We start from the raw sequence: 70,959 nt of genomic DNA on the forward strand, positions 1-70,959 counted from the left end.
GTCATCAGGGCGGCTTGGGCAGGACGGGCCCCATGCTGGCTCCAGCCAGGGCCCGCGGCCCCTTCAAGCCTGTTGCCAGCAGTGCCCAAACGCCGTCTGGGAAGAGCCTGTGGCTCCCATCCCTGCAGTGCTTGCAAACCCTGCCCTTGTTCCCTCCCACCTCTCCTACGGGCCCCCAGCTCCAGGCAGCTCCTGCCCCACTGCCCCGGTCCCGTGCTCCCTGCCACCCAGCCCTGCTGAGCCCCTTTTTCTCCTGCTGAGAGAAGGTGTTAAAAAAACCTTAGTAGAGATGGCATTGTTCAATTATTGCTGTGCATGCTAACACAAATGATCCTCTGCTTTGCTAATTAGCTATTGTGAAAACTACCTAAGGGGAGGGGAAGTCTTGCCTTCCTCACAAGGACAGTCCATGATAAGAACTGAGGGGCCTTGCTTTGTGCCCTGAAGCAGAAGTCCTGCACTTCCTCACAAGGACAGTTCCTGATAAGAACTGGGGAGCCTCCTTCAAGAACCAGCTAAAAGCGACCAAATGACTCATTGGGACTAATTTTAATACAAAGCCGGGATAGCTCATACATATGTATAGGCGTGTTTTAAAACTTCATGTGTATGTAACACTGGGTTGTATAAATTCAAAGTGAGTTGCCTCGTCAGGCGCGCACGGTTTTGGCGGGACTACCCCCCCCACCCCGTGCTGCCCGGCGCTGAATAAACGTACCTACTTTACAATCTTACAGATTGTGGAGTCCGTTTTCCGCACGTCAGTTTGGCGAGCCAGCCAGGAGGATCTCTGCTTGGCTATGGGAGCAGCTGCGGAGCGGACGCTCCTAGGCGCGCCCCGAGCACTTTCCTCGGAGGAGCCTCCGCTGCCAGCCGCTCGCCGTTGGAGCAGACAACAACCTCCTGAAGCCACGGACCAAACGGTGTGTTTAACGGATGGGGCCTGTAAGTCGTACGCGTGGCCTGGGCAGCTGGTAAATCGCGCAGAGATGTCTGGCGTGCAGCATAGTCCCCGTTGGTTGGGTACCCATTGGTTTGGGTCTCCAACTGGGGACTCACTGATCGGGTGAGTCCGAGGTAACCGCTGCATCCGAGGGACCTGCTGATGACCGGTATATGAGAAGCAGGAGAAGGGTAAGCGGGCCTCTTGGTTTGGGGCTCCAACTGGGGGACTCGCTGACCGATAGAGCGGCCGCTAGCGATCTTGGGTGTAGATCGAGTGAGTCCGAGGTAACCGCTGCATCCCATTGTTGGGAGCCAGGATGGACCTGCTGATGACCGGTATATGAGAAGCAGGAGAAGCGCAAGCGGGCCTCTTGCAATTTTAAAAGATACTTGCAGCTGCTACAAGGTTGTCAACTGGAGCGATAAGTGTATGATATACAAGGCAGTGTTTTGAAATCTCTTTCGGTATTGGGTTTTGGTTATTGTAATAAGGCATTTGGTGTTGGCTACTGATTTGGATTTGTTGAACCACAGCATTTGTGTGAAGGATTTTTGTGTGTGTGATCTTCTAGGTTGCGTGGTGGAAAGTTTATGTGGTGTGGGACCTTTTATGGTGTAAATGCCTGCGTTGTGAAAGTGTGAGCGAGTCCCAGGAATCTAAGCAAAGCTGTGGTTGTGTGTGTGGCGTGAGGTCTGTCCAGCCGCCCCTAGCCGCCCAGATTCTTCTGAGGTGGGCTAGAAAGCAAGGGGACTTTCCTCTCTACAAAGTTTCTTGTATGATTGTGTGACCTCTAGAGTGTGTGGATGTCCATGAGAGTGTGAGCACTGTGAGTAGCTTTGTACGTTGGCACGAAGAGAGATTATATGATTTTCTGTGTAAATTGTGTTGTTTGTGTGCAAAGATTGAACTGGATCCAAAGTGCGTGTGTGTGGTTGTAACCGCGGTAGTAGTTTATTTCGTTTTGTCCTTGTAGATTTCTTTGTTCCCTTGTGGTGGGACCCCGACGGTCCTGAATGGTGTCCTTCACACCCCGATAACTCTTGTAAACCTGTATTTGTTCCAGAGTGTAAGTGTTGTAGTGAAAAGGTGGGGGTAGAGTTTGGCCGGAATTTTGAGTGTCCTAAGAGTAAAGTGTAGACAGAGACTGGGATAGGAAAGAAAAGGCTGTGTTTGTGTATGGTGGAAAGGAGGAATATTAAAGAAGAGTCCTCTGGGGTGTGTACTTGTACACTGGAAAGATTGTTGGGACCGGGGGTACGGAAAGTAAAAAGAGCCTTATCAAGTATTGCAATCAGTGGTGGCCGTTGTATAAGCTAGAAGATGAGGCTAAGTGGCCGCTCAATGGGTCAATAGATTATAACACCCTTTTACAACTAATGCTGTTTTTAAAGGAGAGAAGGGAAATGGGACGAGGTTTCGTATGCAGATATGTTTTTCACCCTCCAAAAACATCCGGAGTGGCAAAGGGACTGTGGAATGGTACCCCCACAGGACCCTATGGTACTCGCACTTGAGCAAGAAAATAACAAGGAGCTTAGAGGTAAACTGAGGCGGCGTTGTTTGGAATTTTTAGTAGATACAGGGGCAACATACTCTGTTTTGAATCAAGCTTTGATGCCCCTGGGGAATGATTATGTTCTGGTAAAAGGGGCGACTGGCCAAAGTGAAAAGTCATGTTTTTGTAAGCCTCTGGAATACAAACTGGAAAAACAATGGGGTATCCACAAATTGTTATATATGCCTAACTCCCCAAAAGCACTTTTGGGAAGAGATTTGCTGAAACAATTGGGAGCAAAAATCACATTTAAAAAGGAGAGATTACTCTGGAGGTAAAAGATCAACAATATGTTCAGATATTATGTTTAACCCTAACTAGTCTCCCCTCAGGAGGGAAAGTTAATGAGGAAATCTTAAACCAAGTGTATCCAGGAGCATGGGCTACCGACGTACCTGGAAGAGCAAAAAGTGCTCCACCTGTTGAAGTTAAGATTAAGGAAGGCCAAAGACCGGAAAGAATTAAACAATATCCCCTAAAGAAGGAAGATAGGGAAGGAATCCGGCCGGTGATAGAAAAATTTCTACAGTTAGGACTATTAAAGGAGTGTGAGTCTGAGTTCAATACCCCTATATTACCTGTTCAGAAACCCGATGGGTCATGTAGGGTGGTCCAAGACTTACGGGCAGTGAATAAGATAACTGAAGACCTCTACCCAGTAGTGGCAAATCCATATACCCTGCTGACTGTGTTGACACCTGAACTAATTTGGTTTACTGTTTTAGATTTGAAGGATGCTTTCTTTTGCCTCCCCCTCCATGAAGCCAGTCAAAAATTGTTTGCATTCGAATGGGAAAATCCTAAAAAAGTGGTCGAAAGACCCAGCTCACTTGGACGGTGTTGCCGCAAGGATTTAAGAATAGTCCTACCATTTTTAGCAATCAGCTTGCAAAAGACCTGGAATCCTGGGAAGCCCCGTCTGAGAAAGGAAAATTGTTGCAGTATGTGGATGACATCCTGATCGCTACCAACACAGAGGAAGATTGTATGGCATGGACGGCGCTGATAGCCACTGAGCAGAAGTGTCTTGAATGGAACAAGGAGACTGACCAAGCCTTTGAGCTGCTGAAGGCTTTGATGTCGGCCCCAGCCTTAGGACTCCCAGATCTTCTTTTCTTAGCGGGAACCCAGGAGAACCAGTGCACCATGACTGTTTGGAAACCATCGGAGCGACATACACAAGCCGCCCAGACCTGAAGGATAGCCCCATAGAAAACGGGGAAAACTGGTTCACAGACGGGAGCAGTTATGTCTTAAACGGTAATTGACATGCGGGATACGCCATCACCACCAGTCAAGAGGTAATAGAATCAGGGCCTTTGCCCATGAACACCTCTGCACAGAAGGCAGAAATAATTGCCCTAACCTGAGCCCTGGAATTGGCCCAGGGCAAAGCTGTGAACATTTACACAGACTCAAAATATGCCTTCGGAGTTGTGCATGCACACGGAGCAATTTGGAAAGAAAGAGGACTACTGAGCTCCCAAGGGAAAAATATCAAACATGCAGAAGAAATTCTGAAGCTACTAGAAGCTGTTCAGCTCCCTGAGAAAGTGGCAATTATGCATATTAAGGCACACCAAAAAGTGAGCTCAGACTTGGAAAAGGGGAATGAGCTGGTGGACAGAGAGGCAAAACAAGTGGCCAAAACAAAGGTGAAACTAGAAGGAGCTCTAATTCCTGATAGGCAAATCTCCCTAGAAGGTAAGCCAGAATATACCAAGGAAGATCAGAAACTTATTACAGACTTAAAAGGGTCATATAATGAAGAGGGGTGGGCTTATACCCCACAGGGAAGACTAATTATTCCCTCTTGTTTACTGTGGCACTTGATACGGGAGGAACATAGAAAAAGGCATTGGGGAACAGAGGCTCTATATAAACATATAATAAGAGAAATTGTGGCTAGAAATTTATATACCACGGTGAGACAGGTGACTCAACAGTGTGACCTTTGCCTCCAGACTAATCCTAAAAATACTCCCAAACCAGAAATGGGCCAGATTGGGAAGGGCAATGGGCCTGGACAACAATGGCAGGTTGATTTTACAGAACTTCCAAGAAAAGGGGGGTACCGATATTTACTGGTATTAACTGACACCTTTTCAGGTTGGCCAGAAGCATTCCCAACCAGAACAGCTAAGGCTCGGGAAGTAACTAAAGTATTGGTACAAGAGATAATACCACGTTTTGGGGTTCCGGCAACCATATCCTCTGACAGAGGGCCACACTTCGTCTCAAAAATAGCACAGCAAATTAGCCACCATTTAGGTACAGATTGGCAACTTCATACCCCATACCGCCCTCAGTCGAGTGGCCAAGTGGAGAAAATGAACCACTTAATCAAACAGCAAATTGTGAAACTGGGACAAGAAGCGAACCTGACATGGCCTCAGTCTCTCCCTTTAGCCCTTTTAGGTATATGAACAAGACCAAGGGCGAAGGAAGGACTGAGCCCCTTTGAAATTCTGTATGGACAACCCTATGGAATACAAAAAGGGATATCTGCAAATCGGGGATGAAATTATGACTTCCTACATGGTGGCACTGAGCAAACAACTCAATAAAATTAGAAAGCATGTAATTAGTACCTGGGGAAGAGTTCTAGATGAACCTGTGCATGATATACAACCTCGAGATTATGTATATGTGAAGTCTCTTGCAGAAAAAAAACCTGGAACCACAGTGGGAAGGACATCACCAGGTACTCCTCACCTCCTTCACAGCAATCAAGATCCAAGAGCAGAATGCCTGGATACACCACACTAGGGTAAAAAAGGCACCACGAAAACTCTGGACTTCTGAAGTTCAGGGACCCCTAAAGCAATTCGATGCAGCTTGTGGTGTTTTCAGAGCACAGGAAATTCCTATAGTTACTGAAAGAAAAACCAACTATGGAGTCTAACAAATACTTTGAGAAACTGCTAAATAAAGAAACATCTAATCAAAATTAGGTATAGTAAAGGAATTTACTAATTCTCTAGAAAAGGGGGGACTGAGAGAAGGTGTTAAAGAAACCTTAGTAGAGATGGCATTGTTTAATTATTGCTGTGCATGCTAACACAAATGATCGTCTGCTTTGCTAATTAGCTATTGTGAAAACTACCTAAGGGGAGGGGAAGTCTTGCCTTCCTCACAAGGACAGTCCATGATAAGAACTGAGGGGCCTTGCTTTGTGCCCTGAAGCAGAAGTCCTGCACTTCCTCACAAGGACAGTTCCTGATAAGAACTGGGGAGCCTCCTTCAAGAACCAGCTAAAAGCGACCAAATGACTCATTGGGACTAATTTTAATACAAAGCCGGGATAGCTCATACATATGTATAGGCGTGTTTTAAAACTTCATGTGTATGTAATACTGGGTTGTATAAATTCAAAGTGAGTTGCCTCGTCAGACGCGCACGGTTTTGGCGGGACTACCCCCCCGACCCGGTGCTGCCCGGCGCTGAATAAACGTACCTACTTTACAATCTTACAGATTGTGGAGTCTGTTTTCCGTACGTCACCGCCTCCTCCAGGCCATGGCTGCCGGACTTGGCCTCCTCGTGATTGTGCTGGCCACCCAGCATGGGCTGAAGACCCATCATCAGAAAGACGTGGCCATAGCCCAGCAGATGCAGCAGCGTGAGGAGTATCTGCGTGAGAAGATGACTCAACTGCTGGAGGAGATGGAGCAGAGCAACTGCACGTGGGAAGACTGGCTCCTCCGGTCTGTGTTGCAGCACCGGCTGCTTTTGACCATGGCAGGAGCCATGGTCCTGCGCGCTGAGATCTGCTGGCTGGGCAGGGAAGTGAACTTTGCCTCTGTCAGCTGCAGTGAGCAGGACAGCTCCAGCAGCGAGGAGGCGGAGGAGAAGGAGGAAGTTGAGCAGGACGAAGAAGACCTCAGTGGTGTCAAGTCTTTGGCTTGTGAATCGGCAGAGCAGCGCCTGCCTGAGACGTGCAAGGTGCTGAAGAAGCTGGTGGGCGACCTCCTCGATATGTGCCAAGTGGTTTCCAAGAGGACTTTGATGCCGCAGATGCAGGCAGCTGTTGGGATGGATGACAGCTATGAAACCTGGCGCATCCACGAGGACAGCATCTCCTAGCGCCTGCTGGTGTTCCTGCGGCCACCCCCCGGGCACTCTTTCAGCCTGGAGCCGGCCACCACGGGGCAGCTGGCAGCAAGGCGCTGCAGCGTGCGTGTGGGGCTGGAGTGCATGTGCTGGAGGAAGCAGCTGCTGGGGGACAGTTTGTGCTTTCTCCACCATCCCGAGGACAAGCTGCGGACGGATCGGAGCTCGTACCTCCTGCGTACCCTCTGCACGTGCTCCTACTTAGACGTGGAGAAGATCGCCTGCTGGGCCCAAGGGCTGGTGAGATCAGCCTGGCTGCTTTTTCCTCAGTCGCACGACTGCCAGCTCATGGTGCTGCCCTCCTCCCACTCCTGCAGGTTCCAGCTGACAAGCCCCTCCAAGATGAACATCTGCACTGAGATGACCTTTGCAGTGCAGCAAGGCAGCTCAGTGTCCTACCTGAGCCTGGAGTAGGCAGAGGCCGCCTTCACCAGCAGCACAGCGCGGCCGGAGAGCTGCGCTGCTGTCGAGGTGCAGCTTTTCAGACCGAGGGCGACGCCACCCAGCAGGACAATTTGCACGTCCCAGGTCTGCAGCTCTGCGCCCACGTGCTGGTGGCCCCAGGCTTCTCCAGCCATGCCCGTGACCCTGAGGACCTGCTTTACTCTCAGACGGACGGGGCCCGGGCGACAGTTTCGCACACTGGGCCAGGCTGATCGCAGAGACTGCCTGGGCAGTCTGCGCCGCAGATGTGGACAAACGAGGCGTGGAGATGACGCTGCTCGAGAGGAGCTGAGCGTAACGGGAGTTTGGGGAGTCTGCCCTGGTCCAGCTGAAGATGCCATTGCAGCTGAGTGCTGTTAGCACGTATAAGGGGATGGGACCAGCCATCCCACTGGAAAGAACTGATGGGCCCTGTGGGCCCTTTATTTGATACATTGTAAATAACAATATAATTTTTATTGTAATGAAAATAAATGACTTTGTTTTAACCAACTCTCTGTGAGTGTGCCTGGAAAGCCCTTGAAAGTTCTAGCCAAGCCCACGCAGTGGCTGCTGGGGTCTCCAGGTAACGAGCACGCCTAGGAGACCACCTTAACCAATGGGGCTGACCTGACCGTATCGGACCACAAGCCCTGGTTTCACTTGGGTTGTAACTGGCGTCTGCTGGGAGACCCCTTTGAGGCAGCGTTCCTTGAAGCAGCAGCTCTCAATTGGAGACTCTCGCCTTGGATCAGGATGCCATCCAAGGAAACCCTCCAGAATACAGTGTCCTTACCTCACAGAGGAGTGGTTGCACGTTTTAAGTCATCGTTCTAAGCTTACATTTGGTTAGTTACCAAATCTAGACGCGTAAGTCTGTAGGGCCAGATGGGATCTACCCAATGATACTGAGGGGGCTGGCAGAAGTGTTCACCAAGCCACTTTCCATCACTTATCAGCAATCTTGGCTGAGGTCTTAAAGGGCTTTTCCAACCTAAATGATTCTATAATTCTATGATTCTTATTAGATAAACTTAATGTTTGATGTGAGTTTCCATTCACAGTTATTTCACTACTGCTTTGTGCATTCTAGTTATACTTATGTCTCCTAATATATTGTGGGGCAATCATATCCATCAATTTACAGAACACCACCTATTCCGTTTAAAAAAAAAAAAAAAATCCCCAGAAAGTCTTGGAATCTCATGTTTTTGCAAAGCTGGTGTTTTAGAAATTTGCAGTGAGAAGCAAGCTACTTGGAGTTTCCCAATGCTTTCCAGAAGGTAAGAGTATGCCTGCAGATAGCTATTGCAGAGCAGCCCCAAAGCTTCCTAAGAGACTTACTCTTCACTTTGACAGATGCTCTTCAAACAGAGTGAAGAGAGAGGGTTCACTCCAGGTGTCCATTTACAGACATCTGCGGCTTGCTGGGTGTCCAGAGTATTGGAAAGGTACTGGCAGGTAAGAAAAAGAGTTTCCAGGAAACTCAGGCCCTTCTGGGCCAGCAGTTTGAGGCTGCTGCAATATGCCATAGAACCTACAGAGACACAGGACTATTCCTAGACAAGTTCAAGATCTCAGTCCCAGCCCTGTTCTCTGCTCCAGAGAGCCTCACAGTCGCATTTTTCATCTCCTTGGCCTCTGTCACTGGGAAAACTGTAACAGAGTAGCTGAAGTAGGAACAGGTTTAGATCAACTCTAAATGCTTTTGCATCTAATGTGAGAAAGAGTAATTAAGAGCTGCTTAAAAGGTAAAATAAAACAAGTGTACCAGAATCTTATATAATTTCTCACCAGTTGACAAAAAAAAGCACTTAAAGCGTTAATTTTTCTGCAGTATAAAAGGTGAGATTGATTCACAGAAGAAGGCCACTTTTTCTCCTGAGGTCGTCTAGCTAAGAATGCTCTGTCCAGAAACCTGTGCTGCTTCTATGAACAGGGTTTGAAGCAACTGCTGCGTGACCAGCTGGACGATCATAAAGCTAAGATGGAACTCAGTGCAATCCTATGCATGACAATGAATGCCACGGGTTCATCTATGAGATATCTGCCCACTGAATAATTTTTTTTTTTTTTACAAAACGATGTATTGCAGATTGTCTTCGAGCAAACACCCTTGGATTCAATGATTAGGAAAAAAGCAAGTTAACTTTGCCAAGTAGGTGAGGTTGACTGTGTACCAAAGACACTAATAGTACAGATGGAAAGAAACAGCTTGTTCTGGTTTTATTTAGTGAGGGGGGCTAAGGTGGCAGCTTCTGGAACAAGCTGCTCTAGAAGTGGTTCCCCTTTGTTCAGTGGACTCAGCCGGGCTTAGGGAGGACCTGCTGCTGGCTGAGGCCGAGCCAACTGGTAGCAGAACGTTGCGTGATAATGCCTCTGTGCTAATGTATTTAAGAAGGGGAAACCAGAAAAAAAAAAATAGGAGAGAAGATGTGAAGATGCTGAGCAGGGGCAGAGACGGGGAAGCGCGAGCCTTGTGGGCCTTGCAGGCCTCAGCCTCTGGTCTCCCGCCGGGCGGCTGTGTGGGCCCGACTCAGCCCGGCCCGGCTGCAAGAAGTGGAGAGGAGATGAGATGTGAAGAGATGCTGAGAGGCGTCTGCCTGCCTGTGGTGAAGAATTTTTGTGGTGAGAGGAACGGCTGCAGCCGGCAAGGTCAGTGAAGACGGAGGGGCAGGAGTAATGCGGCTCCTGACCAGAATTCCCCTGCAGCCTGTGGATCAGCCCAGGTTTGTGCAGCCCATGGTGAGGCAGTCTGTTCCCCTGCAGCCTGTGGTGATGACCGTGGTGGAGCAGGTTGTCCCCCTGCAGCCCATGGAGGTCCACAGAGAGGCAGAGATCCACCTGCAGCCCATGGAGGACCCCACGTCGGTGTAGGTGGAGGCCTGAAGGAGGCTGTGGCCCATGGAGGGCCCGCTGGGGCAGCCGTTCTGGAGGGAGTGCACCCCGTGGAAGAGAGGACCCATGCCGGAGCAGTTTCACGAAGGACTGTGGCCCTCGGGTGGGACCCCACCCTGGAGCAGGGGAGGAATGTGAGGAGTTCTTCCCCCAACGCCAAAGCAGCGGCATGTATCAACGCCTGATGAACTGACTGCAACCCCCATTCCCTCTTCCCCCCTGTGCCGCTCGGGGGGCGGGGGAAGGTGGTAGAGATAATGTGAAGCCCGGGAAGAGGGAGGGGTGGGGGCAGGTTATCTTGTTCTCGGTCTCATTACCCTGCTGTGTTTTTAGCAATAAAAGTAGTTTTCCCCGAGTCGAGACTGTTTTGCCCGTAATGGTGACTTTAAGGATTTCTCCCTGTCCTTATCTGAAACCTGGAGACTTTTTTCTTACATTACCTCTCCCTATTCTCTCGAAGGGTGCGGGGGTGAGAGAGATACTGCGTAGTCTGGCCCCTACTGAGGCTGAACTACGACACAGCTCCTAACACAACGTTTATGCATACAAACGATTATTAATAAGAAGTCTTTCTTACATCCGCACTGAGATCACAAAATAAAAAGTGCTTTAAAAGAAAGCAAATGCTGCCGCCTAGGGAGCAAGATGAAATCCACAAATTTAAGGCCTTCATGCTGACTTGTCTCCCACAGGATTCAGACCATAGCTCCCTGTTAGACCTCTCCTTTCTGCAGCTTTAGATAGGTGCTCTCCCATAGACAAGGGTTTTCAACAGCCAGCAATATTTTTTAAGCCTTAAATGTATCAATGGAATCGTGGTGGGTTTGATACATTTCTGTCACACCCAGGAGTACTTCAGGATCCTCAGTCCTGAAAGACTCTGCTAGCAATTCAGGGAGGGTTGTTACCGCCTCTGGTTGAGAAAACCTGCAAATCCTCAAAAGAGTGACTGAAGCAAAGGGGCTGAGCACATCCAAATTGCCCACAGCTAAGCTGGGAGCTGGAGTCCAGCTGTCCCAGAAAACACACCTGCAGTGTCTGCTGGGCAACAGTGTGTGGAGACCAGGAAACATTTTTTTTTACCTACATTTCCTGGACAATTTTATTTAAAAAAATATTTCCACAGGAGGAAGAGTTGGGAATTTAATCCATTAAAAAAGCTCTTCTTGTAGCTCAACCAGGAACAAAATAATTCATATCTACCCTTCATTAGCAAAAGCCAATAAGACATCTTATGACCTTCATTTGACCTAGATGGATGGCTGCACATTCTCCTCCCAGTCAGATCAAGACTGTGCTGATCCTGGGGAGCTATAAAATACCATAAAATCCTAATCAAATAAAATATTATCCGCCCATCAGATAGAAAAGAGATCCTTTCATACCTTGTCTCACGATCTGTTTCACTAGCTGTCGTTCAGCTAGTATAATCCCTTGTGAGCCTCATGCAGATGCAATAAGCTAATGAGAATGCTTGTCGTAAGGTTTACTGATGTCTGAAGGTTACAGTAACATCCTTCTGAGTTACTGATTTTAAATAGTTCATAAATGCCATGAGTAGATGCCAGTCAACACTTTGAGCAATCAAAGTGAGATATGCATTTTAATGTCTCTGATAAATCAAACATGGTGGTCACCAAGCATTGGTGAGTTGTCCTGTACTAGTCAACTTTTAATTTCAAGGAGTCTGGGATTTTATCAATTCCTGTCAGAGCCAGGCATGGCATGACTCAATGCTATACACCAGTCTCTCTGGCAAGGAGAAATACATCTCTTTGCTCCAGCTAGAAATGTATGTTTAAACAGTTTGAAGAACAGCAAGAAGTATAAAGCACCATTTAAAATGAAACAAGAGAGAGCAAAAGGAAAGTTGGGCAACATAGCTACAGCAACAAACTTTCAGACCTGTTCCATCCAAAAAACACTTTGCCCGGAGGGTGAATAACAGTAAGCCACCTGAAAATAAAAGTCTAATGAAAATAAATTTATAAAAATAAGGAGATTCTGGGCAACTCCTGCTTTCAATTATTCTGTTTATTTATTACAATAAGAAGAACAATATAAAAAGTTTAACAGAAACATAATCTCAAGAGAAAAGAAGTACTTGGTTTTGTGGAAAAGTTAATGCCGCCCACTCCAGGGAGCTCTGGGTACCAAGATGGAGAGGGCTGCTAGATGCAGTTCAGTGTGTCTGTGGCCTCAGCACCTGGGTACTTCACTGGGCTCTGAGCCTGCCCCATCACCTTGCCCTCCAAGTAACACACTCCGGAAACAGGAAGCATGGGAACACAGTCTGGCTTCAAAAACCTCATTTCTGAGTGACTTCCCTGAGCAGCAAAGGCTAGAGTTGCCAGCAGTGAAACCATTAGTTGGATGATGACTTTGGGAACAATTAGATTGTTGTTCAAATTTTGGGCAACTAGAGCACGTGGAAGTCATCAGTGTTGACCCACTGTAGCCACTGATGCAAGACCCACAGGCTGTCTTTCACTCTTTGCCACTTAATTTTGCTGCTTTAGCAATCTGCCATCTAGACAACTTCCTACCACACCTGTAGGTAAAATGGACCTCTAACAGCACCACCGCAGGCAATCGCATTAAATCGCATACTGAAATTCTGAGACATCAACTTTTTGATCTAGAGAGGTTCATAAATGCCAAATTGCAGTACAACACTGGGTTTTTGGGTTTTGGTTTTTTTTTAGTTTGGGAAAGGATACAATTATGTTTTACATTCAGCTCTGGAAGGATCCAGTTGACAGCACTGAGGGTCATTTATTTGTGAACATTTATACAGCTAACAGGACTGGAGTTGTTAAAGTTCCCTTGTAAGCACAATTAGTTATCAAAATAGAAATACAAACAGAAACAGCTTATTGTTTCCATCCACTTGCTAATTCATAGCATAGGACACAAGTGCTTTGGCATTTGGCACAATTTGAAGAAGTAAAAATTTCTAGTTCTGGATGTGGAAATGACAGCTGGGAGCACACAGGAACTTTCTCAAATGGATTTGCCACCAATAGAGAAATTGATTTTCCCTCCACAACTGATACCTTGTTGGGAGGCTCTGGTTATCTTTCTTTTCTGTCCACATACTCCTGTCTCCACATGACAGCTTTAGCCTAAACTTCCAGCCCTCCTGTTGTGCCACACATGACATCCCACCGTCAATGATTAGCCTTTGCATGAAAGAGATGAAAGCAGGCATGTACTGGGAGACAAGGATAGCTTTGACCCTTTAAAGGAACCCTTTAAAGACGGAAGCATTTTTGTTTTTCAAAACCAAAGTCACTGACCTGTAAATGTTCATCAGGCATGAAGTGTGCTGTACATCTCTGCCTGTGCTGCCACTGCCCAGCAAAGCCTGACACAGGCATTGTCCGGGGCCGAGGCTAGAGCAGGCGCCACTTGGCTTGGATCAAAGGTAGAAGCCAAGGTTGCGTGCCCCCTGCCCGTGCCTCCAGCACTCCAAAACAGCCCTTACTTGGGGCAGGAGCAGAGGGTGCCCAGGTCACTGCCCTCGGCTGGCAGAACCTGCAGGCAGGGAGCCAGGGGCAGAGGCTTGGTACGTCAGGCTGCCATCACCAGGCTTTGTTAGCCGCCACAGGAAACCCCTCCGGTGGCTCCCCAGGATCTCAGATCCTCCCAGGAACAACAAGCAGCTGCTGCTGCCAGCACTGCCCACAGTGGAGGTGCTGGGGCCTCCCAGGTTTGCTGTGGGAGTGACACCGGGTACCCATTCATTTCCTTCTCCAAAAAACTGACCTACTGGTATACAGTCAGGACATCTCTTTCTTACCCTATGATCTATCTTGCATGAGAAAATAAATTGCGGTTCAAGTTATAAGTGTATTATGGCTATGTTTATAAACACTTTTTAATACAGGAACAGTATTTTGTTTAAACAGGCAAACTTATTTATTAAGACAGGCTACACAGAAAGTACATTCAAGGCATTGTTGCCATTTGGACTGCCTACATCTGTCTCATTTTCTTGACAGTTGGCTGGCATATTCCGTTCTTGAAAATCTGGACATCCTTCTTATTTTCACTGCAAGTAGAACAAAAATATTTTAGAAGAGAAGCACTAGACTTGGATTTAACAGAGGCATTTCATAAAGAGGACTCGCTCATGTCTTTCTATGGGTTCAGTTACATGCAGCGATGCATTTAATTGCACCACTTATGGCAAACACTACTGCAAAGTAACTGTGATGCAAAGATTTATGAATCATACACACAGAGCAAGTAACTTACCAGAGACAGCCTCACTTCAGGCTTTGTTACTTGTAAAAACCTGATAAAGCCATCTGCAAATCTGAGAAGTATCAAACCACATGGCAAATCCCGCCATGAGGACTGTGTCCATTACAAAGCACTTAGGCAAGTCAAATGTCACAGTCTCTGAAGTGGGAACCAGTTCTACTGCTTACAAAATTTCCCCCTTTCACTTGGGAATTCAGTGGGAACAGTATGCACCCTGATGCATCTCTGCATCCCAGGCTTCACCAAAATTTGAGGGTGTGGTTCTCTGAATGCTGGAATTTTCTTTAAGGAAATTTTAGCCAAGTCTCCCTTAGTTTGGGAACATCAGATTTTTTTCTTTAAGTCCCATACATGGTACTTTGGGGTGCTCCAGTTACAAATCTCAGTTTACCAAGCAAGTACAGATACAAAAAGAAAGTGATAGAATCCAAACTGCCCTAGATCTTCAGTTTGCTTCCCTATCTTAATAGAATCAAGCTGGTTTACTCCTCATGAAAATCAAGAGGCTTGCAATTACCCAAAAGCAGGGACAATCTGTACTAATAGTGGTATCAAGGATCTTTTAACCAGAAGGTAGTGGAGCAGATTAGAAATATGAAAGGAAAAATCAAGCTCAGGGGATGTGAAACAGATGTAAAGATGTAAGGAAAAGTTCTGGCAGAAGGACAGCCCTTACACTAAACCCTGCAGAGGCAGCTTAAGCTGCTGCATCTGTTTCCAAAGACGTGCCTGTAGTGCTGCCAGACTAGGTTTAAACTAAGATCAGCTGTTGTCACTGCTACTGGACACAAAGTGGGGAAGAGATGGGAATTGCATTCTAGCACCCATTTTAAAATGGGTTAGATCTAAGCTTTAAAAATAATAAAAAAAAGGTAGGGATGAAGATCAGCTTTGGTCTTACAGTTAACATGGTGCATTGCAGAACCAGGATGGGCAAGGTTGTGCTGCAGCTTTGCTCCAAGTGTTTTATCCTTGTTGTGTTCATGCCAAGTCAAACACTATAGAACAACAACTCCAGACTGAACTAGAAAGCTACTGAGTATGGCAGCTACTGAATTATTAAAGGAAAAAAAATCAGGATAGTATTTGATCACCTTGTGCTCCTTCAGATCAAAATGCATGTTTCTGAGCATGTAAGATACTAGCAAAAAAGATGGTTAAGACAAAAATCTACCTTGTGTGTGTAACTGGATTAAAGCCCACGTTTCACAGAAAACATGTACATTATGTCTCATACTAATAAGATGTAAGGCCCATCATGGATTACTTAAGGAATTGAGTGAAAAGAAACAGATTTGCCTGGAGAACCCTTTGTGCTATGTGCAGTGCTGTATCAGGAATCTGCCATGCACCCATCTGGAATGGAGGGATCATGCCTAAAGATCAAAACGTCCTAGAAATGTAAGGTTGGATCTCAAAGCCCATCATTCTGCTCTGAGAAAGGATCAAATACACTGAGATGCTCTCCTGTCTATATTTCCACAACAATGATTTGCACTCTCTATGTGTGATACTTAGCACTTCTCTTTGACTTCTATTGTACTGATTTCAGTCCATTTCTCCAGATCCCTGGGAATTTTGATACTGTCCTGCACAGATCATTGTATCTCTTGCTATTTTGCAAATTTTTATTGTCTTGTTTTGGATATCCAATTCATTACAAAAATACTGAATTATGTACCACACCTAAAGGAAATACCACTTTATAGCTCTTTCCAGTTTGACTGTAAAACGCTGATCACTGCTTTTAAACCACAGCATTTCAAAAGTGCTGTGACTTCATTCTTTAACAATTTCAGCTAAATAACTATTTGTCTTCTTATGTGAACATCAAGGGGAGCTATGTAAAATACTTTACTCATGTCATGGAGCCACACTTTTGTTGCTTCCTACTCTGCTAAAAAAGTTCCTACTCTTGCCAAAAAAAACTAAATCTCACAGATTTGGTTGGATTATTTCTGACAAATCTGTATCGGCTTTGCTTAATCTGTTTTTTACCTCTGGCTGTCTACAAGTCAGTCTCTTAGTAACTCACTCCAACATCGTCCTAGGCAGCAAAGATGGGTAGGCTTCTAATAGGTAACATGCCAGCACCTCTTTTTGCCCCTTTTCACAGATTATACTGTGTGTGCAATCTGTGCAACACACAAAACCCACATTGATTCCCTGGGTTTTTTTTCCAGATTGTAGGCTTAGCAATTCTCTTTGCAATTTGTCATTTGCTTGGATAGTTTGTGATGTATTCTCGTGAAAATGCTACCAAACTCTGCAGATCTGCATACCTTTAAACGTACTTTGATACCTTCTTCAAAATATTATTTCTTTATGTGTTCTTTGATACCTTTGATACTTTCCTTATTCTGGCCTATGTTTCCTCTGTCTTGGCAATTTGAATTTTGTAAATTATCTAGTCTCAATTAATCTTTCCCTCAGCCCAAAGTCAGGAATATATTTCAGACTTCCCTTTCTTGAGATCTGTCTATTTGTAATTTTGTAAATGCCTGTCACTGCTGTTGTGCTACTTCCACTTCCTCCCTCTGCTGGAAACAGAAATCCTGTTATTTCATTTATATAAATTCCTTTCACCATCCAATTCAATTCATTAGCAGTTCCTCTCAGTTTGTACTGGGAGGATGCTCTATAGATGTTTCCAGTCCATCGTAATGGGGGGTAACAATGCTCATTAAGTACTGCTTTTGTATGTTTTCAATTTGTTTTAAAAAATGATTAAATTATTAAAGAATAAAATACGCTCTCTCAAATATTAGGAGATCCTTTTCTTGATTTTTAAACAATCTGAATGGCTAAGTAGTATTTTCTCCTAACATCTGGCATTCTTACTGTTCTCTGTGAAAGGAAATATAGGAGACTGGATCTTGAATGTAAACATTATGGAATAAAATCTGCATTTTGGGTGAGATCTTTCATGTTTTCTGATGGGGAGTGTGGAAGAGTCCAGCATTTTATTTAATGGCAACATGGTACTGCATGAACATGACAGGCAACACTCCTCTGAGATGCTTCTCCTTAAGAACTACAAAAGCAAATATTCAATACTCCCAGCTAACTGAAACCAACCTAAGCCGTTTACAGGTACCATGATAAAAGCTGTTGCAAGGGATTGACTGTTGAGAAGACACTGGTAAAACTGCAGTTTAACAGAGTGTGAACGATGCAAAGCCAATAACCTATCAGTTAATTGGGATGTGCGGGTGAATATTTTGCTTGCATATAGGGAAGGGAAAGTTAGGATGTCAGTTAAGTGACTACCTGTTTGAAAGGCAGAGCATACACTCGTTTGAGTAGGTCTCTCCATCGGTCCCACAAACTGGACGGTACTGCCTTGTACATCCAGACACATTATACTTGTGGCAGGCAGGCTGGGGAAGATAGGTACATAAGAAGTCTAAGATAATCTGTTTGAAACAGGCCTCTTGGGCCCTTTCAGATCAGCAGCTTCTGATCTGAGAACTTCTGAAGAATACTGGCACACTTATGCACAGAAAGGAGCGCTCAACAGGAGTTGGCACGGCGTTATCAAGTGCCACATTATCTTTCACGTTCTTATGGGAATTTATCACTTGCGGCTTGGCTTCTACTGCCTAGCATGGCTTCAGCTGTGGTGTCAGGACATAAGCGTGCTAGAAAACACAGCTCCTTCTGACATCTTAACGTCAGAGGGATGGACGGACGGCGAGTCCTTGCAAAGGGCAACCACAGATTGAGCTGGTAAGAGGTGGGAATCGCCAAGGCACGTGTGCTACTGCCCCCAGCAGGCGGGGGGTGGGAACAGCCCCGGGTCTCTCACCTGTTGGGCATCTCCTGGGGCTGAGCAGGGGTCCCCGAGGGGCGGCCTGGCTCTGGAGGTTTCACCTGCCGTTACCCTCCTCCTCGGGAGGAGCCAGGCCACCCCTCCGGGACCCCTGCTCTGCCCCGCAGCTCTGGAGCCAGGGCCAGACGCTCCTGCCTGGCGCCAGGCCCGGGGCCCTGGGGAAGGGGCCGCCCTGCGCCCGGAGGCCGGGTGGGATCGTCCTTCTCGGGGCCGGCGGGGCGGGCTGCACTCACCGGGAAGCTGGCAACGGCGTCGGAGTAGGAGAGGAGCCCTGTAGAGAACAACTGGCGTTAACGGCGCACGGTCCCGCTTGGATTCCCCCCGCCCCACCCCCCCCGCTTCGCTCCCGGGACCAGCCGGTGTCCGTTACCGGTCCCGGCACCCCCCGACCAGCCGGTGTCCGGCACCGTCCTGTGCCGGTTCCCCACCCTGCCGCCGGATGGCTCATGCCCGTCACCGGCCTAGATTCCGCGCCCGCGCCCCCTAAGCCGGCCAGTGCCCGGTACCGCTTCAGATTTCCTCTTCCTTGCGGATGGGACCGGACGGAGCACGGTACCGACCCGCTTCCCCAGGACCGGCTCGGTCCCCCCGCCTCCCCCAGACCTCCACTGCCCCGGCGCCGTGCGCCCGATACCGGCGAGAACGGCGGGGAGCAGCACCAGGACCGGTGTCGGCACCGCCATGTTCGCCAACGGAGTAACGGCCACAGGCGGGCGCGAGGCGAGGAGAGCGCGGGGGCGCAACGGCCGCGGCGGAGCGCGAGGGGCGCAGCGGGCGGGAGCGCGGGGCGCTGGGGCTGGCGAGCGAGTCCGGGCCGGCCCCGAGCTGTAGGTCCCCGTGGGGTCGCTCATCGCCCCCCCCCACCCCCCCCGCCGCCATTTCCACGGGGAACCCCCAGCATTTCCAGTGGCTGGCAACTGCTGATGCAGAAGCCTTCCCGGCACCACGCTCACAGGATGAAAAGCTTTAAACTCAGGGCCGTGTGGGGCAGCAGCCGAGTGAATGGTGGGTGCCCGGCTGAAATTTCAGCCTTCCCCGGGCCTCCCTCTTTGACTTCGTCTCGACAGAGTTGCCCTTTGATTGCAGAGTGTCTTGGGCAAGAGTAGGAGGATGGAAAACAGGCATGCAGTGCCGTGTGGCTCTTAAGGTCGTTGCCCCCGTCTCGTCATAAAGTGACATGAGGGGGCTTGTGCTGAGCTGTGCGTGCGTTCCTGCCATGAGGAAGAGAAAACCGATGCAGCCCCAGCAGTAAAGCCAACCTGCCTGCATTTGCAGTCGTGGGAATGCAGGCCAGCGGCGGCTGGAAAAGCTTGTCACAGTGTCCTGCCTGGGCGTCTGGGCAGCACGGCTCTCCAAAGAGTATCTCATCTGTTAGCCGCTGATGAGAGTGGTTGGCTTTGCAGAGCCTGGGGGCTAGCTTTACGCAGAGTCTGGCTCTGGAATTGTTTTTATGCAGTTTCCTAAAATCTAGGGTATGGGCTCCTTGTAAAACATCCTACACTTGTGTATATGAGAGGAATTTAGACCTGTCAAGGATTTTGATACGTCCAATATGAGTACATACGCAGGCATCACACACATCCTTGTCTCTGTGTCAGCCTCCGGGTCCTTCCAAGCACAGCTTTTCTTCATCTTGAGTCACATTTGGGATGTGTATGCAGCAATGATCTATCCTGTCTCTTAAGTATCCGCACACTCCATGTTCTTTGAGTAAAAGCATATCCAGAGCCATCCTATTCTGTAAAGTCATTTTGGAAGTGGTCTGTAATTGTAGATTTAGATCTCTAAATCCTTTTCTTGTCACATTAGCCAATTTCTCCACCTGCCCTGTTAGTTGGTATAACCATTCTCGATTTCTATATATGGCCAAAGGGGTTAACAAGGATTCTAGGGCCCAACCAATTCTGACTCCAGTACTGGGTTCATTCCATTCATCATCACCTTCTTCCGATCTTTTTACTCGTTTTATCCTCAAATTTTCTAAGGGTCCTTTAAAAGGAGCCTTTTTCCAAAGCGGGCATAATGTTGGCATTCTTAAAGTAATTTGCTTTACCTTTCCATCCATAGGTAAATGAGTCGTCCAGGTTCCATCACTCATTGCCCAAACTAAGTGTCCTGGGCTTCGAATGGTAGCTCTCCTGCAACTAAAGAACGTTCCCCTTTTTGGTTTAAATGTTTCTGTCAATTGGAGGTCATTTCTAAGTCCTCTACACAGACAACCATATTTCAGGGCTGCGGCTAAAGGGGGAATCTCCTGAATTGCTACGTCTTTAGTACTACAATCGTATATTTTCTCACATTTCCACCAGGACACTTGACTTTCCTTTTCTCGTCACGTGGTCCCTTTGTCATTTACTAGTGGCCCGGTTGTAAAGATTGAGCCATCCCAAGTAAAACACCAAGAAGTTTTGGCCATATATTGGAATCGAGATAGTATGGACATTGTCCATATTGAGTCCCAACTAATTGTTTCTTTTGCATCACATTTCCATTCCTTAATCGATCGAGTTATATTTCTTGCCATCAAACTGTCATTAGTAGGAGGAGGATTCATTAATTTCTCACAATCTGCCCCATGTTCCAAATTAGTCAGATTCATCGTTAGAATTCCCCATGGGATGGACTCACCGACTGCTCTAGGTATGGGTAAACATGCGGTAATTTGTGTTAGATTCTGTAAATTGGCAAATCCCTTGATCAATCCTACCATCAAATTTTCCTCTTGGGATTTCTTTGGAAGGTATATCACCTGTTCGTCACCTGTCCCTTTTATCAATTCAGTTTGTGACTCAGTTACAACTTTTGACCAAACTCCCACCAACATTACTCCCCAGATTAGAATCCATTTTCCCAGAGTTTCAGGATAATACTTACGATTAGACATGTCTCAGAGTTAGTTTCAAAGTTTTAGGATCCCTATTTACAACTTGCCAAGGTGTTGGAGCCCTCTTTACTCGGGTATAATGAATCTGTGCATCAGATTCAGCGATCTTAACTGCAGTGAAAGTAGTCAAAAGTACTTGAAAGGGTCCTTTCCAACGTTCCTGGAGAGGTTCAGAAGTCCACGTCTTCACATAGACATAATCGCCTGGTTGGAAATCATGCACTGGATTCTCCAAAGACAGAGGTCTGTTCCAGAGAACTGCACTCCAAAGTGCGGTTAATGTTTTCCCTAAAGAAAGCAGATAAGTATAGACATCTTGTTTCCCTTTCAAATGCATATTCAAATTTGGCTCTGGAGATTCATAAGGTTTCCCATACAATAGCTCATAGGGACTAACTGATGTTCCACTTTTTGGTTGAACCCGAATTCGTAAAAGAGCCAATGGGAGCGCTTCGGGCCATTTCAAATTGGTTTCTTGACATATTTTACTAATTTGCCTTTTCATTGTTTGATTCATCCGCTCCACTTTTCCACTAGAGTGTGGTCTCCATGGTGTATGCAAATCCCAGGTAATTCCCAGAATTTTGCTAACACCTTGGACCACCTCTGCAACAAAATGGGGACCTCTGTCAGAGGAGATTCCAATTGGTACTCCAAATCTCGGGATAATCTCTTGCAGCAACCATTTAATGACTTCTTTTGCCTGATTGGTGCGACAAGGAAAGGCTTCTGGCCATCCTGTAAAAGTATCAACCCCTACCAGAATGTACCGATACCCATTTTGTCGAGGCAATTCTGAAAAATCTATTTGCCAATAGTCTCCTGGCTCTGTTCCTGATTTTAATTTTCCCATTCGAACCTTTTTCTTTACTACTGGATTGTTTTGCAAGCATATCTCACATTTTGCAGTTGTCATCTTAGCCATCTCTAGCATCTTTAATGACAGTACTTGTCTCCTTAATAAAGGCACTAATGCCTCTGCTCCCCAGTGACATTCCTTATGTTTTGTCTGTATTATCTCCCTCATCAACAATGGCGGAATTATTACTTGGCCTGTTGCAGTAACCCACCGCCCTGCTAGATTTTTCTTAGCATTTAATAATTTTCCTAATTTCTCATCTTCTTCTGAATATTTAGGCCTTTCTTTTGGTAGTGTAACGGTTTTAGTAGGAATCACCGCCAACTGCCAGGCATTTCTTTTGGCTATATTTTTAGCTGTCCTGTCTGCTAGCCTGTTCCCTACAGCTTCTTTCGCACTTCCTGATTGATGTGCTTTACAGTGCATGATTGCTACTGCAGTCGGTTTTTGGACTGCTTGCAGCAGATGCAAGATTTCCTCTTTATATTTTAAATCTGATCCTTGCGAGGATAATAATCCTCTCTCTTTCCACAAAATTCCATGGACATGTACCACACCAAATGCGTACTTTGAATCAGTCCAGATGTTCACTCTCTTCCCTTTGCTTAATTCCAAGGCTTTGGTTAAAGCTACCAGTTCTGCTTTCTGAGCTGAGGTGGTGTTGGGTAAAGCATTTGCTTCTATAACAGATTTCTCAGTTGTTACCGCATATCCTGCGTAGCGAGTTCCGTTTTCGACAAAACTGCTACCGTCAGTGTACAATTCCCAGTCCGGATCGTCCAAAGGTACATCCTTCAGATCCTCCCTACTGGAATACACATATTCAATGGTAGCCAGGCAGTCGTGTTCCAGTTGTCCTTCTTCCTGTACTGAACTCAAAAAGACTGCAGGATTAATCAGGTTAGTGGTTTTCAATATTACATCATCCTGTTCCATCAAAACCACTTGATATTTTATCATTCTGCTCGGGGATAACCAATGACCCCCCTTTTGCTCCAACACTGATATCACCACGTGTGGTACATATACCACCATCGTTCTTCCCAAAGTCAATTTTCGAGCCTCCTGTATTAGCATCACAGTAGCTGCAACCGCTCTCAGACAAGCAGGCCAGCCTTTACTTACAAAGTCCAGTTGTTTGGAAAAATATCCCACTGGTCGTTTCCAACTTCCCACCTTCTGAGTCAGCACTCCCAAGGCGATATGTTGTCTTTCGTATACAAACAGCTGGAAGTCTTTGGTCAAATCCGGAATTCCCAAGGCTGGTGCTGCCATCAAAGCTTGTTTTAAGCTTCGAAAGGCTCTTCGCTGGTCTGGACCCCATTCGAATGGTGGACCTTTAAGAGCTTCATATAATGGCTTAACCAGCAAACCATAGTTCATTATCCACAGCCGACACCACCCAGCCGTTCCCAAAAATGTTCTCAACTCGTGGGTATTCTTTGGCTCCGGAATACTGCAAATTGCTTCTTTGCGATCTGTCCCCAGTTGTCTTTGCCCTTGTGAAATTTCAAAACCCAGATATATTACAGTTTGTTTTGCTATCTGAGCTTTAGTCCTGGAAACTTTGTATCCGCTTAGCCCCAGAAAGTTTAAAAGGTCAACAGTTACCTTTATGCACGCTGGTCTTTCTTCTGTCACTATCAGTATGTCGTCTACATACCGTAGAAGTAGATGAGCAGGTTTAGGGCCATCCTGTTTCCACATCTCCAGTTCTTTCGCCAATTGGCTTCCAAAAATTGTTGGACTGTTCTTGAATCCTTGTGGTAATCTGGTCCATGTCAATTGTGTTCTTCGTCCTGTGTGGGGATTCTCCCACTCGAAAGCAAACAACTTTCGACTTTCTTCTTCCAAAGGTATGCAAAAGAAAGCATCTTTTAAATCAAGCACTGTAAACCATTGATAATTCTCTCCTAAAGCTGTTAGGAGTGTGTATGGGTTGGCTACCACAGGGTGTATATCTTTCACTATCTGATTTATTGCCCTCAAGTCCTGCACTAATCTGTATTCCCCAGATGGCTTTTTCACAGGTAAAATTGGGGTATTCTATTCAGATTCACATTCCTCCAAAATCCCATATTTCAAGAATTTATCAATTAATTTCTTTATCCCCAGTTTACCCTCAGTTTTAATTGGGTACTGCTTCAATCTTACTGGCTTCACATTCTCTTTTAAGTCCACTTTTACAGGTTGTGCTGCTTTAGACTTTCCAGGTACCTCTGTGTTCCAAACTACAGGCATTACAGCATCATCAACGTCTTTCGGAATTTCCTGAATTTGAACCTTTTCTTGAATCATTAATATTTCTCCTGCCTTTGACTCTGGTATCTTTAAAAAAATTTCTCCCCCTTCAAAAACTATTTGTGCATTTAATTCAGATAGCAAATCCCGACCCAGCAAGGGTATTGGGCATTCTGGCACATACAAAAATTCATGTGTAATTGCCAAACTTCAAACTAAGGGGTTGAAGGAATGGTCTATTTTCTTCTTTCCCTGTCGCTCCAACTATGGTTGTGGTTTTATTCCCTAGTTTCCCTTTACAAGTATTCAAAACAGAATACACAGCTCCAGTATCCACTAAGAATTCCACTTTACCATTTCCCAGCTTAATTACAACCAGAGGTTCAGCTGGGTTCCCCTCCGGTCCCCTTCAGTCATCTAAAACCATCATGTTCATAAGCCCTTGCTGATTTGCTTGCAGCTTTGGACATTCCCTTTTCCAGTGTCCCTTCTCTTTACAGTATGCACACTGATTTATTCCTAGAGGTGCATTAGATTCTCGTGTACCAGAGTTTCTAAAATTTCCTTTTCCCCGAACTCGTCCCCTCCCTGCTGCTGCGTTCCCTGTTAAAACAGCAATAAGCCTATAGTCTCTCACCCTTTTCCTCTGTTCTTCCTCTCTCTCCCTATTATTATAAACTTTCCACGCTGTTTCTAACATTTTAACCAAACTTCTCGAGTCCTCTCCCTCCAATTTTTGGAGCTTTCGTCTTATGTCAGGTTGTGACTGTGCCATAAAAATTAAAGCTAATTGTTGTTCTTCTGCCTCTGTTTCCAATTTTAAATCAGTATATTTTCTAGAGGCTTCTTTCAATCTTTCCATGAATGCAGAAGGCGACTCAGTTTTGTCTTGTTTTATTTCATATAATTTAGGCCAATTCAGGGCTTTTGGCATTGCATGTTTTACTCCATACAGTACCCATTTTTGGTAACGAGTTAGCCTTTCCCGATATACCGGGTCATTCGGATCCCACTGGGGGTCTGCCGAAGGAAAATTCTGTTCCAGTGTTCCTGAGAACGCTCCACCCACACCTGTCGCCTCTGCTTGTGCTTTTCCAACCTTTAAAACCATCTGCTTCTCCGTGCTATCCAACAAATTATCTAGTATCACTTGTAAATAATTCCAATCAGGATCCTGAGTTCTAACAATTGTTTCAACCACTCTCCCTACCTTTTCTGGGTGCTCTCTATAAACCCCTGCTGCCTGTTTCCATGCCATGAGATCTGTGATAGAAAATGGTGTTTTAACGTATACCGGTCCATTTACTCCCACTCCTTGCCTTAAGGGAGCCAGCATCTGGGTTTGCTGACAAGTTCGTCTAGACACCGGAGTATGAACTACTACCTCTGATATTTCATCAGTTTCCTCCCTTGTACTGTCCGGTTCTATTCGCCCTGACTCACTCCTTCCTTGTGAGGAGAGAGACTCCGCTCCCCCCCTTCCCGGTGGGGCTACATCTAAGTCTAATTCCATTTCATCCTCTTTTGGCACCGTACACCTAATGCACCTCTTCCCAATATCACAAGCTGAGCAACAACTCTTAGTTCTCTTAGTTTTCTGATTTTCTGAAGTTAATGCCATCACCAAATTATCTCGACTTATCAACTTACACTCATTCTGCCAATCTGTCCTTTGTCTCAAGTAAAAGAACAAATCCACATACGGCACCTCACTCCATTTACCCTCTCTTCTACAGAACAGCATTAACTGTAAAATAGTATTATAGCTCAAAGTCCCATTAACCGGCCACTTCTCCTGATCTTCTAGGACATATAAAGGCCACCAATGATTGCAATATTCAATCCTTTTACTCCTGCGTAAATCATCATGCAGCTCACTCCAATGTGCCAACAAACATCCTAACGGTGATGTTTTCGGTATCTTTTCATTAAGACTTCCCGTACAATTACTCTTACTCTTAAACAACTTAAACAAGGACATTATAACAAGTAATAAGTATAACGAATATAGCGAATATAGCAAATATAGCGAGGATAGCAAAGATAGCAAGTATAGCAAGTACAGCGAGTATAGCAAGTATACACGTGTATATATACCAGAGTACCAGGTGTTTCCAAAAACCAAATGCCGTATTCCATATATCAGTTACCGTGTTCCGAGACCAAATATGTATCAAATGCCAGATACCAAATAATGCAAATGACAATTGTCCCCAGATACACAAATGTCCAACCCAGCAATAGCTTTCGCTTATGACTTACGGGCAGACGCCTAGGCTCCCAAACCAAACGGGTACCCTCTGAGCCCCAACCCTGCGAAGCTTTCGCTGCGTCTTATGGGCAGGCTATCCAAATTCCAAATAAAAGAAGTGCCTTACCCTAATCCCAGGGGTCTTGCTTCGAGCCCTTCGGTCCGGGGATCGGAGGTTCTCCCCGAGAATCCCTCAGTGCGCGCTGGAGGTCCCGCGATCCCTCGGATCCGTCGAGGTTCAGAAGCGGTGTCCCACCTGGGTCGCCAAAACTGTTACCGAAATCCGGAACAAAACTCCTTAACAGCAATGAGAAGTTCAGAAGCAGGCACTTCTTTATTGCAGCGCTGGGCGCACGGGGGATCGCTCCACCTAGCGTGCGCACCCATTTGATCAACAGCACGGGTTAAATACACATTAATTATACATATGCATTAAATTCCAAGAAATAACAGGCATAAACATAAATTTTCTGAGAAACCATTACATCATTTCCCCACCCACTGGCGCATGCCCAGTCTTTTGAGTCGAGGGTCTTTTGGTGGTCTCGGTGGTCGTCAAAACGCCCCCTCCTCAAATTCGCTGGTCAGACTCCTCCTTGAAATCTCCATATATGGTCTTGAGAACAGGTCGCGATGCTCCTTGGTTTTCCTGGCTCCAGAGTGATGGCTCAGGGCCCATTTCTGCAGGTGGGGTTTGGGGGTGTTTGGGACTTACCGTTGTATTAAAGATACGCTAGGCTAGCTTCTAACAAATGTCTATTATAAGATCTCTAGGGTCCCACTCCCTATGCGGCTACAGTTCTACAATTAATAAAAATTATCTCATTAATCTCCCTTATTTCTATTGTCTCGATTCCCAGATCGAGATGGAAAGGGTAGGGGATTTCTAGCAGCAAATTGGTGTCAGTGGCAGTTTCCTTCTTTTAAAGTTATAATTTGTAATTACTGTAGATTCTTAACACTTCTATATTCTATGATTCATTTTTACTCCTAATATCTGCAACAAGATCAGCCTGGCTGCTTTTTCCTCAGTCGCACGACTGCCAGCTCATGGTGCTGCCCTCCTCCCACTCCTGCAGGTTCCAGCTGACAAGCCCCTCCAAGATGAACATCTGCACTGAGGTGACCTTTGCAGTGCAGCAAGGCAGCTCAGTGTCCTACCTGAGCCTGGAGTAGGCAGAGGCCGCCTTCACCAGCAGCACAGCGCGGCCGGAGAGCTGCGCTGCTGTCGAGGTGCAGCTTTTCAGACCGAGGGCGACGCCACCCAGCAGGACAATTTGCACGTCCCAGGTCTGCAGCTCTGCGCCCACGTGCTGGTGGCCCCAGGCTTCTCCAGCCATGCCCGTGACCCTGAGGACCTGCTTTCCTCTCAGACGGACGGGGCCCGGGTGACAGTTTCGCACACCGGGCCAGGCTGATCGCAGAGACTGCCTGGGGAGTCTGCGCCGCAGATGTGGACAAACGAGGCGTGGAGATGACGCTGCTTGAGAGGAGCTGAGCGTAACGGGAGTTTGGGGAGTCTGCCCTGGTTCAGCTGAAGATGCCATTGCAGCTGAGAGTGCTGTTAGCACGTATAAGGGGATGGGACCAGCCATCCCACTGGAAAGAACTGATGGGCCCTGTGGGCCCCTTATTTGATACATAGTAAATAACAATATAATTTTTATTGTAATGAAAATAAATGAATTTGTTTTAACTAACTCTCTGTGAGTGTGCCTAGAAAGCCCTTGAAAGTTCTAGCCAAGCCCACGCAGTGGCTGCTGGGGTCTCCAGGTAACGAGCATGCCTAGGAGACCACCTTAACCAATGGGGGCTGACCTGACCGTATCGGACCACAAGCCCTGGTTTCCCTTGGGTTGTAACTGGCATCTGCTGGGAGACCCCTTTGAGGCAGCGTTCCTTGGAGCAGCGGCTCTCAATTGGAGACTCTCGCCTTGGATCAGGATGCCATCCAAGGAAACCCTCCAGAATTCAGTGTCCTTACCTCACAGAGGAGTGTTTGCACGTTTTAAGTCATCGTTCTAAGCTTACATTTGGTTAGTTACCAAATCTAGACGCGTAAGTCTGTAGGGCCAGATGGGGTCTACCCAATGCTACTGAGGGGGCTGGCAGAAGTGTTCACCAAGCCACTTTCCATCATTTATCAGCAATCTTGGCTAAGGTCTTAAAGGGCTTTTCCAATCTAAATGATTCTATAATTCTATGATTCTTATTAGATAAACTTAATGATTGATGTGAGTTTCCATTCACAGTTATTTCACTACTGCTTTGTGCATTCTAGTTATATTTATGTCTCCTAATATATTGTGGGGCAACCATATCCATCAATTTACAGAACACCACAAATTCCATTTAAAAAAAAAAGAAAAATCTCCAGAAAGTCTTGGAATCTCATGTTTTTGCAAAGCTGTTTTTTTCAGAAATTTGCAGTGAGAAACAAGCTACTTGGAGTTTCCCAATGCTTTCCAGAAGGTAAGAGTATGCCTGCAGATAGCTATTGCAGAGCAGCCCCAAAGCTTCCTAAGAGACTCACTCTTCACTTTGACAGATGCTCTTCAAACAGAGTGAAGAGAGAGGGTTCACTCCAGATGTCCATTTACAGACATCTGCGGCTTGCTGGGTGTCCAGAGGGTACTGGCAGGTAAGAAAAAGAGTTTCCAGGAAACTCAGGCCCTTCTGGGCCAGCAGTTTGAGGCTGCTGCAATATGCCATAGAACCTACAGAGACACAGGACTATTCCTAGACAAGTTCAACATCTCAGTCCCAGCCCTATTCTCTGCTCCAGAGAGCCTCACAGTCGCATTTTTCATCCCCTTGGCCTCTGTCACTGGGAAAAATTGAAACAGAGTAGCTGAAGTAGGAACAGGTTTAGATCAACTCTAAATGCTTTTGCATCTAATGTGAGAAAGAGTAATTAAGAGCTGCTTAAAAGGTAAAATAAAACAAGTGTACCAGAATCTTATATAGTTTCTCACCAGTTGACAAATATAAAGCACTTAAAACGTTAATTTTTCTGCAGTGTAAAGGTGAGATTGATTCACAGAAGAAGGTCACTTTTTTCTCCTGAGGTCGTCTAGCTAAGAATGCTCTGTCCAGAAACCTGTGCTGCTTCTATGAATAGGGATTGAAGCTATTGCTGCGTGACCAGCTAGACGGCCACAAAGCTAAGATGTAACTCAGTGCAATCTTATGCATGACAATGAATGCCACGGGTTCATCTATTAGATATCTGCCCACTGAATAATTTAATTTTTTTTTAACAAAACGATGTATTGCAGATTCTCTTCGAGCAAACATACTTGGATTCAATGATTAGGAAAAAAGCAAGTTAACTTTGCCAAGTAGGTGAGGTTGACTGTGTACCAAAGACACTAATAGTACAGATGGAAAGAAACAGCTTGTTCTGGTTTTATTTAGTGAGGGGGGCTAAGGTGGCAGCTTCTGGAACAAGCTGCTCTAGAAGTGGTTCCCCTGTGTTCAGTGGACTTGGCCGAGCCTAGGGCAGACCTGCTGCTGGCCGAGGCCGAGCCAACTGGTAGCGGAACGTTCCGTGATAATGCCTCTGTGCTAATGTATTTAAGAAGGGGAAACCAGAAAAAAAAAATAGGAGAGAAGATGTGAAGATGCTGAGCAGGGGCAGAGACGGGGAGGCGCGAGCCTTGTGGGCCTTGCAGGCCTCAGCCTCTGGTCTCCCGCCGGGCGGCTGTGTGGGCCCGACTCAGCCCGGCCCGGCTGCAAGAAGTGGAGAGGAGATGAGATGTGAAGAGATGCTGAGAGGCGTCTGCCTGCCTGCGGTGAAGAGTTTTTGTGGTGAGAGGAACGGCTGCAGCCGGCAAGGTCAGTGAAGAAGGAGGGGCAGGAGTAATGCGGCTCCTGACCAGAATTCCCCTGCAGCCTGTGGATCAGCCCACGTTTGTGCAGCCCATGGTGAGGCAGTCTGTTCCCCTGCAGCCTGTGGTGATGACCGTGGTGGAGCAGGTTGTCCCCCTGCAGCCCATGGAGGTCCACAGAGGGGCAGAGATCCACCTGCAGCCCATGGAGGACCCCACGTCGGTGTAGGTGGAGGCCTGAAGGAGGCTGTGGCCCGTGGAGGGCCCGCTGGGGCAGCCGTTCTGGAGGGAGTGCACCCCGTGGAAGAGAGGACCCACGCCGGAGCAGTTTCACAAAGGACTGTGGCCCTCGGGTGGGACCCCACCCTGGAGCAGGGGAGGAATGTGAGGAGTTCTTCCCCCAACGCCAAAGCAGCGGCGTATAACAACGCGTGATGAACTGACCGCAACCCCCATTCCCTCTTCCCCCCTGTGCCGCTCGGGGGGCGGGAGAAGGTGGTAGAGATAATGTGAAGCCCGGGAAGAGGGAGGGGTGGGGGCAGGTTATCTTGTTCTCGGTCTCATTACCCTGCTGTGTTTTTAGCAATAAAAGTAGTTTTCCCCGAGTCGAGACTGTTTTGCCCGTAATGGTGACTTTAAGGATTTCTCCCTGTCCTTATCTGAAACCTGGAGCCTTTTTTGTTACATTGCCTCTCCCTATTCTCTCGAAGGGTGCGGGGGTGAGAGAGATACTGCGTAGTCTGGCCCCTACTGAGGCTGAACTACGACACAGCTCCTAACACAACGTTTATGCATACAAACGATTATTAATAAGAAGTCTTTCTTACATCCGCACTGAGATCACAAAATAAAAAGTGCTTTAAAAGAAAGCAAATGCTGCCGCCTAGGGAGCAAGATGAAATCCACAAATTTAAGGCCTTCATTCTGACTTGTCTCCCACAGGATTCAGACCATAGCTCCCTGTTAGACCTCTCCTTTCTGCAGCTTTAGATAGGTGCTCTCCCATAGACAAGGGTTTTCAACAGCCAGCAATATTTTTTAAGCCTTAAATGTATCAATGGAATCGTGGTGGGTTTGATACATTTCTGTCACACCCAGGAGTACTTCAGGATCCTCAGTCCTGAAAGACTCTGCTAGCAATTCAGGGAGGGTTGTTACCGCCTCTGGTTGAGAAAACCTGCAAATCCTCAAAAGAGTGACTGAAGCAAAGGGGCTGAGCACATCCAAATTGCCCACAACTAAGCTGGGAGCTGGAGTCCAGCTGTCCCAGAAAACACACCTGCAGTGTCTGCTGGGCAACAGTGTGTGGAGACCAGGAAACATTTTTTTTTACCTACATTTCCTGGACAATTTTATTTTAAAAAATATTTCCACAGGAGGAAGAGTTGGGAATTTAATCCATTAAAAAAGCTCTTCTTGTAGCTCAACCAGGAACAAAATAATTCATATCTACCCTTCATTAGCAAAAGCCAATAAGACATCTTATGACCTTCATTTGACCTAGATGGATGGCTGCACATTCTCCTCCCAGTCAGATCAAGACTGTGCTGATCCTGGGGAGCTATAAAATACCATAAAATCCTAATCAAATAAAATATTATCCGCCCATCAGATAGAAAAGAGATCCTTTCATACCTTGTCTCACGATCTGTTTCACTAGCTGTCGTTCAGCTAGTATAATCCCTTGTGAGCCTCATGCAGATACAATAAGCTAATGAGAATGCTTGTCGTAAGGTTTACTGATGTCTGAAGGTTACAGTAACATCCTTCTGAGTTACTGATTTTAAATAGTTCATAAATGCCATGAGTAGATGCCAGTCAACACTTTGAGCAATCAAAGTGAGATATGGATTTTAATGTCTCTGATAAATCAAACATGGTGGTCACCAAGCATTGGTGACTTGTCCTGTACTAGTCAACTTTTAATTTCAAGGAGTCTGGGATTTTATCAATTCCTGTCAGAGCCAGGCATGGCATGACTCAATGCTATACACCAGTCTCTCTGGCAAGGAGAAATACATCTCTTTGCTCCAGCTAGAAATGTATGTTTAAACAGTTTGAAGAACAGCAAGAAGTATAAAGCACCATTTAAAATGAAACAAGAGAGAGCAAAAGGAAAGTTGGGCAACATAGCTACAGCAATAAACTTTCAGACCTGTTCCATCCAAAAAACACTTTGCCCGGAGGGTGAATAACAGTAAGCCACCTGAAAATAAAAGTCTAATGAAAATAAATTTATAAAAATAAGGAGATTCTGGGCAACTCCTGCTTTCAATTATTCTGTTTATTTATTACAATAAGAAGAACAATATAAAAAGTTTAACAGAAACATAATCTCAAGAGAAAAGAAGTACTTGGTTTTGTGGAAAAGTTAATGCCGCCCACTCCAGGGAGCTCTGGGTACCAAGATGGAGAGGGCTGCTAGATGCAGTTCAGTGTGTCTGTGGCCTCAGCACCTGGGTACTTCACTGGGCTCTGAGCCTGCCCCATCACCTTGCCCTCCAAGTAACACACTCCGGAAACAGGAAGCATGGGAACACAGTCTGGCTTCAAAAACCTCATTTCTGAGTGACTTCCCTGAGCAGCAAAGGCTAGAGTTGCCAGCAGTGAAACCATTAGTTGGATGATGACTTTGGGAACAATTAGATTGTTGTTCAAATTTTGGGCAACTAGAGCACGTGGAAGTCATCAGTGTTGACCCACTGTAGCCACTGATGCAAGACCCACAGGCTGTCTTTCACTCTTTGCCACTTAATTTTGCTGCTTTAGCAATCTGCCATCTAGACAACTTCCTACCACACCTGTAGGTAAAATGGACCTCTAACAGCACCACCGCAGGCAATCGCATTAAATCGCATACTGAAATTCTGAGACATCAACTTTTTGATCTATAGAGGTTCATAAATGCCAAATTGCAGTACAACACTGGATTTTTGGGTTTTGGTTTTTTTTTAGTTTGGGAAAGGATACAATTATGTTTTACATTCAGCTCTGGAAGGATCCAGTTGACAGCACTGAGGGTCATTTATTTGTGAACATTTATACAGCTAACAGGACTGGAGTTGTTAAAGTTCCCTTGTAAGCACAATTAGTTATCAAAATAGAAATACAAACAGAAACAGCTTATTGTTTCCATCCACTTGCTAATTCATAGCATAGGACACAAGTGCTTTGGCATTTGGCACAATTTGAAGAAGTAAAAATTTCTAGTTCTGGATGTGGAAATGACAGCTGGGAGCACACAGGAACTTTCTCAAATGGATTTGCCACCAATAGAGAAATTGATTTTCCCTCCACAACTGATACCTTGTTGGGAGGCTCTGGTTATCTTTCTTTTCTGTCCACATACTCCTGTCTCCACATGACAGCTTTAGCCTAAACTTCCAGCCCTCCTGTTGTGCCACACATGACATCCCACCGTCAATGATTAGCCTTTGCATGAAAGAGATGAAAGCAGGCATGTACTGGGAGACAAGGATAGCTTTGACCCTTTAAAGGAACCCTTTAAAGACGGAAGCATTTTTGTTTTTCAAAACCAAAGTCACTGACCTGTAAATGTTCATCAGGCATGAAGTGTGCTGTACATCTCTGCCTGTGCTGCCACTGCCCAGCAAAGCCTGACACAGGCATTGTCCGGGGCCGAGGCTAGAGCAGGCGCCACTTGGCTTGGATCAAAGGTAGAAGCCAAGGTTGCGTGCCCCCTGCCCGTGCCTCCAGCACTCCAAAACAGCCCTTACTTGGGGCAGGAGCAGAGGGTGCCCAGGTCACTGCCCTCGGCTGGCAGAACCTGCAGGCAGGGAGCCAGGGGCAGAGGCTTGGTACGTCAGGCTGCCATCACCAGGCTTTGTTAGCCGCCACAGGAAACCCCTCCGGTGGCTCCCCAGGATCTCAGATCCTCCCAGGAACAACAAGCAGCTGCTGCTGCCAGCACTGCCCACAGTGGAGGTGCTGGGGCCTCCCAGGTTTGCTGTGGGAGTGACACCGGGTACCCATTCATTTCCTTCTCCAAAAAACTGACCTACTGGTATACAGTCAGGACATCTCTTTCTTACCCTATGATCTATCTTGCATGAGAAAATAAATTGCGGTTCAAGTTATAAGTGTATTATGGCTATGTTTATAAACACTTTTTAATACAGGAACAGTATTTTGTTTAAACAGGCAAACTTATTTATTAAGACAGGCTACACAGAAAGTACATTCAAGGCATTGTTGCCATTTGGACTGCCTACATCTGTCTCATTTTCTTGACAGTTGGCTGGCATATTCCGTTCTTGAAAATCTGGACATCCTTCTTATTTTCACTGCAAGTAGAACAAAAATATTTTAGAAGAGAAGCACTAGACTTGGATTTAACAGAGGCATTTCATAAAGAGGACTCGCTCATGTCTTTCTATGTGTTCAGTTACATGCAGCGATGCATTTAATTGCACCACTTATGGCAAACACTACTGCAAAGTAACTGTGATGCAAAGATTTATGAATCATACACACAGAGCAAGTAACTTACCAGAGACAGCCTCACTTCAGGCTTTGTTACTTGTAAAAACCTGATAAAGCCATCTGCAAATCTGAGAAGTATCAAACCACATGGCAAATCCCGCCATGAGGACTGTGTCCATTACAAAGCACTTAGGCAAGTCAAATGTCACAGTCTCTGAAGTGGGAACCAGTTCTACTGCTTACAAAATTTCCCCCTTTCACTTGGGAATTCAGTGGGAACAGTATGCACCCTGATGCATCTCTGCATCCCAGGCTTCCCCAAAATTTGAGGGTGTGGTTCTCTGAATGCTGGAATTTTCTTTAAGGAAATTTTAGCCAAGTCTCCCTTAGTTTGGGAACATCAGATTTTTTTCTTTAAGTCCCATACATGGTACTTTGGGGTGCTCCAGTTACAAATCTCAGTTTACCAAGCAAGTACAGATACAAAAAGAAAGTGATAGAATCCAAACTGCCCTAGATCTTCAGTTTGCTTCCCTATCTTAATAGAATCAAGCTGGTTTACTCCTCATGAAAATCAAGAGGCTTGCAATTACCCAAAAGCAGGGACAATCTGTACTAATAGTGGTATCAAGGATCTTTTAACCAGAAGGTAGTGGAGCAGATTAGAAATATGAAAGGAAAAATCAAGCTCAGGGGATGTGAAACAGATGTAAAGATGTAAGGAAAAGTTCTGGCAGAAGGACAGCCCTTACACTAAACCCTGCAGAGGCAGCTTAAGCTGCTGCATCTGTTTCCAAAGACGTGCCTGTAGTGCTGCCAGACTAGGTTTAAACTAAGATCAGCTGTTGTCACTGCTACTGGACACAAAGTGGGGAAGAGATGGGAATTGCATTCTAGCACCCATTTTAAAATGGGTTAGATCTAAGCTTTAAAAATAATAAAAAAAAGGTAGGGATGAAGATCAGCTTTGGTCTTACAGTTAACATGGTGCATTGCAGAACCAGGATGGGCAAGGTTGTGCTGCAGCTTTGCTCCAAGTGTTTTATCCTTGTTGTGTTCATGCCAAGTCAAACACTATAGAACAACAACTCCAGACCGAACTAGAAAGCTACTGAGTATGGCAGCTACTGAATTATTAAAGGAAAAAAAATCAGGATAGTATTTGATCACCTTGTGCTCCTTCAGATCAAAATGCATGTTTCTGAGCATGTAAGATACTAGCAAAAAAGATGGTTAAGACAAAAATCTACCTTGTGTGTGTAACTGGATTAAAGCCCACGTTTCACAGAAAACATGTACATTATGTCTCATACTAATAAGATGTAAGGCCCATCATGGATTACTTAAGGAATTGAGTGAAAATAAACAGATTTGCCTGGAGAACCCTTTGTGCTATGTGCAGTGCTGTATCAGGAATCTGCCATGCACCCATCTGGAATGGAGGGATCATGCCTAAAGATCAAAACGTCCTAGAAATGTAAGGTTGGATCTCAAAGCCCATCATTCTGCTCTGAGAAAGGATCAAATACACTGAGATGCTCTCCTGTCTATATTTCCACAACAATGATTTGCACTCTCTATGTGTGATACTTAGCACTTCTCTTTGACTTCTATTGTACTGATTTCAGTCCATTTCTCCAGATCCCTGGGAATTTTGATACTGTCCTGCACAGATCATTGTATCTCTTGCTATTTTGCAAATTTTTATTGTCTTGTTTTGGATATCCAATTCATTACAAAAATACTGAATTATGTACCACACCTAAAGGAAATACCACTTTATAGCTCTTTCCAGTTTGACTGTAAAACGCTGATCACTGCTTTTAAACCACAGCATTTCAAAGTGCTGTGACTTCATTCTTTAACAATTTCAGCTAAATAACTATTTGTCTTCTTATGTGAACATCAAGGGGAGCTATGTAAAATACTTTACTCATGTCATGGAGCCACACTTTTGTTGCTTCCTACTCTGCTAAAAAAGTTCCTACTCTTGCCAAAAAAAACTAAATCTCACAGATTTGGTTGGATTATTTCTGACAAATCTGTATCGGCTTTGCTTAATCTGTTTTTTACCTCTGGCTGTCTACAAGTCAGTCTCTTAGTAACTCACTCCAACATCGTCCTAGGCAGCAAAGATGGGTAGGCTTCTAATAGGTAACATGCCAGCACCTCTTTTTGCCCCTTTTCACAGATTATACTGTGTGTGCAATCTGTGCAACACACAAAACCCACATTGATTCCCTGGGTTTTTTTTCCAGATTGTAGGCTTAGCAATTCTCTTTGCAATTTGTCATTTGCTTGGATAGTTTGTGATGTATTCTCGTGAAAATGCTACCAAACTCTGCAGATCTGCATACCTTTAAACGTACTTTGACACCTTCTTCAAAATATTATTTCTTTATGTGTTCTTTGATACCTTTGATACTTTCCTTATTCTGGCCTATGTTTCCTCTGTCTTGGCAATTTGAATTTTGTAAATTATCTAGTCTCAATTAATCTTTCCCTCAGCCCAAAGTCAGGAATATATTTCAGACTTCCCTTTCTTGAGATCTGTCTATTTGTAATTTTGTAAATGCCTGTCACTGCTGTTGTGCTACTTCCACTTCCTCCCTCTGCTGGAAACAGAAATCCTGTTATTTCATTTATATAAATTCCTTTCACCATCCAATTCAATTCATTAGCAGTTCCTCTCAGTTTGTACTGGGAGGATGCTCTATAGATGTTTCCAGTCCATCGTAATGGGGGGTAACAATGCTCATTAAGTACTGCTTTTGTATGTTTTCAATTTGTTTTAAAAAATGATTAAATTATTAAAGAATAAAATACGCTCTCTCAAATATTAGGAGATCCTTTTCTTGATTTTTAAACAATCTGAATGGCTAAGTAGTATTTTCTCCTAACATCTGGCATTCTTACTGTTCTCTGTGAAAGGAAATATAGGAGACTGGATCTTGAATGTAAACATTATGGAATAAAATCTGCATTTTGGGTGAGATCTTTCATGTTTTCTGATGGGGAGTGTGGAAGAGTCCAGCATTTTATTTAATGGCAACATGGTACTGCATGAACATGACAGGCAACACTCCTCTGAGATGCTTCTCCTTAAGAACTACAAAAGCAAATATTCAATACTCCCAGCTAACTGAAACCAACCTAAGCCGTTTACAGGTACCATGATAAAAGCTGTTGCAAGGGATTGACTGTTGAGAAGACACTGGTAAAACTGCAGTTTAACAGAGTGTGAACGATGCAAAGCCAATAACCTATCAGTTAATTGGGATGTGTGGGTGAATATTTTGCTTGCATATAGGGAAGGGAAAGTTAGGATGTCAGTTAAGTGACTACCTGTTTGAAAGGCAGAGCATACACTCGTTTGAGTAGGTCTCTCCATCGGTCCCACAAACTGGACGGTACTGCCTTGTACATCCAGACACATTATACTTGTGGCAGGCAGGCTGGGGAAGATAGGTACATAAGAAGTCTAAGATAATCTGTTTGAAACAGGCCTCTTGGGCCCTTTCAGATCAGCAGCTTCTGATCTGAGAACTTCTGAAGAATACTGGCACACTTATGCACAGAAAGGAGCGCTCAACAGGAGTTGGCACGGCGTTATCAAGTGCCACATTATCTTTCACGTTCTTATGGGAATTTATCACTTGCGGCTTGGCTTCTACTGCCTAGCATGGCTTCAGCTGTGGTGTCAGGACATAAGCGTGCTAGAAAACACAGCTCCTTCTGACATCTTAACGTCAGAGGGATGGACGGACGGCGAGTCCTTGCAAAGGGCAACCACAGATTGAGCTGGTAAGAGGTGGGAATCGCCAAGGCACGTGTGCTACTGCCCCCAGCAGGCGGGGGGTGGGAACAGCCCCGGGTCTCTCAGCTGTTGGGCATCTCCTGGGGCTGAGCAGGGGTCCCCGAGGGGCGGCCTGGCTCTGGAGGTTTCACCTGCCGTTACCCTCCTCCTCGGGAGGAGCCAGGCCACCCCTCCGGGACCCCTGCTCTGCCCCGCAGCTCTGGAGCCAGGGCCAGACGTTCCTGCCCGGCGTCAGGCCCGGGGCCCTGGGGAAGGGGCCGCCCTGCGCCCGGAGGCCGGGTGGGATCGTCCTTCTCGGGGCCGGCGGGGCGGGCTGCACTCACCGGGAAGCTGGCAACGGCGTCGGAGTAGGAGAGGAGCCCTGTAGAGAACAACTGGCGTTAACGGCGCACGGTCCCGCTTGGATTCCCCCCGCCCCACCCCCCCCGCTTCGCTCCCGGGACCAGCCGGTGTCCGTTACCGGTCCCGGCACCCCCCGACCAGCCGGTGTCCGGCACCGTCCTGTGCCGGTTCCCCACCCTGCCGCCGGATGGCTCATGCCCGTCACCGGCCTAGATTCCGCGCCCGCGCCCCCTAAGCCGGCCAGTGCCCGGTACCGCTTCAGATTTCCTCTTCCTTGCGGATGGGACCGGACGGAGCACGGTACCGACCCGCTTCCCCAGGACCGGCTCGGTCCCCCCGCCTCCCCCAGACCTCCACTGCCCCGGCGCCGTGCGCCCGATACCGGCGAGAACGGCGGGGAGCAGCACCAGGACCGGTGTCGGCACCGCCATGTTCGCCAACGGAGTAACGGCCACAGGCGGGCGCGAGGCGAGGAGAGCGCGGGGGCGCAACGGCCGCGGCGGAGCGCGAGGGGCGCAGCGGGCGGGAGCGCGGGGCGCTGGGGCTGGCGAGCGAGTCCGGGCCGGCCCCGAGCTGTAGGTCCCCGTGGGGTCGCTCATCGCCCCCCCCCACCCCCCCCGCCGCCATTTCCACGGGGAACCCCCAGCATTTCCAGTGGCTGGCAACTGCTGATGCAGAAGCCTTCCCGGCACCACGCTCACAGGATGAAAAGCTTTAAACTCAGGGCCGTGTGGGGCAGCAGCCGAGTGAATGGTGGGTGCCCGGCTGAAATTTCAGCCTTCCCCGGGCCTCCCTCTTTGACTTCGTCTCGACAGAGTTGCCCTTTGATTGCAGAGTGTCTTGGGCAAGAGTAGGAGGATGGAAAACAGGCATGCAGTGCCGTGTGGCTCTTAAGGTCGTTGCCCCCGTCTCGTCATAAAGTGACATGAGGGGGCTTGTGCTGAGCTGTGCGTGCGTTCCTGCCATGAGGAAGAGAAAACCGATGCAGCCCCAGCAGTAAAGCCAACCTGCCTGCATTTGCAGTCGTGGGAATGCAGGCCAGCGGCGGCTGGAAAAGCTTGTCACAGTGTCCTGCCTGGGCGTCTGGGCAGCACGGCTCTCCAAAGAGTATCTCATCTGTTAGCCGCTGATGAGAGTGGTTGGCTTTGCAGAGCCTGGGGGCTAGCTTTACGCAGAGTCTGGCTCTGGAATTGTTTTTATGCAGTTTCCTAAAATCTAGGGTATGGGCTCCTTGTAAAACGTCCTACACTTGTGTATATGAGAGGAATTTAGACCTGTCAAGGATTTTGATACGTCCAATATGAGTACATACGCAGGCATCACACACATCCTTGTCTCTGTGTCAGCCTCCGGGTCCTTCCAAGCACAGCTTTTCTTCATCTTGAGTCACATTTGGGATGTGTATGCAGCAATGATCTATCCTGTCTCTTAAGTATCCGCACACTCCATGTTCTTTGAGTAAAAGCATATCCAGAGCCATCCTATTCTGTAAAGTCATTTTGGAAGTGGCCTGTAATTGTAGATTTAGATCTCTAAATCCTTTTCTTGTCACATTAGCCAATTTCTCCACCTGCCCTGTTAGTTGGTATAACCATTCTCGATTTCTATATATGGCCAAAGGGGTTAACAAGGATTCTAGGGCCCAACCAATTCTGACTCCAGTACTGGGTTCATTCCATTCATCATCACCTTCTTCCGATCTTTTTACTCGTTTTATCCTCAAATTTTCTAAGGGTCCTTTAAAAGGACCCTTTTTCCAAAGCGGGCATAATGTTGGCATTCTTAAAGTAATTTGCTTTACCTTTCCATCCATAGGTAAATGAGTCGTCCAGGTTCCATCACTCATTGCCCAAACTAAGTGTCCTGGGCTTCGAATGGTAGCTCTCCTGCAACTAAAGAACGTTCCCCTTTTTGGTTTAAATGTTTCTGTCAATTGGAGGTCATTTCTAAGTCCTCTACACAGACAACCATATTTCAGGGCTGCGGCTAAAGGGGGAATCTCCTGAATTGCTACGTCTTTAGTACTACAATCGTATATTTTCTCACATTTCCACCAGGACACTTGACTTTCCTTTTCTCGTCATGTGGTCCCTTTGTCATTTGCTAGTGGCCAGGTTGTAAAGATTGAGCCATCCCAAGTAAAACACCAAGAAGTTTTGGCCATATATTGGAATCGAGATAGTATGGACATTGTCCATATTGAGTCCCAACTAATTGTTTCTTTTGCATCACATTTCCATTCCTTAATCGATCGAGTTATATTTCTTGCCATCAAACTGTCATTAATAGGAGGAGGATTCATTAATTTCTCACAATCTGCCCCATGTTCCAAATTAGTCAGATTCATCGTTAGAATTCCCCATGGGATGGACTCACCGACTGCTCTAGGTATGGGTAAACATGCGGTAATTTGTGTTAGATTCTGTAAATTGGCAAATCCCTTGATCAATCCTACCATCAAATTTTCCTCTTGGGATTTCTTTGGAAGGTATATCACCTGTTCGTCACCTGTCCCTTTTATCAGTTCAGTTTGTGACTCAGTTACAACTTTTGACCAAACTCCCACCAACATTACTCCCCAGATTAGAATCCATTTTCCCAGAGTTTCAGGATAATACTTATGATTAGACATGTCTCAGAGTTAGTTTCAAAGTTTTAGGATCCCTATTTACAACTTGCCAAGGTGTTGGAGCCCTCTTTACTCGGGTATAATGAATCCGTGCATCAGATTCGGCGATCTTAACTGCAGTGAAAGTAGTCAAAAGTACTTGAAAGGGTCCTTTCCAACGTTCCTGGAGAGGTTCAGAAGTCCACGTCTTCACATAGACATAATCGCCTGGTTGGAAATCATGCACTGGATTCTCCAAAGACAGAGATCTGTTCCAGAGAACCGCACTCCAAAGTGCGGTTAATGTTTTCCCTAAAGAAAGCAGATAAGTATAGACATCTTGTTTCCCTTTCAAATGCATATTCAAATTTGGCTCTGGAGATTCATAAGGTTTCCCATACAATAGCTCATAGGGACTAACTGATGTTCCACTTTTTGGTTGAACCCGAATTCGTAAAAGAGCCAATGGGAGCGCTTCGGGCCATTTCAAATTGGTTTCTTGACATATTTTACTAATTTGCCTTTTCATTGTTTGATTCATCCGCTCCACTTTTCCACTAGACTGTGGTCTCCATGGTGTATGCAAATCCCAGGTAATTCCCAGAATTTTGCTAACACCTTGGACCACCTCTGCAACAAAATGGGGACCTCTGTCAGAGGAGATTCCAATTGGTACTCCAAATCTCGGGATAATCTCTTGCAGCAACCATTTAATGACTTCTTTTGCCTGATTGGTGCGACAAGGAAAGGCTTCTGGCCATCCTGTAAAAGTATCAACCCCTACCAGAATGTACCGATACCCATTTTGTCGAGGCAATTCTGAAAAATCTATTTGCCAATAGTCTCCTGGCTCTGTTCCTGATTTTAATTTTCCCATTCGAACCTTTTTCTTTACTACTGGATTGTTTTGCAAGCATATCTCACATTTTGCAGTTGTCATCTTAGCCATCTCTAGCATCTTTAATGACAGTACTTGTCTCCTTAATAAAGGCACTAATGCCTCTGCTCCCCAGTGACATTCCTTATGTTTTGTCTGTATTATCTCCCTCATCAACAATGGCGGAATTATTACTTGGCCTGTTGCAGTAACCCACCGCCCTGCTAGATTTTTCTTAGCATTTAATAATTTTCCTAATTTCTCATCTTCTTCTGAATATTTAGGCCTTTCTTTTGGTAGTGTAACGGTTTTAGTAGGAATCACCGCCAATTGCCAGGCATTTCTTTTGGCTATATTTTTAGCTGTCCTGTCTGCTAGCCTGTTCCCTACAGCTTCTTTCGCACTTCCTGATTGATGTGCTTTACAGTGCATGATTGCTACTGCAGTCGGTTTTTGGACTGCTTGCAGCAAATGCAAGATTTCCTCTTTATATTTTAAATCTGATCCTTGCGAGGATAATAATCCTCTCTCTTTCCACAAAATTCCATGGACATGTACCACACCAAATGCGTACTTTGAATCAGTCCAGATGTTCACTCTCTTCCCTTTGCTTAATTCCAAGGCTTTGGTTAAAGCTACCAGTTCTGCTTTCTGAGCTGAGGTGGTGTTGGGTAAAGCATTTGCTTCTATAACAGATTTCTCAGTTGTTACCGCATATCCTGCGTAGCGAGTTCCGTTTTCGACAAAACTGCTACCGTCAGTGTACAATTCCCAGTCCGGATCGTCCAAAGGTACATCCTTCAGATCCTCCCTACTGGAATACACATATTCAATGGTAGCCAGGCAGTCGTGTTCCAGTTGTCCTTCTTCCTGTACTGAACTCAAAAAGACTGCAGGATTAATCAGGTTAGTGGTTTTCAATATTACATCATCCTGTTCCATCAAAACCACTTGATATTTTATCATTCTGCTCGGGGATAACCAATGACCCCCCTTTTGCTCCAACACTGATATCACCACGTGTGGTACATATACCACCATCGTTCTTCCCAAAGTCAATTTTCGAGCCTCCTGTATTAGCATCACAGTAGCTGCAACCGCTCTCAGACAAGCAGGCCAGCCTTTACTTACAAAGTCCAGTTGTTTGGAAAAATATCCCACTGGTCGTTTCCAACTTCCCACCTTCTGAGTCAGCACTCCCAAGGCGATATGTTGTCTTTCGTATACAAACAGCTGGAAGTCTTTGGTCAAATCCGGAAGTCCCAAGGCTGGTGCTGCCATCAAAGCTTGTTTTAAGCTTCGAAAGGCTCTTCGCTGGTCTGGACCCCATTCGAATGGTGGACCTTTAAGAGCTTCATATAATGGCTTAACCAGCAAACCATAGTTCATTATCCACAGCCGACACCACCCAGCCGTTCCCAAAAATGTTCTCAACTCGTGGGTATTCTTTGGCTCCGGAATACTGCAAATTGCTTCTTTGCGATCTGTCCCCAGTTGTCTTTGCCCTTGTGACATTTCAAAACCCAGATATATTACAGTTTGTTTTGCTATCTGAGCTTTAGTCCTGGAAACTTTGTATCCGCTTAGCCCCAGAAAGTTTAAAAGGTCAACAGTTACCTTTATGCACGCTGGTCTTTCTTCTGTCACTATCAGTATGTCGTCTACATACCGTAGAAGTAGATGAGCAGGTTTAGGGCCATCCTGTTTCCACATCTCCAGTTCTTTCGCCAATTGGCTTCCAAAAATTGTTGGACTGTTCTTGAATCCTTGTGGTAATCTGGTCCATGTCAATTGTGTTCTTCGTCCTGTGTGGGGATTCTCCCACTCGAAAGCAAACAACTTTCGACTTTCTTCTTCCAAAGGTATGCAAAAGAAAGCATCTTTTAAATCAAGCACTGTAAACCATTGATAATTCTCTCCTAAAGCTGTTAGGAGTGTGTATGGGTTGGCTACCACAGGGTGTATATCTTTCACTATCTGATTTATTGCCCTCAAGTCCTGCACTAATCTGTATTCCCCAGATGGCTTTTTCACAGGTAAAATTGGGGTATTCTATTCAGATTCACATTCCTCCAAAATCCCATATTTCAAGAATTTATCAATTAATTTCTTTATCCCCAGTTTACCCTCAGTTTTAATTGGGTACTGCTTCAATCTTACTGGCTTCACATTCTCTTTTAAGTCCACTTTTACAGGTTGTGCTGCTTTAGACTTTCCAGGTACCTCTGTGTTCCAAACTACAGGCATTACAGCATCATCAACGTCTTTCGGAATTTCCTGAATTTGAACCTTTTCTTGAATCATTAATATTTCTCCTGCCTTTGACTCTGGTATCTTTAAAAAAATTTCTCCCCCTTCAAAAACTATTTGTGCATTTAATTCAGATAGCAAATCCCGACCCAGCAAGGGTATTGGGCATTCTGGCACATACAAAAATTCATGTGTAATTGCCAAACTTCAAACTAAGGGGTTGAAGGAATGGTCTATTTTCTTCTTTCCCTGTCGCTCCAACTATGGTTGCGGTTTTATTCCCTAGTTTCCCTTTACAAGTATTCAAAACAGAATACACAGCTCCAGTATCCACTAAGAATTCCACTTTACCATTTCCCAGCTTAATTACAACCAGAGGTTCAGCTGGGTTCCCCTCCGGTCCCCTTCAGTCATCTAAAACCATCATGTTCATAAGCCCTTGCTGATTTGCTTGCAGCTTTGGACATTCCCTTTTCCAGTGTCCCTTCTCTTTACAGTATGCACACTGATTTATTCCTAGAGGTGCATTAGATTCTCGTGTACCAGAGTTTCTAAAATTTCCTTTTCCCCGAACTCGTCCCCTCCCTGCTGCTGCGTTCCCTGTTAAAACAGCAATAAGCCTATAGTCTCTCACCCTTTTCCTCTGTTCTTCCTCTCTCTCCCTATTATTATAAACTTTCCACGCTGTTTCTAACATTTTAACCAAACTTCTCGAGTCCTCTCCCTCCAATTTTTGGAGCTTTCGTCTTATGTCAGGTTGTGACTGTGCCATAAAAATTAAAGCTAATTGTTGTTCTTCTGCCTCTGTTTCCAATTTTAAATCAGTATATTTTCTAGAGGCTTCTTTCAATCTTTCCATGAATGCAGAAGGCGACTCAGTTTTGTCTTGTTTTATTTCATATAATTTAGGCCAATTCAGGGCTTTTGGCATTGCATGTTTTACTCCATACAGTACCCATTTTTGGTAACGAGTTAGCCTTTCCCGATATACCGGGTCATTCGGACCCCACTGGGGGTCTGCCGAAGGAAAATTCTGTTCCAGTGTTCCTGAGAACGCTCCACCCACACCTGTCGCCTCTGCTTGTGCTTTTCCAACCTTTAAAACCATCTGCTTCTCCGTGCTATCCAACAAATTATCTAGTATCACTTGTAAATAATTCCAATCAGGATCCTGAGTTCTAACAATTGTTTCAACCACTCTCCCTACCTTTTCTGGGTGCTCTCTATAAACCCCTGCTGCCTGTTTCCATGCCATGAGATCTGTGATAGAAAATGGTGTTTTAACGTATACCGGTCCATTTACTCCCACTCCTTGCCTTAAGGGAGCCAGCATCTGGGTTTGCTGACAAGTTCGTCTAGACACCGGAGTATGAACTACTACCTCTGATATTTCATCAGTTTCCTCCCTTGTACTGTCCGGTTCTATTCGCCCTGACTCACTCCTTCCTTGTGAGGAGAGAGACTCCGCTCCCCCCCTTCCCGGTGGGGCTACATCTAAGTCTAATTCCATTTCATCCTCTTTTGGCACCGTACACCTAATGCACCTCTTCCCAATATCACAAGCTGAGCAACAACTCTTAGTTCTCTTAGTTTTCTGATTTTCTGAAGTTAATGCCATCACCAAATTATCTCGACTTATCAACTTACACTCATTCTGCCAATCTGTCCTTTGTCTCAAGTAAAAGAACAAATCCACATACGGCACCTCACTCCATTTACCCTCTCTTCTACAGAACAGCATTAACTGTAAAATAGTATTATAGCTCAAAGTCCCATTAACCGGCCACTTCTCCTGATCTTCTAGGACATATAAAGGCCACCAATGATTGCAATATTCAATCCTTTTACTCCTGCGTAAATCATCATGCAGCTCACTCCAATGTGCCAACAAACATCCTAACGGTGATGTTTTCGGTATCTTTTCATTAAGACTTCCCGTACAATTACTCTTACTCTTAAACAACTTAAACAAGGACATTATAACAAGTAATAAGTATAACGAATATAGCGAATATAGCAAATATAGCGAGGATAGCAAAGATAGCAAGTATAGCAAGTACAGCGAGTATAGCAAGTATACACGTGTATATATACCAGAGTACCAGGTGTTTCCAAAAACCAAATGCCGTATTCCATATATCAGTTACTGTGTTCCGAGACCAAATATGTATCAAATGCCAGATACCAAATAATGCAAATGACAATTGTCCCCAGATACACAAATGTCCAACCCAGCAATAGCTTTCGCTTATGACTTACGGGCAGACGCCTAGGCTCCCAAACCAAACGGGTACCCTCTGAGCCCCAACCCTGCGAAGCTTTCGCTGCGTCTTATGGGCAGGCTATCCAAATTCCAAATAAAAGAAGTGCCTTACCCTAATCCCAGGGGTCTTGCTTCGAGCCCTTCGGTCCGGGGATCGGAGGTTCTCCCCGAGAATCCCTCAGTGCGCGCTGGAGGTCCCGCGATCCCTCGGATCCGTCGAGGTTCAGAAGCGGTGTCCCACCTGGGTCGCCAAAACTGTTACCGAAATCCGGAACAAAACTCCTTAACAGCAATGAGAAGTTCAGAAGCAGGCACTTCTTTATTGCAGCGCTGGGCGCACGGGGGATCGCTCCACCTAGCGTGCGCACCCATTTGATCAACAGCACGGGTTAAATACACATTAATTATACATATGCATTAAATTCCAAGAAATAACAGGCATAAACATAAATTTTCTGAGAAACCATTACATCATTTCCCCACCCACTGGCGCATGCCCAGTCTTTTGAGTCGAGGGTCTTTTGGTGGTCTCGGTGGTCGTCAAAACGCCCCCTCCTCAAATTCGCTGGTCAGACTCCTCCTTGAAATCTCCATATATGGTCTTGAGAACAGGTCGCGGTGCTCCTTGGTTTTCCTGGCTCCAAAGTGATGGCTCAGGGCCCATTTCTGCAGGTGGGGTTTGGGGGTGTTTGGGACTTACCGTTGTATTAAAGATATGCTAGGCTAGCTTCTAACAAATGTCTATTATAAGATCTCTAGGGTCCCACTCCCTATGCGGCTACAGTTCTACAATTAATAAAAATTATCTCATTAATCTCCCTTATCTCTATTGCCTCGATTCCCAGATCGAGATGGAAAGGGTAGGGGATTTCTAGCAGCAAATTGGTGTCAGTGGCAGTTTCCTTCTTTTAAAGTTATAATTTGTAATTACTGTAGATTCTTAACACTTCTATATTCTATGATTCATTTTTACTCCTAATATCTGCAACAAGATCAGCCTGGCTGCTTTTTCCTCAGTCGCACGACTGCCAGCTCATGGTGCTGCCCTCCTCCCACTCCTGCAGGTTCCAGCTGACAAGCCCCTCCAAGATGAACATCTGCACTGAGGTGACCTTTGCAGTGCAGCAAGGCAGCTCAGTGTCCTACCTGAGCCTGGAGTAGGCAGAGGCCGCCTTCACCAGCAGCACAGCGCGGCCGGAGAGCTGCGCTGCTGTCGAGGTGCAGCTTTTCAGACCGAGGGCGAGGCCACCCAGCAGGACAATTTGCACGTCCCAGGTCTGCAGCTCTGCGCCCACGTGCTGGTGGCCCCAGGCTTCTCCAGCCATGCCCGTGACCCTGAGGACCTGCTTTCCTCTCAGACGGACGGGGCCCGGGTGACAGTTTCGCACACCGGGCCAGGCTGATCGCAGAGACTGCCTGGGGAGTCTGCGCCGCAGATGTGGACAAACGAGGCGTGGAGATGACGCTGCTTGAGAGGAGCTGAGCGTAACGGGAGTTTGGGGAGTCTGCCCTGGTTCAGCTGAAGATGCCATTGCAGCTGAGAGTGCTGTTAGCACGTATAAGGGGATGGGACCAGCCATCCCACTGGAAAGAACTGATGGGCCCTGTGGGCCCCTTATTTGATACATTGTAAATAACAATATAATTTTTATTGTAATGAAAATAAATGAATTTCTTTTAACCAACTCTCTGTGAGTGTGCCTGGAAAGCCCTTGAAAGTTCTAGCCAAGCCCACGCAGTGGCTGCTGGGGTCTCCAGGTAACGAGCACGCCTAGGAGACCACCTTAACCAATGGGGGCTGACCTGACCGTATCGGACCACAAGCCCTGGTTTCCCTTGGGTTGTAACTGGCGTCTGCTGGGAGACCCCTTTGAGGCAGCGTTCCTTGGAGCAGTGGCTCTCAATTGGAGACTCTGCCCTTGGATCAGGATGCCATCCAAGGAAACCCTCCAGAATTCAGTGTCCTTACCTCACAGAGGAGTGTTTGCACGTTTTAAGTCATCGTTCTAAGCTTACATTTGGTTAGTTACCAAATCTAGACGCGTAAGTCTGTAGGGCCAGATGGGATCTACCCAATGATACTGAGGGGGCTGGCAGAAGTGTTCACCAAGCCACTTTCCATCATTTATCAGCAATCTTGGCTGAGGTCTTAAAGGGCTTTTCCAACCTAAATGATTCTATAATTCTATGATTCTTATTAGATAAACTTAATGTTTGATGTGAGTTTCCATTCACAGTTATTTCACTACTGCTTTGTGCATTCTAGTTATATTTATGTCTCCTAATATATTGTGGGGCAACCGTATCCATCAGTTTACAGAACACCACCTATTCCGTTTAAAAAAAAAAAAAAAAAATCCCCAGAAAGTCTTGGAATCTCATGTTATTGCAAAGCTTGTGTTTTAGAAATTTGCAGTGAGAAACAAGCTACTTGGAGTTTCCCAATGCTTTCCAGAAGGTAAGAGTATGCCTGCAGATAGCTATTGCAGGGCAGCCCCAAAGCTTCCTAAGAGACTCACTCTTCACTGTGACAGATGCTCTTCAAACAGAGTGAAGAGAGAGGGTTCACTCCAGGTGTCCATTTACAGACATCTGCGGCTTGCTGGGTGTCCAGAGGGTACTGGCAGGTAAGAAAAAGAGTTTCCAGGAAACTCAGGCCCTTCTGGGCCAGCAGTTTGAGGCTGCTGCAATATGCCATAGAACCTACAGAGACACAGGACTATTCCTAGACAAGTTCAAGATCTCAGTCCCAGCCCTATTCTCTGCTCCAGAGAGCCTCACAGTCGCATTTTTCATCCCCTTGGCCTCTGTCACTGGGAAAAATTGAAACAGAGTAGCTGAAGTAGGAACAGGTTTAGATCAACTCTAAATGCTTTTGCATCTAATGTGAGAAAGAGTAATTAAGAGCTGCTTAAAAGGTAAAATAAAACAAGTGTACCAGAATCTTATATAGTTTCTCACCAGTTGACAAAAAAAAAGCACTTAAAACGTTAATTTTTCTGCAGTGTAAAGGTGAGATTGATTCACAGAAGAAGGTCACTTTTTCTCCTGAGGTCGTCTAGCTAAGAATGCTCTGTCCAGAAACCTGTGCTGCTTCTATGAACAGGGTTTGAAGCAACTGCTGCGTGACCAGCTGGACGATCATAAAGCTAAGATGGAACTCAGCGCAATCCTATGCATGACAATGAATGCCACGGGTTCATCTATGAGATATCTGCCCACTGAATAATTTTTTCTTTTTACAAAACGATGTACTGCAGATTGTCTTCGAGCAAACACACTTGGATTCAATGATTAGGAAAAAAGCAAGTTAACTTTGCCAAGTAGGTGAGGTTGACTGTGTACCAAAGACACTAATAGTACAGATGGAAAGAAACAGCTTGTTCTGGTTTTATTTAGTGAGGGGGGGCTAAGGTGGCAGCTTCTGGAACAAGCTGCTCTAGAAGTGGTTCCCCTGTGTTCAGTGGACTCGGCCGGGCCTAGGGCGGACCCGCTGCTGGCCGAGGCCGAGCCAACTGGTAGCAGAATGTTGCGTGATAATGCCTCTGTGCTAACGTATTTAAGAAGGGGAAACCAGAAAAAAAAATAGGAGAGAAGATGTGAAGACACTGAGCAGGGGCAGAGAGGGAGAGAGCCATGCGCGTGAACATAGAGACTTAACGAATCATATTTTAGCTAGGAGCGTGTGCATGATATAGTCAACCAATTAGTAGAGAGCTTGCGCATGATACGGAATTAGAAGGGCTATATTAACCGGGATGTATCAACAATAAATCGGCATTTGCTTGATCATATTGGTTGTCAGCAGTGTCCTGCCGGCTGTCTTGCCAGCTAACCTCCCCGCACACACCGGAGCCGCGCTCCGGGGAAAGCAGGGCATCACACGGATACCGTCAAGCCAAGCCTTCAATTTAATGCTGTGCAACACAGGGTTAAATACCCGTACACCCGCTACGCACGCGAACGCACCCGCCCCCTGCGCCCATGAATCTATCCGTGCCTGCCACGCACCTGCCCCTGCACCCGTGGACTTATCCGTGCCCACCACGTACGTGGATGCACCTGCCCCCTGCGCCCATGGACCTATCCGCGCCTAGCGCGCGAATCACTGCAGACTGCCCCTCCTGCATACATGCAGCCCTGCTAACGTTACCCCACAGGGTCCGTTACTTCCGCGTCAACAGGTGACGCCCGAACAGGGACCCTCGGATCGGTGTTGGACATCCCGATGGAACCGAAGAAGGAAAGAAGAAAAGAGGGGGCGGAAGCCGGTCGAAGGCGAGTGCTGCCCCGGCACTCGGGAAGTCGCTGTAGCGCAAAAAGGTACAAAAGGTACGGAGGGAATCTCGTCTTGGCCAGGCGAGCGGCCGGGGAGGAGATGGGGTCCACACTGACCAAAGAGGAGTCAGCAGTGGTTAAGCTCCTCCAGCATATGCTCTCTATGAGAGGACTGAGGTATGACTCGGCCGTCCTAGAAGCTTTGCTGCAGTGGGCAAAGAAAAGGGAATCAATCTCCACAGTTGATGATGCTTTTGAACTCCCGACATGGGAAAAGATAGGAAAAGAGCTGTGGGATGAAATAAGTAAAGGATCAAAGGAGGCGAGCAAACTCTCCAACGTGTGGAGGCTAATTAACGAAACACTGATAAGCATGAAAGCCAAGCATTCAGTCGCCACATCTGCTTTTGCGGCCTTAACTCCAGCCGACGGGTCCACCTCCGCTACCAGCATGCTGTTCTCGGGTTTAACGAGCCCTGCTGCCGCCCCGGCTCGTGCTGAGGGTGGGGGGGGTTCGAGCCCCAGCAAGGACTCCAGGAAATGCAGCCACAGCCCCTATAACTATAGATATGTGGGCACCAGAGGGAAAAACTGCCAAAGGCTTTTCACCACCATCAGATGCACCACCGCCAGGCACCCCGCCACGCTGCGCCAGTGCAGGCTCAGAGTCACGAGCCTCTTCGCCGGCACCAACAGCTCCGGTTTATCCCCCGTTACCACCTTCTTCCCTACCACCGCGGCGTGAGGAAGAGGGGGATGAACATTCATCCGGCTTGAAGGACGCACAGCTGCAAGAGACGCTAAAAAGGCTGGAAGCCCTAGAGGTTCGCCTAGAAGCGTCGCTGGGAAACTTGTCAACTCCTTTGCCTGTGCCACATCGAGACCTGCCAGCGTCCAACCTATTCGTTCCGAATGGAGCATCGGGTGAGATCAGTCTTTTTGCACCTTTGCAAGGGATGCCGGCGGGAGGGGCCGGGGATCCGAATCCAACAGCGCGGTGGAAAGGGGTGATTTGAGATGTCATGATAGAAGGAGAGCCTTTTCCCATGGCATTTCCAGTTGTGACCAGTAATACTGGGAGAAGTGTGTGGCAAGTATTAGACTGGAAAATACTGAAGGAAGCTAAAAGTGCAGTTACTCAGTATGGGCTAAAATCATCATATACTCAATCTGTGTTGCAGCATATTTTTTTTGTCACAGTTGTTAGCTCCTTATGGTATTAGAATGATTGTCCCGATGCTTTTGCTACCGTTGCAGCAGCTGCAGTTCTTTCAGTACTGGCAGGCTGCTTGTGATAGGGCACCTGCAACGCCTCGACAACAGGGTGATCCATTATTCGGGGTGCAAACTCAAATGCTGATGGGAGCGGGACCCTACACACGATCTGATTGGCAAGCGCAATTTGCTACCGAAGTGTTACAACTGGGCCAAGATTTGGCTTATAGAGCGCTTGCTAGGGTGCACGATGAAAAGTCCGGACCTGCCTTTACATCAGTAAGGCAAGGTCCCACAGAACCATATGGGAAATTTATTGATCGGTTGCACACTGCAATTATGGCTCACCCTGATCTGGATGATGACATGAAAGCAAAGTTCTTAGAATTGCTTGCCTTTAATAATGCTAATGAAAAAAAAAAAACCAAACAAAAAACAACTAAGAGAGCCCTTAGTGTGCTGCCAAAAGGATCTACTACAGGGCAACTGCTGGGAAGAGGGAGGGGTGGGGGGAGGTTGTCTTGTTCCTTTTTTCCTTATCCTGCTTTGGTTTTAGTGATGGTCTGTTTTGCTTGTAGCGGTGGCTTTAAGGATCCCTCCCTATTTTTGTCTTAAACCTCAGGTTTTAGTTTTCTTTTCTCCTATATGCCTGGGGCCACAGCTGCCGCCAGGCGCTCCCACCCCCCCGCCCCTGACATGGTTAACAGATACTCCTGTCTGAGTCAAGCTTTGTATAAGTGGAAGGACCCTTCCCTCTTATAACATGGGGGAAGGCATACGCTTATGTCTTTACAGGAGCAGTGAACAAGTGGATCCCTGTCTGTATCGTCTGCGGGTATTTCAGAACATGTTTGGTTGACCTGCCAGATACCGGTAGGACGGCAACTCTGTGTAAAACAGCAGCAGCCACGAGTGCTGAGTGCTAAAACTACAAAAGATGGAACTTTTTGGGATCAGTAAAGATGGGCTTCTGTCTATTTTTTTTTTAACTATTCAAGAGCTAATGTTTCTAGAGGCGTAATGATTGTAAATGCTTTAAGATCTATACATTGCAACGACACAGCGTGACTTAATCATGCGAGCACATATCAAAATCCAGACAGCATGAAAGACCTAAACAAAGCATACCTAGCATTGAATCTGGTTGCCAAGATAATACAGAGTTTTGGAAACTAAGTAAAATTATTGCTGCTTCCGTCTTTACACCTGGGGTGGCAAGTGCCTAGGCGTTAACTACCCTAAATAAATTGGACTGTTGGCTTGCTAAGCAAATAAATACAACTGCATCGGCACTGTTAACGCTGTTAACTGATGTAGATTCTATATACTATGCTACTTTACAAAACAGAACTGCTGTTAGCCTGCAGAGCACATATTTTGACAGGCCTTGTTGCATGTGCTGGCCACGCATGCAGCAACGTCTAGTCAGGCCTTGTTGTATGCGCTGGCCACGCATGCAGCAACACCTGGTCAGTACTCTTTCACTGAATCTGCTGAGGGTATAAACAGCGGTGGCTCGGAGCCGGGGGGAGAGGACGGGCCCAGAGCACACGTTATTAACAGCAGGGGACGCCCTGAAGGTGCTGCGCCTGTCTCCCTTCTGTGCTCTGACCCGGCTGATAATCATCCTCTTGCTCAGCGGTGTCTTTGGCATAGTTGGGTTAGTAACAGAATAGATCAGCAATAGATTTTTTTTTATTATTAGCACAAAATCATGATTGTCAGGATTTTGATGGGCTTTGCTGCATGAATCTGCCTGATCATTCGGAATCTATTGACAAACGTATTCAAAACTTGCAAAAAGGAGTACAAAAACAGCAACAAAGTGACGGTTTTGATATATTCAGAAATCTTTTGGTGACTTGATACAAGCTTATTACTAATAGCTGTAGGATGCTTATTCATTCCTTTTATAGATGTATTTTGATCTATATTCTGTGTCTTAAAATGTGTGCAGACTTTAACAGATAAAGCGTTGAAACAAGCCTCTTCTCATAAACAAAGAAGGGGGAGATGTGGTATTTCGCTGAGCCAGTACGGTATCAGTGAAAGCACACTGACCTTGGGGGAGGAATGCAATCATGCTCTCAGGAAGAAAGCCATGGAATGAGAAGGGAAGCTTTAAGATACAAAACATTGTTAGCAGAATTTATGGCTTGTTTCAACAGAGGCCTGCAGAAAACTAGTCATTGCTCTTATAGATAAGAAAGTTACTGGAGTTGTTATATCTATAATAGTAGAAAAATGTTATAGTAGAAAATTACTAGAAGGTAGTGAAACTTAGCTTTGCTTCGTAATCATGAATATGTATAACGTGTGATCAGTAATTTTATTAACTAAGCTTGTGTGTGGCATAACTGGGTGGCTGCTGTCCTTGGTTAAAATCGGAATTGTGATACTAGGCATCATACTAGGCATAATCATTAACATACCATGCTTGCAAAAAATTATTAACAACTCAATACAGACAATCTGGCACAAAAAAAAAAAAAAAACCAAAAAAACCCCAAACAACCATGAACCTAGTTGATATTGTAGTAAAATAAGGTCAGGAGTATCAAAAAGGGCTATAGGAGGACCATGTTATTTTGGAAAATTGATAGTGTTTGCTCCACCTATGAGAACATTATGGAATCATACGCGAGCAAGAAGATAGCTAAAAGTATTGACTCCCCATTGTGACAGCAATGTAACCCTGTTGGGGACAGCTGAGCGGATAGCATTATCTTTATTTGTTCCTTGGGCAGCAACTGCAGAAACTTTAGCTAACTTAAATAAATTAGCTTGTTGGGCACAAAAGCAAATGAATTTAACCTCTAGCATGTTATCAGGATTATTAGAAGACATGGATAGCATGCGTCATGATATTTTTGCAGAATCTAGCAGCCATTTATTTTTTGTTATTAGCGCATGGACATGGATGTGAGGATTTTGAAGGGATGTGCTGCATGAATGTTTCTGATCACTCTAAGTCAATACACTGTCAGTTGGCAGAGTTATGATGCAACATGCATGCAATACAAGTGGAAAGCAGGATAACAGACTGGTTGAAATCCTTGGGGGTCACAGGCTGGCTAAAAGATTTGATAGTTTATGGGTTGGTATTATTGACGGGTTTGCTGTTGACACTGATGATTTTGGGGTATATTTTAAAATGCTTTGTGAAAGCTATGGAACGTATGATGAAAGTGGGTCTGGATTGTTCAAAACAAAAAGGGGGATTTATTGGATACCTGGAGTACCAGGGGCACTTAGTGACCAATCCAGACTGAATGGAATTGTTATGTTTGTGAGCAGCGGGCCTCAAGGACATCACTGAAGCTGCTTGTGAGAAAGTACTGAAGCCACCTGTGAGAAAATAATGAGGCCGCCTGTGAGAAAGTAATGAAGCTTCCTGTGAGAAAGTAAACGAAGCAACCTTGAGAAGAAGGAAAACAGCTGGCATACGTGACTGGGGGCTGAACGTGAAGCAGGGTGCAGGTGGAGAGAGCCATGCGCATGAACATAGAGACTTAACGAATCATATTTTAGCTAGGAGCGTGTGCATGATATAGTTAACCAATTAGTAGAGAGCTTGCGCATGATACGGAATTAGAAGGGCTATATTAACCGGGATGTATCAACAATAAATCGACATTTGCTTGATCATATTGGTCGTCAGCAGTGTCCGTTACTTCCGCGTCAACAGGCGGCCTGTAACAGACCCCCACCGTAACGTGGCCCATGGGTGGGACCCCACACTGGAGCAGGAGAGGAATGTGAGGAGTTGTTCCCCCGACGATGAAGCAGCGGCGTATAACAACACGTGATGAACTGACCGCAACCCCCATTCCCTCTTCCCCCCTGTGCTGCTCGGGGGGCGGGGGAAGGTGGTAGAGATAATGTGAAGGCCGGGAAGAGGGAGGGGTGGGGGCAGGTTATCTTGTTCTCGGTCTCATTGTCCTGCTGTTTTTTAGCAATCAGTGAATAGTTTTCCCCGAGTCCAGTCTGCTTTGCCCCTAACGGTAACTTTAAGGATTTCTCCCTGTCCTTATCTGAAACCTGGAGCCTTTGTTCTCATATTATCTCTGCGTATTCTCTTGGAGTGTGGGGGGGAGTGAGAGAGAGAAGGCGTAGTCTGGTCCTGACCAGGGCCAAACTACGACAGCACCTTAACCAATGGGGGCCGTCTGCCTGCTTAGTCAAGAGAGTCCCTGTGAGCTCCCTGCTGCCGGATGGGTTTGTACTGGGTGTGATGGCCAGGAGCCACTGAGCTGGGCGGTGGGGACAAGGGCTGGGGCTGTGACAGCACAGAGGAGGGGCCAGGGGGTTTCTAACCCCGAGGGAGAGGCGAGCCCCTCAGGGCAGGGCACGGCACCACCCTCGGGGCTGGGGACAGAGGTGCTCGGGGCTCCCTGTGGTGGCAGTGCCCAGAGAGGCCCTGGGGATGTGTCAGGACGCTGTTGTGTGTCAGCGATGGGGCCTCAGGAGGCTCCGCTCTGGTGTCCCTTGCCCTTTCACGGGGCACAGCCCAGCCAGGGGCTGGTCATCAGGGCGGCTTGGGCAGGACGGGCCCCATGCTGGCTCCAGCCAGGGCCCGCGGCCCCTTCAAGCCTGTTGCCAGCAGTGCCCAAAGGCTGTGTGGGAAGAGCCTGTGGCTCCCATCCCTGCAGTGCTTGCAAAGCCTGCCCTTGTTCCCTCCCACCTCTCCTACGGGCCCCCAGCTCCAGGCAGCTCCTGCCCCACTGCCCCGGTCCCGTGCTCCCTGCCACCCAGCCCTGCCGAGCCCCTTTTTCTCCTGCCTCTTCCAGGCCATGGCTGCCGGACTTGGCCTCCTCGTGATTCATAGAATCATAGAATCATAGAATGGTTAGAGTTGGAAGGGACCTTCAAAGGTCATCTAGTCCAACCCCCCTGCAAGGAGCAGGGACATCCCCGACTAGATCAGGTTGCTCAGAGCTTCATCCAGCCTGGCCTTGAACGTTTCCAGGGATGGGGCCTCCACCACCTTTCTGGGCAACCTGTTCCAGTGTTCTATAACTCGCATCGTAAAAAATTTTTTCCTAATTTCTAATCTAAATCTAGCCCCCTCTATTTTAAAAACATTACTCCTTGTCTTATTGCAACAGGCCCTACTAAACAGCCTTTCCCAATCTTACTTGTAGGCCCCCTTGAGGTACTGGAAGACCGCTATCAGTTCTCCCTGGAGCCTCCTCTTCTCCAGGCTGAACAGTCCCAAATCTCTCAGCCTGTCCTCATAAGAGAGGTGCTCCAGCCCTTTTATCATCTTTGTGGCCCTCCTCTGGACCTTGTCCAACTGGTCCATGTCCTTCTTGTGTTGGGGGCTCCAGAACTGGACACAGTCCTCCAGGTGGGGTCTCACCAGGGCAGAGGAGAGGGGGAGAATCACCTCCCTCGACCTGCTGGCCACGCTTCTCTTGATGCAGCCCAGGATGCGGTTGGCCTTCTGGGCCGCAAGGGTGCATTGCCTGCTCATGTTGAGCTTCTCATCCACCACCACTCCCAAGTCCTTCTCCTCAGGGCTGCTCTCAATCCATTCCCCGCCCAGCCTGTATTTCTGCCTGGGATTGCCATGACCCAGGTGCAGGACCTTGCACTTGGCCTGGTTGAACTTCATGAGGTTGGCATAGACCCACCTCTCCAGCCTGTCAAGGTCCCTCCGGATGGCATCCCTCCCTTCCAGCGTGTCGACGGCACCACACAACTTGGTGTCATTGGCAAACTTGCTGAGGGTGCACTCTATCCCACTGTCCATGTCACCGACAAAGGTGTTGAACAGGGCCGGGCCCAACACGGATCCCTGAGGGATGCCACTCGTGACCGGTCTCCACTTGGACATTGAGCCGTTGACCACCACTCTCTGAGTGCGGCCATCCAGCCAACTCCTTATCCACCGAGCGGTCCGTCCATCAAACCCATGTCTCTAGTTTAGAGAGAAGGATGTCATGCGGGACCGCGTCAAAAGCTTTGCACAAGTCTAGGCAGATGATGTCTGTTGCTCGTCCCTTGTCCACAGATGCCGTCACCCCGTCATAGAAGGCCACCAAATTGGTCAGGCACGACCTGCCCTTGGTGAAGCCATGTTGGCTGTCACCAACCACCTCCTTGCTCTCCATGTGCCTTAGCATGGTTTCCAGGAGGATCTGCTCCATGACCTTGCCAGGCACAGAGATGAGGCTGACCGGCCTGTAGTTACCCGGGTCTTCCTTATTCCCCTTTTTAAAAATGGGGGTTATGTTCCCTCTCTTCCAGTCATCGGGGACCTCACCAGACTGCCACGACTTCTCAAATACGATGGCCAGCGGCTTGGCAACTTCATCTGCCAGTTCCCTCAGGACCCGCGGATGGATCTCGTCGGGTCCCATGGACTTGTGTACCTTTAAGTTCCTCAGATGATCCCAAACCTGCTCTTCGAGTACAGTGGGCGGTTCTTCATCCTCGCAGTCCCTGCTTGCACCTTCTACAGCTTGGGTGGTGGGACAAGAACTCTTGTCGGTGAAGACTGAGGCAAAAAAGTCATTGAGAACCTCAGCCTTCTCCATGTCCTGGGTAACCAGGACACCAGTTCCCTTCCGGAGGGGGCCTACATTTTCCCTGGACTTTCTTTTGTCCCCTACGTACCTATAAAAGCTCTTCTTGTTGCATTTTATATCCCTGGCCAGATTCAGTTCTGCCAGGGCTTTGGCCTTCCTTACCTTATCCCTGGCGACTCACACAGCCTCTTTGTAGTCCTCCCAGGCTACCTGTCTCCGTTTCCACCCTCTATAGGCCTCCGTTTTTACTTTCAGTTGGTCCAGGAGCTCCTTGTCATCCACGCATTCCAGGAACCTCCTGGACTGCCTGTGCCGTGCCGTGCTGTCTCTCCAACAGATGTCAGGGTGGTTGAAGTCCCCCATGAGAACCAGGGCCTGTGACCGTGAGGCTGCTCCTATCTGCCTATAGAGCACTTCATCTGCTCTGTCCTCCTGGCCAGGCGGCCTGTAACAGACCCCCACCGTAACGTCCCCTGTCCGTCCCCATCCTCTAATCTTGACCCATAAGGTCAGCTCCTCCTCCATCCCCAAGCGGAGCTCCACACACTCCAGCCGGTTGCTGACGTAGAGAGCGACACCCCCTCCTCGTCTCCCCTTCCTGTCCTTTCTAAAAAGCCTATACCCTTCCATGTTGACGCTCCAGTCGTATGTGTCATCCCACCACGTCTCCGTGATGCCAACGAGGTCGTAGCCCTGCTCGTGTGCAAGCATCTCCAGCTCTTCCTGTTTATTCCCCATGCTGTGTGCATTGGTATAGAGACACTTCAGCTGGGCCCCCGACAAAGCCGACTTGCTGGCTGGAGCGACAGGGGTGCTACTGCACCGCAGTTTAGGTTCATTTGCACTTTTCTGTGATCCCTCCTCAGCTTCTGGACCCTCGGTGCTGGCACTGGCGCCACGCTGACAGCAGTGGGCTGAACTGTGCTCCCCCTCCCCCAGCAACACTAGTTTAAAGCCCTCCGGATGAGCCTGGCAAGCCTTTGTCCAAGCACACTCTTCCCCCTCTTGGTTAGGTGCACGCCATCCGCCCCTAGCAGCCCGGGCTTCTCAAAGCACGCCCCGTGATCTAGATACCCAAAGCCCTGGCTGTAGCACCACTCCCTGAGCCACGAGCTAACCTGCCTGATACGTCTGGCCCTTTCAGGTCCCTGCCCTTCGACCGCGAGGACCGATGAGAATACCACCTGTGCCCCAGAGCCTTTGACTGTTGAACCCAGAGCCCTGAAATCCCTTTGGATGTTTTTTAGACTGCCAGCTGTGTCGCTGGCCCCCACATGAAACACCAGCAGTGGATAATAGTCTGTGGGCCGTATGAGGCTAGGTAGTCTCTCGGTGACATCCCTGATACGAGCCCCCGGGAGACAGCATACCTCCCGAGAGACCGCATCGGGGCGGCAGATGGGTGCCTCCGTACCTGTCAGGAGGGAGTCACCCACTACTACCACGCGTCTCTTTTTCTTGGTAGCGCTAGTTATTACACGAGCCGGGCGCACTACCTCGCACGGCTCCCGTGCCTCCCCCGAGGTGCTGGGTCTTACTTCTTCAGTCTGCAGAGCAGCACAGCGGTTCTGCAGGGGCACCTCGGGGTTCTGGGGAAGCTGCTTCTTCCTCCTGCTGCGCCTTGCCCTTGCAGCTTTCCATTCAGTGGCATCTTCTGCCTGCTTGTTACCTCGTGTGTCACTGCGGGGGGGGGTGATTGGTTCACTGGGTGCTGCGGTTCCGGTGCAGACTGTGCCTGGAGCCAAGTATCCAGCTCCCTCTCAGCCTCCCTGATGTCCCGCAGCCTCCTGACCGCCTCCTGCAGCTCCGCCACCTGCCGCAGGAGCTCCTCCACCCGGGCACACCTTCTGCAGCCAGGGCTGCCGCCTGCCCCTGCCCCGGGAGTAGGGTCCAGGCACTGCCTGCAGCCCGAGCTCTGCACCGCAGCCTCCCCCCTCGGCTGCTCCGTCTGCACGGAGGCATCGACCGCCGCAGGGGGTGCCGGTGCAGACCTCCCGGCCGGAGGCGCGGCCTTTGTTCTCAGGCGGGTGTTGGCCATGTCGCGCTGAGCGGCGTGAATCACCAAGTGCCCCGGGGCAGCGCCCTCGCTGAGCGCCCTTCCTGCCGCGCCGCGCCCTGCTCGCCCGTCCTGTTCGCCGCGCTCCGGGTCGCCGGCGCTCCCCAGGCCCTGCTTTATCCGGGGAGAGGGGCCGGGCCGCCGGTGCCCCCTGGCTCCGCCCACGTCTCGTCAGCCGCTCTCGCGCGAGCTGCGGGCTCCTGGCGCCTCGCTCCGCTTCCCGCTGAGCTTCCCTGCCTCGGGAATTCCCTGGCTGCGCTGCGCCGTGCCGCGCCGCTGCGAATCGGGCCGACTTCGAAGCTGTTGCCTCGGCGGTGATTGTGCTGGCCATCCAGCACGGGCTGAAGGGCCATCATCAGATAGATGTGGCCACGGCCCAGCGGATGCAGCAGCGTGAGGAGCATCTGCGTGAGGACATGACTCGGCTGCTGGAGGAGATGGAGCAGAGCAACTCCACGTGGGAAGACTGGCTCCTCCGGTCTGTGTTGCAGCACCGGCCGCTTTTGACCGTGGCAGGAGCCGTGGTCCTGCGCGCTGAGATCGGCTGGCTGGCCAGGGAAGTGAACTTTGCCTCTGTCAGCTGCAGTGAGCAGGACAGCTCCAGCAGCGAGGAGGCGGAGGAGAAGGAGGAAGATGAGGAGGACGAGGAAGACCTCAGTGGTGTCAAGTCTTTGGCTTGTGCATCGCCAGTGCAGGGCCTGCCTGAGACGTGCAGGGTGCTGAAGAAGCTGGTGGGCGACCTCCTTGGAATGTGCCAAGTGGTTTCCAAGAGGACTTTGATGCCGCAGATGCAGGCAGCCGTTGGGATGGATGACAGCTATGAAACCTGGCGCATCCAGGAGGACAGCATCTCCTAGCTCCTGCTGGTGTTCCTGCGGCCACCCCCCGGGCACTCTTTCAGCCTGGAGCCGGCCACCTCGGGGCAGCTGCCAGCAAGGCGCTGCAGCGTGCGTGTGGGGCTGGAGTGCATGTGCTGGAGGGAGCAGCTGCTGGGGGACAGTTTGTGCTTTCTCCACCACCCCGAGGACAAGCTGCTGACGGATCAGAGCTCGTACCTCCTGCGTACCCTCTGCACGTGCTCCTACTTAGACGTGGAGAAGATCGCCTGCTGGGCCCAAGGGCTGGTGAGATCAGCCTGGCTGCTTTTTCCTCAGTCGCACGACTGCCAGCTCATGGTGCTGCCCTCCTCCCACTCCTGCAGGTTCCAGCTGACAAGCCCCTCCAAGATGAACATCTGCACTGAGGTGACCTTTGCAGTGCAGCAAGGCAGCTCAGTGTCCTACCTGAGCCTGGAGTAGGCAGAGGCCGCCTTCACCAGCAGCACAGCGCGGCCGGAGAGCTGCGCTGCTGTCGAGGTGCAGCTTTTCAGACCGAGGGCGAGGCCACCCAGCAGGACAATTTGCACGTCCCAGGTCTGCAGCTCTGCGCCCACGTGCTGGTGGCCCCAGGCTTCTCCAGCCATGCCCGTGACCCTGAGGACCTGCTTTCCTCTCAGACGGACGGGGCCCGGGCGACAGTTTCGCACACTGGGCCAGGCTGATCGCAGAGACTGCCTGGGCAGTCTGCGCCGCAGATGTGGACAAACGAGGCGTGGAGATGACGCTGCTCGAGAGGAGCTGAGCGTAACGGGAGTTTGGGGAGTCTGCCCTGGTCCAGCTGAAGATGCCATTGCAGCTGAGAGTGCTGTTAGCACGTATAAGGGGATGGGACCAGCCATCCCACTGGAAAGAACTGATGGGCCCTGTGGGCCCCTTATTTGATACATTGTAAATAACAATATAATTTTTATTGTAATGAAAATAAATGACTTTGTTTTAACCAACTCTCTGTGAGTGTGCCTGGAAAGCCCTTGAAAGTTCTAGCCAAGCCCACGCAGTGGCTGCTGGGGTCTCCAGGTAACGAGCACGCCTAGGAGACCACCTTAACCAATGGGGCTGACCTGACCGTATCGGACCACAAGCCCTGGTTTCACTTGGGTTGTAACTGGCGTCTGCTGGGAGACCCCTTTGAGGCAGCGTTCCTTGGAGCAGCGGCTCTCAATTGGAGACTCTGCCCTTGGATCAGGATGCCATCCAAGGAAACCCTCCAGAATTCAGTGTCCTTACCTCACAGAGGAGTGGTTGCACGTTTTAAGTCATCGTTCTAAGCTTACATTTGGTTAGTTACCAAATCTAGACGCGTAAGTCTGTAGGGCCAGATGGGATCTACCCAATGATACTGAGGGGGCTGGCAGAAGTGTTCACCAAGCCACTTTCCATCACTTATCAGCAATCTTGGCTGAGGTCTTAAAGGGCTTTTCCAACCTAAATGATTCTATAATTCTATGATTCTTATTAGATAAACTTAATGTTTGATGTGAGTTTCCATTCACAGTTATTTCACTACTGCTTTGTGCATTCTAGTTATATTTATGTCTCCTAATATATTGTGGGGCAACCGTATCCATCAGTTTACAGAACACCACTGATTCCATTTAAAAAAAAAAAAAAAAAATCCCCAGAAAGTCTTGGAATCTCATGTTATTGCAAAGCTGGTGTTTTAGAAATTTGCAGTGAGAAACAAGCTACTTGGAGTTTCCCAATGCTTTCCAGAAGGTAAGAGTATGCCTGCAGATAGCTATTGCAGAGCAGCCCCAAAGCTTCCTAAGAGACTCACTCTTCACTTTGACAGATGCTCTTCAAACAGAGTGAAGAGAGAGGGTTCACTCCAGGTGTCCATTTACAGACATCTGCGGCTTGCTGGGTGTCCAGAGCGTACTGGCAGGTAAGTAAAAGAGTTTCCAGGAAACTCAGGCCCTTCTGGGCCAGCAGTTTGAGGCTGCTGCAATATGCCATAGAACCTACAGAGACACAGGACTATTCCTAGACAAGTTCAACATCTCAGTCCCAGCCCTATTCTCTGCTCCAGAGAGCCTCACAGTCGCATTTTTCATCCCCTTAGCCTCTGTCACTGGGAAAAATTGAAACAGAGTAGCTGAAGTAGGAACAGGTTTAGATCAACTCTAAATGCTTTTGCATCTAATGTGAGAAAGAGTAATTAAGAGCTGCTTAAAAGGTAAAATAAAACAAATGTACCAGAATCTTATATAATTTCTCACCAGTTGACAAAAAAAAAGCACTTAAAACGTTAATTTTTCTGCAGTGTAAAGGTGAGATTGATTCACAGAAGAAGGTCACTTTTTCTCCTGAGGTCGTCTAGCTAAGAATGCTCTGTCCAGAAACCTGTGCTGCTTCTATGAACAGGGTTTGAAGCAACTGCTGCGTGACCAGCTGGACGATCATAAAGCTAAGATGGAACTCAGTGCAATCTTATGCATGACAATGAATGCCACGGGCTCATCTATGAGATATCTGCCCACTGAATAATTTAATTTTTTTTTAACAAAACGATGTATTGCAGATTGTCTTCGAGCAAACACCCTTGGATTCAATGATTAGGAAAAAAGCAAGTTAACTTTGCCAAGCAGGTGAGGTTGACTGTGTACCAAAGACACTAATAGTACAGATGGAAAGAAACAGCTTGTTCTGGTTTTATTTAGTGAGGGGGGGCTAAGGTGGCAGCTTCTGGAACAAGCTGCTCTAGAAGTGGTTCCCCTTTCTTCAGTGGACTCGGCCGAGCCTAGGGCGGACCCGCTGCTGGCCAAGGCTGAACCAACTGGTAGCAGAATGTTCTGTGATAATGCCTCTGTGCTAATGTATTTAAGAAAGGGAAACCAGAAAAAAAAATAGGAGAGAAGATGTGAAGATGCTGAGCAGGGGCAGAGAGGGGGAGGCGCGAGCCTTGTGGGCCTTGCAGGCCTCAGCCTCTGGTCTCCCGCCGGGCGGCTGTGTGGGCCCGACTCAGCCCGGCCCGGCTGCAAGAAGTGGAGAGGAGATGAGATGTGAAGAGATGCTGAGAGGCGTCTGCCTGCCTGTGGTGAAGAATTTTTGTGGTGAGAGGAACGGCTGCAGACGCCAAGATCATTGAAGAAGGAGGGGCAGGAGTAATGCGGCTCCTGACCAGAATTCCCCTGCAGCCTGTGGATCAGCCCACGTTTGTGCAGCCCATGGTGAGGCAGTCTGTTCCCCTGCAGCCTGTGGTGATGACCGTGGTGGAGTAGGCTGTCCCCCTGCAGCCCATGGAGGTCCACAGAGGGGCAGAGATCCACCTGCAGCCCATGGAGGACCCCACGTCGGTGTAGGTGGAGGCCTGAAGGAGGATGTGGCCCGTGGAGGGCCCGCTGGGGCAGCCGTTCTGGAGGGAGTGCACCCCGTGGAAGAGAGGACCCGCGCCGGAGCAGTTTCACAAAGGACTGTGGCCCTCGGGTGGGACCCCACCCTGGAGCAGGGGAGGAATGTGAGGAGTTCTTCCCCCAACGCCAAAGCAGCGGCGTATAACAACGCGTGATGAACTGACTGCAATCCCCATTCCCTCTTCCCCCCTGTGCCGCTCGGGGGGCGGGGGAAGGTGGTAGAGATAATGTGAAGCCCGGGAAGAGGGAGGGGTGGGGGCAGGTTATCTTGTTCTCGGTCTCGTTATCCTGCTGTGTTTTTAGCAATAAAAGTAGTTTTCCCCGTGTCGAGACTGTTTTGCCCGTAATGGTGACTTTAAGGATTTCTCCCTGTCCTTATCTGAAACCTGGAGCCTTTTTTCTTACATTACCTCTCCCTATTCTCTCGAAGGGTGCGGGGGTGAGAGAGATACTGCGTAGTCTGGCCCCTACTGAGGCTGAACTACGACACAGCTCCTAACACAACGTTTATGCATACAAACGATTATTAATAAGAAGTCTTTCGTACATCCGCACTGAGATCACAAAATAAAAAGTGCTTTAAAAGAAAGCAAATGCTGCCGCCTAGGGAGCAAGATGAAATCCACAAATTTAAGGCCTTCATGCTGACTTGTCTCCCACAGGATTCAGACCATAGCTCCCTGTTAGACCTCTCCTTTCTGCAGCTTTAGATAGGTGCTCTCCCATAGACAAGGGTTTTCAACAGCCAGCAATATTTTTTAAGCCTTAAATGTATCAATGGAATCGTGGTGGGTTTGATACATTTCTGTCACACCCAGGAGTACTTCAGGATCCTCAGTCCTGAAAGACTCTGCTAGCAATTCAGGGAGGGTTGTTACCGCCTCTGGTTGAGAAAACCTGCAAATCCTCAAAAGAGTGACTGAAGCAAAGGGGCTGAGCACATCCAAATTGCCCACAACTAAGCTGGGAGCTGGAGTCCAGCTGTCCCAGAAAACACACCTGCAGTGTCTGCTGGGCAACAGTGTGTGGAGACCAGGAAACATTTTTTTTTACCTACATTTCCTGGACAATTTTATTTTAAAAAATATTTCCACAGGAGGAAGAGTTGGGAATTTAATCCATTAAAAAAGCTCTTCTTGTAGCTCAACCAGGAACAAAATAATTCATATCTACCCTTCATTAGCAAAAGCCAATAAGACATCTTATGACCTTCATTTGACCTAGATGGATGGCTGCACATTCTCCTCCCAGTCAGATCAAGACTGTGCTGATCCTGGGGAGCTATAAAATACCATAAAATCCTAATCAAATAAAATATTATCCGCCCATCAGATAGAAAAGAGATCCTTTCATACCTTGTCTCACGATCTGTTTCACTAGCTGTCGTTCAGCTAGTATAATCCCTTGTGAGCCTCATGCAGATACAATAAGCTAATGAGAATGCTTGTCGTAAGGTTTACTGATGTCTGAAGGTTACAGTAACATCCTTCTGAGTTACTGATTTTAAATAGTTCATAAATGCCATGAGTAGATGCCAGTCAACACTTTGAGCAATCAAAGTGAGATATGCATTTTAATGTCTCTGATAAATCAAACATGGTGGTCACCAAGCATTGGTGACTTGTCCTGTACTAGTCAACTTTTAATTTCAAGGAGTCTGGGATTTTATCAATTCCTGTCAGAGCCAGGCATGGCATGACTCAATGCTCTACACCAGTCTCTCTGGCAAGGAGAAATACATCTCTTTGCTCCAGCTAGAAATGTATGTTTAAACAGTTTGAAGAACAGCAAGAAGTATAAAGCACCATTTAAAATGAAACAAGAGAGAGCAAAAGGAAAGTTGGGCAACATAGCTACAGCAACAAACTTTCAGACCTGTTCCATCCAAAAAACACTTTGCCCGGAGGGTGAATAACAGTAAGCCACCTGAAAATAAAAGTCTAATGAAAATAAATTTATAAAAATAAGGAGATTCTGGGCAACTCCTGCTTTCAATTATTCTGTTTATTTATTACAATAAGAAGAACAATATAAAAAGTTTAACAGAAACATAATCTCAAGAGAAAAGAAGTACTTGGTTTTGTGGAAAAGTTAATGCCGCCCACTCCAGGGAGCTCTGGGTACCAAGATGGAGAGGGCTGCTAGATGCAGTTCAGTGTGTCTGTGGCCTCAGCACCTGGGTACTTCACTGGGCTCTGAGCCTGCCCCATCACCTTGCCCTCCAAGTAACACACTCCGGAAACAGGAAGCATGGGAACACAGTCTGGCTTCAAAAACCTCATTTCTGAGTGACTTCCCTGAGCAGCAAAGGCTAGAGTTGCCAGCAGTGAAACCATTAGTTGGATGATGACTTTGGGAACAATTAGATTGTTGTTCAAATTTTGGGCAACTAGAGCACGTGGAAGTCATCAGTGTTGACCCACTGTAGCCACTGATGCAAGACCCACAGGCTGTCTTTCACTCTTTGCCACTTAATTTTGCTGCTTTAGCAATCTGCCATCCAGACAACTTCCTACCACACCTGTAGGTAAAATGGACCTCTAACAGCACCACCGCAGGCAATCGCATTAAATCGCATACTGAAATTCTGAGACATCAACTTTTTGATCTATAGAGGTTCATAAATGCCAAATTGCAGTACAACACTGGGTTTTTGGGTTTTGGTTTTTTTTTAGTTTGGGAAAGGATACAATTATGTTTTACATTCAGCTCTGGAAGGATCCAGTTGACAGCACTGAGGGTCATTTATTTGTGAACATTTATACAGCTAACAGGACTGGAGTTGTTAAAGTTCCCTTGTAAGCACAATTAGTTATCAAAATAGAAATACAAACAGAAACAGCTTATTGTTTCCATCCACTTGCTAATTCATAGCATAGGACACAAGTGCTTTGGCATTTGGCACAATTTGAAGAAGTAAAAATTTCTAGTTCTGGATGTGGAAATGACAGCTGGGAGCACACAGGAACTTTCTCAAATGGATTTGCCACCAATAGAGAAATTGATTTTCCCTCCACAACTGATACCTTGTTGGGAGGCTCCGGTTAGCTTTCTTTTCTGTCCACATACTCCTGTCTCCACATGACAGCTTTAGCCTAAACTTCCAGCCCTCCTGTTGTGCCACACATGACATCCCACCGTCAATGATTAGCCTTTGCATGAAAGAGATGAAAGCAGGCATGTACTGGGAGACAAGGATAGCTTTGACCCTTTAAAGGAACCCTTTAAAGACGGAAGCATTTTTGTTTTTCAAAACCAAAGTCACTGACCTGTAAATGTTCATCAGGCATGAAGTGTGCTGTACATCTCTGCCTGTGCTGCCACTGCCCAGCAAAGCCTGACACAGGCATTGTCCGGGGCCGAGGCTAGAGCAGGCGCCACTTGGCTTGGATCAAAGGTAGAAGCCAAGGTTGCGTGCCCCCTGCCCGTGCCTCCAGCACTCCAAAACAGCCCTTACTTGGGGCAGGAGCAGAGGGTGCCCAGGTCACTGCCCTCGGCTGGCAGAACCTGCAGGCAGGGAGCCAGGGGCAGAGGCTTGGTACGTCAGGCTGCCATCACCAGGCTTTGTTAGCCGCCACAGGAAACCCCTCCGGTGGCTCCCCAGGATCTCAGATCCTCCCAGGAACAACAAGCAGCTGCTGCTGCCAGCACTGCCCACAGTGGAGGTGCTGGGGCCTCCCAGGTTTGCTGTGGGAGTGACACCGGGTACCCATTCATTTCCTTCTCCAAAAAACTGACCTACTGGTATACAGTCAGGACATCTCTTTCTTACCCTATGATCTATCTTGCATGAGAAAATAAATTGCGGTTCAAGTTATAAGTGTATTATGGCTATGTTTATAAACACTTTTTAATACAGGAACAGTATTTTGTTTAAACAGGCAAACTTATTTATTAAGACAGGCTACACAGAAAGTACATTCAAGGCATTGTTGCCATTTGGACTGCCTACATCTGTCTCATTTTCTTGACAGTTGGCTGGCATATTCCGTTCTTGAAAATCTGGACATCCTTCTTATTTTCACTGCAAGTAGAACAAAAATATTTTAGAAGAGAAGCCCTAGACTTGGATTTAACAGAGGCATTTCATAAAGAGGACTCGCTCATGTCTTTCTATGTGTTCAGTTACATGCAGCGATGCATTTAATTGCACCACTTATGGCAAACACTACTGCAAAGTAACTGTGATGCAAAGATTTATGAATCATACACACAGAGCAAGTAACTTACCAGAGACAGCCTCACTTCAGGCTTTGTTACTTGTAAAAACCTGATAAAGCCATCTGCAAATCTGAGAAGTATCAAACCACATGGCAAATCCCGCCATGAGGACTGTGTCCATTACAAAGCACTTAGGCAAGTCAAATGTCACAGTCTCTGAAGTGGGAACCAGTTCTACTGCTTACAAAATTTCCCCCTTTCACTTGGGAATTCAGTGGGAACAGTATGCACCCTGATGCATCTCTGCATCCCAGGCTTCCCCAAAATTTGAGGGTGTGGTTCTCTGAATGCTGGAATTTTCTTTAAGGAAATTTTAGCCAAGTCTCCCTTAGTTTGGGAACATCAGATTTTTTTCTTTAAGTCCCATACATGGTACTTTGGGGTGCTCCAGTTACAAATCTCAGTTTACCAAGCAAGTACAGATACAAAAAGAAAGTGATAGAATCCAAACTGCCCTAGATCTTCAGTTTGCTTCCCTATCTTAATAGAATCAAGCTGGTTTACTCCTCATGAAATTCAAGAGGCTTGCAATTACCCAAAAGCAGGGACAATCTGTACTAATAGTGGTATCAAGGATCTTTTAACCAGAAGGTAGTGGAGCAGATTAGAAATATGAAAGGAAAAATCAAGCTCAGGGGATGTGAAACAGATGTAAAGATGTAAGGAAAAGTTCTGGCAGAAGGACAGCCCTTACACTAAACCCTGCAGCGGCAGCTTAAGCTGCTGCATCTGTTTCCAAAGACGTGCCTGTAGTGCTGCCAGACTAGGTTTAAACTAAGATCAGCTGTTGTCACTGCTACTGGACACAAAGTGGGGAAGAGATGGGAATTGCATTCTAGCACCCATTTTAAAATGGGTTAGATCTAAGCTTTAAAAATAATAAAAAAAAGGTAGGGATGAAGATCAGCTTTGGTCTTACAGTTAACATGGTGCATTGCAGAACCAGGATGGGCAAGGTTGTGCTGCAGCTTTGCTCCAAGTGTTTTATCCTTGTTGTGTTCATGCCAAGTCAAACACTATAGAACAACAACTCCAGACCAAACTAGAAAGCTACTGAGTATGGCAGCTACTGAATTATTAAAGGAAAAAAAATCAGGATAGTATTTGATCAGCTTGTGCTCCTTCAGATCAAAATGCATGTTTCTGAGCATGTAAGATACTAGCAAAAAAGATGGTTAAGACAAAAATCTACCTTGTGTGTGTAACTGGATTAAAGCCCACGTTTCACAGAAAACATGTACATTATGTCTCATACTAATAAGATGTAAGGCCCATCATGGATTACTTAAGGAATTGAGTGAAAATAAACAGATTTGCCTGGAGAACCCTTTGTGCTATGTGCAGTGCTGTATCAGGAATCTGCCATGCACCCATCTGGAATGGAGGGATCATGCCTAAAGATCAAAACGTCCTAGAAATGTAAGGTTGGATCTCAAAGCCCATCATTCTGCTCTGAGAAAGGATCAAATACACTGAGATGCTCTCCTGTCTATATTTCCACAACAATGATTTGCACTCTCTATGTGTGATACTTAGCACTTCTCTTTGACTTCTATTGTACTGATTTCAGTCCATTTCTCCAGATCCCTGGGAATTTTGATACTGTCCTGCACAGATCATTGTATCTCTTGCTATTTTGCAAATTTTTATTGTCTTGTTTTGGATATCCAATTCATTACAAAAATACTGAATTATGTACCACACCTAAAGGAAATACCACTTTA

General features: G+C 47.1%; 3 protein-coding genes across 3 annotated transcripts in view; all 3 read right to left on the reverse strand.

The window, feature by feature from the left end:
* Positions 1-13,913: 13,913 nt before the first annotated feature.
* LOC147600901 (trypsin inhibitor ClTI-1-like) lies at positions 13,914-18,719 on the reverse strand. Its single transcript, XM_086747640.1, has 4 exons — positions 18,671-18,719; positions 18,270-18,307; positions 17,475-17,584; positions 13,914-13,989 (listed from the first exon to the last, which is right to left on the reverse strand). The coding sequence occupies exons 1-4, from the start codon at positions 18,717-18,719 to the stop codon at positions 13,914-13,916; spliced, it is 273 nt and encodes a 90-aa protein (XP_086603766.1).
* Positions 18,720-34,329: 15,610 nt separating this feature from the next.
* Positions 34,330-39,134, reverse strand: LOC147600902 (trypsin inhibitor ClTI-1-like). Its single transcript, XM_086747641.1, has 4 exons — positions 39,086-39,134; positions 38,685-38,722; positions 37,890-37,999; positions 34,330-34,405 (listed from the first exon to the last, which is right to left on the reverse strand). Exons 1-4 carry the CDS (start codon positions 39,132-39,134, stop codon positions 34,330-34,332), a joined length of 273 nt encoding a protein of 90 aa, XP_086603767.1.
* A 29,828-nt stretch (positions 39,135-68,962) lies between these two features.
* The window catches only part of LOC147600903 (trypsin inhibitor ClTI-1-like), a 4,807-nt gene continuing 2,810 nt past the window's right edge, over positions 68,963-70,959 (reverse strand). Inside the window, exon 4 of the mRNA XM_086747642.1 lies at positions 68,963-69,038. Within this exon, the coding sequence (XP_086603768.1) occupies positions 68,963-69,038 (76 nt within the window). The remainder of the gene's footprint in view (positions 69,039-70,959) is intronic.

This window comes from Chlamydotis macqueenii, chromosome 4 (assembly GCF_036417535.1).
Source record: "Chlamydotis macqueenii isolate bChlMac1 chromosome 4, bChlMac1.mat, whole genome shotgun sequence".
Lineage (NCBI taxonomy): Eukaryota > Metazoa > Chordata > Aves > Otidiformes > Otididae > Chlamydotis > Chlamydotis macqueenii.

Bases quoted from the DNA above. Each gene is read 5' to 3' on its own strand.
- LOC147600902 (XM_086747641.1), bottom strand. From the start codon at position 39,134: ATGGCGGTGCCGACACCGGTCCTGGTGCTGCTCCCCGCCGTTCTCGCC. The intron at 38,723-39,085 runs GTATCGGGCGCA...TGTTCTCTACAG, and splicing joins GCTCCCCGCCGTTCTCGCCG to GGCTCCTCTCCTACTCCGAC. The intron at 34,406-37,889 runs GTAGTCACTTAA...TTCTACTTGCAG, and splicing joins ATGCTCTGCCTTTCAAACAG to TGAAAATAAGAAGGATGTCC.
- LOC147600901 (XM_086747640.1), bottom strand. From the start codon at position 18,719: ATGGCGGTGCCGACACCGGTCCTGGTGCTGCTCCCCGCCGTTCTCGCC. The intron at 18,308-18,670 runs GTATCGGGCGCA...TGTTCTCTACAG, and splicing joins GCTCCCCGCCGTTCTCGCCG to GGCTCCTCTCCTACTCCGAC. The intron at 13,990-17,474 runs GTAGTCACTTAA...TTCTACTTGCAG, and splicing joins ATGCTCTGCCTTTCAAACAG to TGAAAATAAGAAGGATGTCC.